We start from the raw sequence: 72,089 nt of genomic DNA, 5'->3' as shown, positions 1-72,089 counted from the left end.
GATGGAGAGAGGGCCTCTACATGTGAGTCGTGACTAGTGGATGAGGCATCTGTAGGAGGCTTATATAACACACTAGATAGAGCTTTGGTGATTATGGATGTACAGGTCAACTCTCTACAACACTTCTGAAAAACCAGTGTGTGTGTGTGTGTGTGTGTGTGTGTGTGTGTGTGTGTGTGTGTGTGTGTGTGTGTGTGTGTGTGTGTGTGTGTGTGTGTCAACAAGCTCTCACAGTCTCACTTCAGAATCTGACGTTTATCCAAATTTTCAAGGTCAAGTTCTGAATGGTTAAGGTAAGGGTTAAGATTTGGGATAGTGTTACAACACGTGCGTGTATGTGTGCGTGTGTGATTGCTGAGCAAGTTCAAAGTACCTAGGACACTCCAAGCCCAAAATATTTACTTCACACCATTTCTTCACTGTACTGAGAGCGTATGGTGATGCATAATTGAGGAAATCAGTGTTCATTATGATGACAAACTTTAGCTACGATGACAGGTGGAAGACTAGCAAAGGTTCAGGGGTAATTTAAATTCAAGGGAGGATTATAAGCACCGTGTGTGTGTGTGTGTGTGTGTGTGTGTGTGTGTGTGTGTGTGTGTGTGTGTGTGTGTGTGTGTGTGTGTGTGTGTGTGTGTGTGTGTGTGTGTGTCCAGATGGTAAAGTGTGTGTACGGCCTTCTGTCTGTTCATCCCCCATACGCCTCATGATTTACCCACAATGCAGCCTGCCTGCCTGTCAGTTAGCAGACACACACACACAAACACCTTCTGTCTGGACAGCAAATCAAGCTACAAAACCATATAAAAACTCTGATTCTCTGTGAAGGTTAAATTTGGTGTGATGGGTTCCATTTCAGCAGCTCATTGTTTTCTCCAGTGGTGTGTTTGACAGGCTCAGGACAGTTCTGTAAACAATATCTATCAAAAGTGTTAATTCTCTATGTTTTTAAGCAATTCAAATGACTCTGACATACATTTTTCCCTCTTTTAGATGTTAATTGCCACAGAATGTGCACTGGCTGGAAAGGAACCCTAATGAACAACTAGCTAACATAATTCAGGACCATTGGTAACCATTTCAGAGCATTCTTTTGTCCAGTAAACACATATAGCCTGATAAACAACATGGTTATTTTTACAATGTGCAATAATCTTTACTGTACACTATAGCATTGTCTTGTATATTCTAAGAAGCTATTCCATAGGAACAACTGTATGCAATGATACAAATATAGAGCAATATATACCGTAGATACTGCTTATTTATAATTCAGCTAGACTGATTTCCAGTCTGACGATGCGGTTGGTTGAAGCAGAAGCTGAATGGGTACCGGAGATAATGAAGATAATGAAGGGAGAGAGATGAAGTGTTCATGGAATCAGGGTTATGGCTAAACATATATTATCTACAGCAGAGTTGCCAATTTTCAGTGGTTGGAAAATCCCAGAAACTTAAACACAGACGTATAAAGACTGAATCAAAAGATCTAGTAAACCCAGGCTACTCATCTCACAGACCCAAAACGCACACACGAACGCACATGCACATACACACACAGACACGCACACACACACACACACATGCACACACGGACACAAAGACACATCGTTCATGTACTGTACATGACATTAAAACAGCGATATCAGATTTGAAATGAATTATGAAAAATATTTAGATATACACTTTTATAAAGGTTGAAGCTAAGAGTGCAGTGCTACTGTGTTTTAATGGGCCGGTTAAATCCAGACCTGTCTAGAGGGGTTGCACAGGTCAAATTCCTGAGGAGGAGATTCTTTAGATGAACCTAAAAACATGGGAACCCAGCCTTTTACAGCTTTCACTGCACTCAGATCTTCCACTGTTGCTTGGAAACCAAAACATAATACATTTGATTTCCTTCCTTTCTCTCTCCTCTCCGACCTTGGCATTAGAATTTTTTGTTGGATAAACAGAAGTGGCATTGAACCTGGTCAGGTGAATGGATTGGTTTAGAGGAAGACATATAAAGTCATACAATCACAACCCAAGTTCTAGGAAAACACAGTGAGAAAGGGACAGAAGAGAGATGAGGCACATACTGAGAGAGAAAGAGAGCAGATTTGATTGAAACACACAAAATGCTCTCTTGGCGCAAGTCTTTTCTATATTCTCTGTAGTAGTCTTACTTTTCTCCTCTAAACGTAACTCTCCTCTTTAAACCAGGCAGGGGTTTCAGCCTTGTGCTATGAATTACTGGTCAAATGTCAGGGAGGTTTGATATCAGTTTTAGAAGAAACAAAATGGCTCATTGTTAGCTGCTTCCATGAGTGATTTTAAATGAAGATTGAATGTGTATTGCTGAAAGAGCTTCTGTTCAAGAAAGAAGTGGAAGAGGAGAAGAGGGAGGAAGAGAAGGTGTATTGAGAGGAGAAATAGAGGAGGATAAGGTGAACTAGAACACAATGGTGTGAAGGTGTGCTCAGAGAGTTGAAGAGGAGATCTTAAAAGACAACTTCAGATTTCCTCTCATCTGCCTTCACCACAACCTTCTCCTCCTCCTCCATCATACAGCTCATCAATACCAGAGCACCAGTCCAGTGTAACGGTTTTCTGTTTGAGAAGGAGAGTCGGACCAAAATGCAGCGTGTAGATTGCGATCCATGTTTTAATAAACAAACGTAAACACGAATCAATACAAACACTACAAAATAAAGGACGTAATGAACGTAACGAAAACCTAAACAGCCCTATCTGGTGAAAACACATAGACAGGAACAATCACCCACAAGCACACAGTGAAACCCAGGCTACCTAAATATGGTTCCCAATCAGAGACAATTACGAACACCTGCCTCTGATTGAGAACCATATCAGGCCGAACATAGAACTGGACAAACTAGACATGTAACATAGAATGCCCACTCAGATCACACCCTGACCAACCAAAACATAGAAATATACAAAGTAAACTATGGTCAGGGTGTGACAGTACCCCCCCCCCCCCCCCCCCCCCCAAGGTGCGGACTCCGACCGCAAAACCTGAACCTATAGGGGAGGGTCTGGGTGGGCATCTGTCCGCGGTGGCGGCTCTGGCGCTGGACGTGGACCCCACTCCATAATAGTTTTAGTCCACCTCCTTAGCGTCCCTAGATAGGTTACCCTCCTAAATGACAGCTCGGGACAGAGGGGCAGCTCGGGACAGAGGTAGCTCGGGACTGATGGGTAGCTCAGCACTGAGAGGAAGCTCAGCACTGAGAGGAAGCCCAGGCAGGTAGTTGGATCTAGCAGATCCTGGCTGACTGGAGAATCTGGAAGAGTCTGGTCGACTGGCAGATCTGGAAGAGTCTGGTCGACTGGCAGATCTGGAAGAGTCTGGTCGACTGGCAGATCTGGAAGAGTCTGGTCGACTGGCAGATCTGGAAGAGTCTGGTCGACTGGCAGATCTGGAAGAGTCTGGTCGACTGGCAGATCTGGAAGAGTCTGGTCGACTGGCAGATCTGGAAGAGTCTGGTCGACTGGCAGATCTGGAAGAGTCTGGTCGACTGGCAGATCTGGAAGAGTCTGGTTGACTGGCAGCTCCATGCTGACTGGCTGCCCCATGCTGACTGGCAGCTCTGGCTGCTCCATGCTGACTGGCAGCTCTGGCTGCTCCATGCTGACTGGCTGCTCCATGCTGACTGACAGCTCTGGCTGCTCCATGCTGACTGACAGCTCTGGCTGCTCCATGCTGACTGGCAGCTCTGGCTGCTCCATGCTGACTGGCAGCTCTGGCTGCTCCATGCTGACTGGCAGCTCTGGCTGCTCCATGCTAACTGGCGGCCCTGGCTGCTCCATGCTGACTGGCGGCCCTGGCTGCTCCATGCTGACTGGCGGCTCTGGCTGCTCCATGCTGACTGGCGGCTCTGGCTGCTCCATGCTGACTGGCAGCTCTGGCGTCTCCTTGCAGACTGGCAGCTCTGGCGGCTCCTTGCAGACTGGAAGCTCTGGCGGCTCCTTGCAGACTGGCAGCTCTGGCGGCTCCTTGCAAACTGGCAGCTTTGGCGGCATTCTGCAGACTGGCAGCTCTGGCGGCTCCTTGCAGACTGGCAGCTCCTTGCAGACTGGCAGCTCCTTGCAGACTGGCAGCTCCTTGCAGACTGGCAGCTCCTTGCAGACTGGCAGTTCCGAACAGGCGGGAGACTCCGGCAGCGCTGTAGAGGCGGAAAGCTCTGACAGCGCTAAACAGGCGGGAGACTCCGACAGCGCTGAAGAGGAGGAAGGCTCTGGCAGCGCTGGACAGGCGAGGCGCACTGTAGGCCTGATGCGTGGTGCTGGCACTGGTGGTACTGGGCCGAGGACACGCACAGGAAGCCTGGTGCGGGGAGCTGCTACCGGAGGGCTGGGGTGTGGAGGTGGTACTGGAAAAACCGGACCGTGCAGGCGCACTGGAGCTCTTGAGCACCGAGCCTGCCCAACCTTACCTGGTTGAATGCTCACGGTCGCCCTGCCAGTGCGGCGAGGTGGAATAGCCCGCACTGGGCTATGCAGGCGAACCGGAGACACCGAGCGTAAGGCTGGTGCCATGTAAGCCGGCCCAAGGAGACGCACTGGGGACCAGCTGCGTAGAGCCGGCTTCATGGCATTAGGCTCGACGCTCAATCTAGCCCGGCCGACACGCAGAGCTGGAATATACCGCGGGCTATGCACCCGCACTGGAGACACCGTGCGCACCACTGCATAACACGGTGCCTGTCCGGTCTCTCTAGCCCCCCGGTAAGCACAGGGAGTCTGCCCAGGTCTCCTACCTGGCATAGCCATACTCCCTGTTAGCCCCCCCCCAATAAATTTTTGGGGCTGCCTCTCAGGCTTCCATCCGCTACGTCGTGCTGCCTCCTCATATCTGCGCCTCTCAGCTTTCGCCGCCTCCAGTTCTTCCTTGGGGCAGCGATATTCTCCAGGCTGAGCCCAGGGTCCTTTACCGTCCAGTTCTTCCTCCCATGTCCATTTCTCCAGGTGGTGCAGCCTCTCCCACTGCAGCTGCTCCTGCTGCTGCTGCCTCTGTTGACACGCTGCTTGGTCCGTTGGTGGTGGGTGATTCTGTAACGGTTTTCTGTTTGAGAAGGAGAGTCGGACCAAAATGCAGCGTGTAGATTGCGATCCATGTTTTAATAAACAAACGTAAACACAAATCAATACAAACACTACAAAATAAAGGACGTAATGAACGTAACGAAAACCTAAACAGCCCTATCTGGTGAAAACACATAGACAGGAACAATCACCCACAAGCACACAGTGAAACCCAGGCTACCTAAATATGGTTCCCAATCAGAGACAATGACGAACACCTGCCTCTGATTGAGAACCAAAGACATGTAACATAGAATGCCCACTCAGATCACACCCTGACCAACCAAAACATAGAAATATACAAAGTAAACTATGGTCAGGGTGTGACATCCAGGCTATTCTCACAGTACAGTTCCTACACTGTAAATGTGTCACCATACATTTTACAGTAATTTACAGGCAGCAAAATTCTGTACGCCTACTGTAATATACAGTGCCTTGCGAAAGTATTCGGCCCCCTTGAACTTTGCGACCTTTTGCCACATTTCAGGCTTCAAACATAAAGATATAAAACTGTATTTTTTTTGAGAAGAATCAACAACAAGTGGGACACAATCATGAAGTGGAACGACATTTATTGGATATTTCAAACTTTTTTAACAAATCAAAAACTGAAAAATTGGGCGTGCAAAATTATTCAGCCCCTTTACTTTCAGTGCAGCAAACTCTCTCCAGAAGTTCAGTGAGGATCTCTGAATGATCCAATGTTGACCTAAATGACTAATGATGATAAATACAATCCACCTGTGTGTAATCAAGTCTCCGTATAAATGCACTTGCACTGTGATAGTCTCAGAGGTCCGTTAAAAGCGCAGAGAGCATCATGAAGAACAAGGAACACACCAGGCAGGTCAGAGATACTGTTGTGAAGAAGTTTAAAGCCGGATTTGGATACAAAAATATTTCCCAAGCTTTAAACATCCCAAGGAGCACTGTGCAAGCGATAATATTGAAATGGAAGGAGTATCAGACCACTGCAAATCTACCAAGACCTGGCCGTCCCTCTAAACTTTCAGCTCAAACAAGGAGAAGACTGATCAGAGATGCAGCCAAGAGGCCCATGATCACTCTGGATGAACTGCAGAGATCTACAGCTGAGGTGGGAGACTCTGTCCATAGGACAACAATCAGTCGTATATTGCACAAATCTGGCCTTTATGGAAGAGTGGCAAGAAGAAAGCCATTTCTTAAAGATATCCATAAAAAGTGTTGTTTAAAGTTTGCCACAAGCCACCTGGGAGACACACCAAACATGTGGAAGAAGGTGCTCTGGTCAGATGAAACCAAAATTGAACTTTTTGGCAACAATGCAAAACGTTATGTTTGGCGTAAAAGCAACACAGCTCATCACCCTGAACACACCATCTCCACTGTCAAACATGGTGGTGGCAGCATCATGGTTTGGGCCTGCTTTTCTTCAGCAGGGACAGGGAAGATGGTTAAAATGGATGGGAAGATGGATGGAGCCAAGTACAGGACCATTCTGGAAGAAAACCTGATGGAGTCTGCAAAAGACCTGAGACTGGGACGGAGATTTGTCTTCCAACAAGACAATGATCCAAAACATAAAGCAAAATCTACAATGGAATGGTTCAATGGAATGGTTCAATAATAAACATATCCAGGTGTTAGAATGGCCAAGTCAAAGTCCAGACCTGAATCCAATCGAGAATCTGTGGAAAGAACTGAAAACTGCTGTTCACAAATGCTCTCCATCCAACCTCACTGAGCTCGAGCTGTTTTGCAAGGAGGAATGGGAAAAAATGTCAGTCTCTCAATGTGCAAAACTGATAGAGACATACCCCAAGCGACTTACAGCTGTAATCGCAGCAAAAGGTGGCGCTACAAAGTATTAACTTAAGGGGGCTGAATCATTTTGCACGCCCAATTTTTCAGTTTTTGATTTGTTCAAAAAGTTTGAAATATCCAATAAATGTCGTTCCACTTCATGATTGTGTCCCACTTGTTGTTGATTCTTCACAAAAAAATACAGTTTTATATCTTTATGTTAGAAGCCTGAAATGTGGCAAAAGGTCGCAAAGTTCAAGGGGGCCGAATACTTTCGCAAGGCACTGTAAATACTGTAAATATAAATACTGTATCAAAGAAAGTACTGTGTAATGACACACACAGTGCAATACTGTAAAATGTAATGAATTGATGCAATTCATTGAGGGAAGAAGAGGTTTGTGTGTCACAGTATTTTCTTAAATTACAAAGTATTGGTGTAAGCAGGTTGGCTGCAAAGGTATTCATAAATATTTGATGTTCTATACTGAGCAAAAATATAAACAACAATTTCAAAGATTTTACTGAGTTACAGTTCATATGAGGAAATCAGCCAATTGAAATAAAGTAATTAGGTCCTAATCTGTAGATTTCACATGACTGGAAATATGTTGGTCACAGATACCTAAAAAAAAATGGGCCTCACAATAGGCCTCATAATTTTGTCGCAGTATTTGTATGCGTCGATAAAATGTAATAGTGTTCGTTGTCCGTAGCTTATGCCTGTCCATACCATAAACCCACCGTTGCGGTGATTTCCTCATGGGGCACTCTGTCAACAATGTTGACATCAGCAAACTGCTCGCCCACATTACTCCAGACACATGGAGTACGTTGGACGTACAGCCAAATTCTCCAAAATGACATGGAGGCGGCTAGTGGTAGAGAAATTAACATTCAGTTCTCTGGCAACAGCTCTGGTGGACATGCCAATTGCACGCGCCCTCAAAACTTGAGACATCTGTGGCATTGTGTTGTGTGACAAAATTGCACATTTCAGAGTGGCATTTTATTGTTCCCAGCACAAGGTGCACCTGTGTAATGACCATGCTCTTTAAACAGCTTCTTGATATGCCACACTTGTCAGGTTGATGGATTATCTTGACAAAGGATAAATGCTCACTAACAGGGATGTAAACAAATTTGTGCACAACATTTCCGAGAAATAAGCTTTTTGTGCGTTTGGAACATTTCTGGGATCCTTTATTTCAGCTCATGAAACATGGGACCAACACTTTACATTGCATTTATATTTCTGTTCAGTATATATCACTCACACTTCTAGGCTTCCAAAATGCGAGCAACTACAGGGCAAAATGGACCAAAAGGACATTGCGAGATACGTAACCAATTAAGGTTTAAGACCAATCTGTTCCACATACATTTTAGATTGACGAGTCACTAAAAACACATAGGAGTTAAATTGGTACAGCGTTCTCACTCTCAAGTGCAACAAAAATGGTCTCCTACAAGGCACGCCTCGAAATATGTTAATGAGCCAGAAACAACAATACCGTGCACCCAACGGTGGTCAAAATGTGTTTCATCATTTACAGTATGCTGAAGTAAAACGTTTCCTATAATACCTCAAATTACAATATAAATGCAAATGTTCCGTTACAGTGTATGTTATGACCCAATGGGTTGGTTTGATTTCCATGCTCTCCACCAATAGGCATAACACTTGTAACAAGTTAGATAAATAGTTATTTTCATGCTACTACAATTACATTGTTGACAGCAGACAGGTTAGGGTCAGGTGGGAAATATACTCGAACCTGGTCCTCACACACGTGTGCACGTGCACACTGCTGTGATGTGTAATGTACTGAGACAGCTGGGTCCCCAATAATGATACAGAACCACCTCAGGTTTGGTGGGAAGAGTAAAATAAAACACAACACTGTCGCTCTAAATCACAGCTATACGAACCAGCAGCCACACCTACACCACACCAGCGATGAAATAAGTACCCAATTGCCTGACTAAAAGTAAAGATACCTTAATATTAATAGGAAATGACTCAAGTAAAATACATCCAGTGAAATACTACTTGAGTAAAAGTCTGAAAGTATTTGGTTTAAATTATACTTAAGTATCAAAAGTAGAAATCTACTCAAATTGCTAATATTAAGGAAACCAGATGGCCCAATTCTCATGTTTTTTTAATTTAAGGACAGCCAGGGGCACAGTAGAACATGCAGACATAATTTACAAACAAAGCATTTGTGTTTAGTGAGTCTGCCAGATCAGAGGCAGTAGGGATGACCAGGGATGTTCTCTTAATAAGTGTGTGAAGTGGACCATGTTCCTGTCCTGCTAAGCATTCAAAATGTACTTTTGGGTGTCAGGGAAAATGTATGGAGAAAATGTATGGAGATAAAAAGTACATTATTTACTTTAGGAATCAAATCAAATCAAATTGTATTTGTCACATGCGCCAAATACAACTGGTGCAATGTGTGAAATGCTTACTTACAAGCCCTAACCAACAATGCGGTTAAAAAAAATGTAATAATGTAAAAAATATGAATACGAAATAAAAGTAACAAGTAATTAAAGAGCAGCAGTAAAATAACAATAGCGAGACTATATACAGGGGGTACTGGAACACACTCAATGTGCGGGGGCATCGGTTAGTCGAGGTAATATGTACATCTAGGTAAAGTTATTAAAGTGACTAAGCATAGATAATAACAGAGAGTAACAGCAGTGGATAGGGGGGGGGGGGCAATGCAAATTGTCTGGGTAGCCATTTGATTAGATGTTCAGGAGTCTTACGGCTTGGGGGTCCAAGCTGTTTAGAAGCCTCTTGGACCTAGACTTGGCGCTCCGGTACTGCTTGCCATGCGTTAGCAGAGAGAACAGTCTATGACTTGGGTGGCTGGAGTCTTTGACAATTTTTAGGGCCTTCATTTGACACTGCCTGGTATAGAGGTCCTGGATGGAAGGAGGCCTGGCCCCAGCGATGTATAGGGCCGTACGCACTACCCTCTGTAGTGCCTTGTGATTGGAGGCCGAGCAGTTGCCATACCAGGCAGTGATACAACCAGTCAGGATGATCTTGATGTTGCAGCTGTAGAACCTTTTGAGGATCTGAAGACCCATGCCAAATCTTTTCAGTCTCCTGAGGGGGTATAGGTTTTGTTGCATTTCATGGCTACTGACGTGAGTGCTACGGGTCGGAAGTAATTTAGGCAGGTTACCTTAGTGTTCTTTGGCACAGCGACTATGGTGGTTTGCTTGAAACATGTTGGTATCACAGACTCAGACAGGGAGAGGTTGAAAATATCAGTGAAGACACTTGCCAGTTGGTCATCGCATGCTCGGGGTACACATCCTGGTAATTCGTCTGGCCCTGCGGCCTTGTGAATGTTGACCTGTTTAAAGGTCTTACTCACATCAGCTGCGGAGAGCGTGATCACACAGTCTTCTGGAACAGCTGATGCTCTCATGCATGTTTCAGTGTTACTTGACTCGAAGCGAGCATAGAGGTAATTTAGCTCCTCTGGAAGGCTAATGTCACTGGGCAGCTCTCGGCTGTGCTTCCCTTTGTAGTCTGTAATAGTTTGCAAGCCCTGCCACATCCGACGAGCGTCGGAGCCGGTGTAGTACAATTCGCTCTTATTGACGCTTATCTTGTTTGATGGTTCATTGGAGGGCATAGCGGATTAAGCTTCCGGGTTTGAGTTCTGCTCCTTGAAAGCGGCAGTTCTAGCCTTTAGCTCAGTGCGGATGTTGCCTGTAATCCATAGCTTCTGGGTGGGGTATGTACGTACAGTCACTGTGGGGACTATGTCATCGATGCACTTATTGATGAAGCCAGTGACTGATGTGGTGTACTCGTCAATGCCATTGGAAGACTCCCGGAACATATTCTAGTCTGTGCTAGCAAAAAAGTCCTGTAGCTGCTTCATCTGACCACTTTTTTATTGACCGAGTCACTGGTGCTTCCTACTTTACTTTTTGCTTGTAAGCAGGAATCAGGAGGATAGAATTATGGTCAGGTTTTCCAAATGGAGGGCGAGGGAGAGCTTTGTATGTGTCTCTGTGTGTGGAGTAAAGGTGGTCTAGAGTTTTTTTCCCCCTTTGGTTGCACATTTAACATGCTAGTGGAAATTTGGTGAAACGGATATAACTTTCCCTGCACTAAAGTCCCCGGCCACTAGGAGCGCCACCTCTGGATGAGCATTTTCCTATTTGCTTATGGCGTTATACAGTTCATTGAGTGTGGTCTTAGTGCCAGCATCGGTCTGTGGTGGTATGTAGACAGCTACACAAAATGCAGATGAAAACTCTCTAGGTAGATAATGTGGTCTACAGTTTATCATGAGATCCTCTACCTCGGGCGAGCAAAACCTTGAGACTTCCTTAGATATCGTGCACCAGCTGTTGTTTACAAATATTTCATCGACCGCCACCCCTTGTCTTACCAGAGGCTGCTGTTCTATCCTGCTGATACAGTGTAAAACCTGCCAGCTGTATGTTGTTCATGTCGTCGTTCAACCACGACTAGGTGAAACATAACATATTACAGTTTTTAATGTCCCGTTGGTAGTTTAATCTTGCTCATATGTCATTGATTTTATTTTCCAATGATTGCACGTTAGCCAGTAGAACGGATGGCAGTGGGGGTTTACTCACTCGCCTACGAATTCTCAGAAGGCAGTCTGACCTTCGCCCTCTTTTTCTCCGTCTTCTCTTCACACAAATGACGGGGATTTGGGCCTGTTCCCGAGAAAGCAGTATTTCCTTCACGTCAAAATCATTAAAAGAAAAAGCTTTTACCAGTTCGTGGTGAGTAATCGCTGTTCTGGTGTTCAGAAGTTATTTTCGGCCATAATAGACGGTAGCAGCAACATCAAATCAAATCAAAGTGTATTTGTCACGCGCGCCGAATACAACATTTTCACAGTGAGTGAAATGCTTACTTACAGGCTCTAACCAATAGTGCAAAAAAAGGTATTAGGTGAGCAACAGGTAAGTAAAGAAATTAAAACAGCAGTAAAAAGACAGTTGAAAATAACAGTAGCGAGGCTATATACAGGCTGATTGAGGTAGTATGTACATGTAGATAAGGTTAAAGTGACTATGCATATATGCATATATGATGAACAGAGAGTAGCAGTAGCGTAAAAGAGGGGTTGGCGGGTGGTAGGTGGCGGGACACAATGCAGATAGCCCGGTTAACGAATGTGCGGGAGCACTGGTTGGTCGGGCCAATTGAGGTAGTATGTATATGAATGTATAGTTAAAGTGACTATGCATATATGATAAACAGAGAGTAGCAGCAGCGTAAAAGAGGGGTTGGGGGGCACACAATGCAAATAGTCTGGATAGCCATTTGACTACCTGTTCAGGAGTCTTATGGCTTGGGGGTAAAAACTGTTGAGAAGCCTTTTTGTCCTAGACTTAGCACTCCGTTAGCGCTTTCCATGCAGCAGTAGAGAGAACAGTCTATGACTGGGGTGCCTTATGTTATGTACATTATGTACATTAATATTATGTACACACATGGGAAGTGAAGTAGAAGTAAAAGTTGTCAAAAAATATAAATACTAAAGTAAAATACAGATACCCCAAAAATGACTTAAGTAGTACTTTACACCACTGCACCACACACACCAAAGTGGCCCATTCCAGTCTAAGCTGCAATGAAACAGCATAGTCTAAATGTGGGAATGATGTGCCATTACATACCATTCATCATGCAATTCTAAATAATTTCCAGTAGCATATTGTCTAATAAGTGTTAATGTATCTTTATGGTAGTTGTTAAGTAGTTCCCATGCTGGTATTAGGGTGTTAAACTTGTTTTAAATGACTACAGAATTCAGAATTCATGTTTTGTTTCTGTCTCTTACTGAACCTCTATATAAAGAGACTACAGTAAGAGCACTCCATCTTCTCAGCTGCACCCAGTCCACTGAAGCATCCTCCTATTGCCCCAAAATGGCTGACATTCCTGTTGACTGCTCTCCAGTGTTTGCTCCAAATGACAGTGCAGCAGTTCAACCAGTTGCAGCTCAACCCCATCTGTTTAAAGGACACTCCATCACACTGCGTGGGTTTAAGCAATTTTGATATTAGTGTGTCACATAATGGGGTTGATCCTAGCCAACAGCTCTAGAGATTTGAAACTCCTTGAATTGAAAAGTAGTGACTGTGCTTCTCACTACATAGCAAATTCCCCAGTGTTAAATTAACACTGAAAGTGTAGACCCGTATAGACACTGAACAGTGTTGAATTAACACACTGCTTAGTGTAAAAGCTTGATTTACATGTTTCCCTTTCAAATGAAAGCTAGGTTACCATCCAATTGGCAACATATTTTCATAAATGCCCTTTGGCTGATCCATTTGTGGTTTCAGGGTGGGTGAAAACAGAGTTGGGTGCTGTGGAATCGGTGGAGGTAACCAGAAGTGGTCTTGTGATAATTGTTTGTGTTTCTGCTGGTCAGAGGGAGAAGGCGCTCCGTGTCAAGCGAATGGGGAAAAGAGATGTGAATTGTTTTGCTACCAAGAAAAGGGCACCATTGAAAGGAGTGATTACAGGGGTAGCGGTAAATGTGAAAGTTAACCAACTGAAGGGGAAGATTCCCGGTGTCTGTGATGCTCGTCGTTTGGTGTGACGCAGACAGGGTGGCGTGAGAGGTGAAACAGAAGAGTTGTTCTTTTGAGTTTTGTGTTGAGTCTTTGCCCAACAAGGTGATGCTAGGATATATAAGTTATCCCGTAGAAGCTTTTATGCCAAATGCATTACATTGTTACAGGTGTCAAGCTTATGGGCATGTGGCAGCAGTGTGTAGGAGGGAGGTAGGTGTGCAGAAGGGCATGAGACAAAGGAATGTGTAGTATTAGGGAAAGAAGCGGTATGTGTTAATTGTAGGGGTGCCCATGTGGCTGGGGATCAGAAATGTCCGGTGCAGGTTGAGGTTACCAGGGTTAGAGTAGTGCAGAGGGTGTCGTATGCTGAGGTAGTGAAGACAGTAGAGGAAGATGGGTCAAGGTGGATGGATCCTGAGAGGCGTGATTTGAGTGGTAGATCTGTACCAGTACACAGGGTTAGGCCAACAAGTGATACATGCTTCAGTAAAATGTGATTTCTTTGCGAAAAACTAAATATATTTAGATAGTGGAGTAGGGTGGTGGGTTTTTAATGAGTTAGATGGTAGGGTATTTGTTGATTTTTTAAATGTACATTTCCCAAAAAAATTAAGCTAAGTATAAGGGAGTTTTACTCCAGTCTTCGCTTGAAAAAAGATTTTCATGCAAATATTCTAAAATCTGCACAAAAACAATATGCACATTTTCCCACCAGAGATGTGTTTCCATCTAATTGACTTGTTGCAGATAAAAAGCTGTGCATGATAACGTAGCGCTCATAAAAAAGACATTTTGTGGTTACATTTCCGTGTAGCAAATAGAAAAATGTTAAGTAGGTTTCCATCACATGTTCAACTCTATTGATGGTTTTCTCACAAAAACTGTTTGCGTTATATAGCGAGTGTGCCCACTCTGGTATTGGCACGTGCACTCTAGCCAAAATTATATATATTATACGTGCGTATATATACATGCATATATTATATGTGCGTATATTCTACATGATGAGATTATTATAGAGAATTTTGTTATTTGTTTTTAAACAGCAGCCAAACATCGATTATCATGTCACCAGAATAAAACCCTCGATATTTATTGGAAAGGAGCATCAAGCTCATCCCCGTGCACTATCCCCACCCTGTGAAGTTCATCATCATTTATTTCATCTGTAGCCTAATAAACTGCATGCTTTCGTCGTAGACAACATGTCGTAGACAACATCATCTTATGACTCCAAGTTTACTTTGATATGATGGCTGTTATATCAATATTTGCGCATAAAACTTTTCCACCCACATACTTCTCTTAATGCATCTTACAGACGCAAAAAGATCACACCTTCTCTGGTGAATTTTGTTAAGTCGACATTTGCAAAGTTTACCGGAACATTTTCTGTTCCCATCAGGCCTGTCATGACATGTTTCATCCGACATGTACTTTAATCACATAAAAAGGTTGGATGTAAACCTGGTTGGTGACATGCTTGTTGCAGTCATCTATTTTCAGTCCTATGGACTATGGAAGTGAATTTGTTGTAATTAAAATGTAATCATTTAAAGTATACGATTTTAATAATGACATATATGCTCAGGATCTCACTTGGTGAACTCCCGATGACTGAAAATGGATGAATGCAACAAGCAGGTCTCTGTCATTAACAAATACGGTCATGGGTGGTAACTCTGCAATTCACTTGAAAGGCAAGACACTAGGAAATGAGTATTTACACCAAGCAGTGTGTGAATTTAACACTGTTCCAGTGTCTATACTGGTTCACACTTTGAGTGTTGATTTAACCATGGAGAATTTGTTGTGTACTAACAGTGCCAGCTCCTCTCATCTATTTACCGGTGTTTTAACTTAGAAAGGTGGTTAGGTGTTAATAAAACAAACAGAAAATAGCCTACGATGTACTACACTACACAGTGAAGATCGAGATATCTTGTAATACTCTATTATTATGGTATGAAGTATTATATGAAATAGTAGCTATAATGAAGTAATATTAAAGACCTGAAGCAGATAATAATAATTAGGTTGGTGCCTATATTTATTCTACTTCACACATGTTCAACTGTGTATTACACATATGTGTGAATTGGAAATGTGTTTTTTACATATTCCAACTCCCCCTGAGACACTCTCAGATAGTGGGTCACGGCCAGAGTCTGCCATGATCAAAGGCAATTAGGGTTAAGTGCCTTGCTCAAGGGCACATCGCAGATTTTCACCAGCAACCATTCAATTACTTGCCCAACTCTCTAACCGCAGGTGTCCCTGCTGCCCTCATATAAAACATTAGGGAGGGAACAGTGGATTTTAATGGTTTTCAGGGTGGTGAGTAAGACGTTTTCATTTATTACAATGAGATCTGACTTCTCTTCTGCAGTGAAAGCTAAGGGGAACTCCCTCTATGGCACACGAGTCAAACTCATTCCATGGAGGGCTGAGTGTCTGTGGCTTTTTGTTCCTCCCGTGTACTTGATTAATTAATGAATGTCACTAATTAGTACGGAACTCCTCTCGCCTGCATGTCTTGGTCTTAATTGAAAAGAAAAACCAAAAACCAGCAGACACTAGGCCCTCCATGGAATGAACTTGACACCCCTGCTCAATTGCAATGGGAAACTATACACAAACACAAACACACGTTTACATGTATAATTTGCGTCAATGTAATGTATTGATCATTACGTCCGTCATTGCGTTTCATTTATTGCATGCATTCATTGGTGTTTTGAATGGCTAGAAGAGTTGTTGGGAAGGATGGAGGAAACGGCGGTTTGTGGCTAGCGTTTCCTGTACACATGAGACAACCATTCTCTATTTCTCACTGTGGAAAAGCACCCTAAAAACCACAGCCATTCCCTTTCAAATGAGCATAACACCCCTCATACCAAATAGTTGCATTACTGACTTTTGTCTCTTTTATTAATATCAAAATCACACATGGGACTGCTCCTTTCTTTGTTTGGGGAAAGTCATACTCGTCTAAAAATCCAGTCCCCAAATCAAATAATCTCTTCATGTCGGATTTAAAAATGATTTACTATCACATACTCTGCTTTGTGTGCAATACATAATTGATTATCATTGAGGACATTGTATTTATTCAGTTATTGTCTCTCGCTTTTAACCACAAATAATTAAAGTTAAAGTTTTCCTTAAAATAAAGCTACACAGTTGAACTGGACAGTTTTCATCTAAATATGTTCACTTGTCTTGTCTTGTCTTGTGTGGGTTTTGCTGCTTTACTGAGCATCGCTAACAGAGAATTGTAAATGAAGACGTCTGAACAACAGAACAATATCATAGGCCACCATGTTTAGTTTGTGTAGTAAAGTAGACAACTTTACCTATCAACCGGAATCTATGGACACCTTCATAATTACGAAAGTAATTTACCAACAGTAACCCCTAAACAACACACATGTAGTGAATTTCAGGTAAATCAAATCAAATCAAATTTATTTGTCACATACACATGGTTAGCAGATGTTAATGCGAGTGTAGCGAAATGCTTGTGCTTCTAGTTCCGACAATGCAGTAATAACCAACGAGTAATCTAACTAACAATTCCAAAACTTCTACCTTATACACACAAGTGTAAAGGGATAAAGAATATGTACATAAAGATATATGAATGAGTGATGGTACAGAGCGGCATAGGCAAGATGCAGTAGATGGTATCGAGTACAGTATATACATATGAGATGAGTATGTAAACAAAGTGGCATAGTTTAAAGTGGCTAGTGATACATGTATTACATAAAGATGCAGTAGATGATACAGAATACAGTATATACGTATGCATATGAGATGAATAATGTAGGGTATGTAAACATTATATTAAGTAGCATTGTTTAAAGTGGCTAGTGATATATTTTACATCAATTCCCATCAATTCCGATTATTATAGTGGCTGGAGTTGAGTCAGTGTGTTGGCAGCAGCCACTCAATGTTAGTGGTGGCTGTTTAACAGTCTGATGGCCTTGAGATAGAAGCCGTTTTTCAGTCTCTCGGTCCCAGCTTTGATGCACCTGTACTGACCTCGCCTTCTGGATGATAGCAGGGTGAACAGGCAGTGGCTCGGGTGGTTGTTGTCCTTGATGATCTTTATGGCCTTCCTGTGACATCGGGTGGTGTAGGTGTCCTGGAGGGCAGGTAGTTTGCCCCTGGTGATGCGTTGTGCAGACCTCACTACCCTCTGGAGAGCCTTGTGGTTGTGGGCGGAGCAGTTGCCGTACCAGGCGGTGATACAGCCCGACAGGATGCTCTCGATTGTGCATCTGTAGAAGTTTGTGAGTTCTTTTGGTGACAAGCCAAATTTCTTCAGCCTCCTGAGGTTGAAGAGGCGCTACTGCGCCTTCTTCACGATACTGTCTGTGTGGGTGGACCAATTCAGTTTGTCTGTGATGTGTCGCGCGAGGAACTTAAAACTTACTACCCTCTCCACTACTGTCCCATCGATGTGGATAGGGGGGTGTTCCCTCTGCTGTTTCCTGAAGTCCACAATCATCTCCTTAGTTTTGTTGACGTTGAGTGTGAGGTTTTTTTCCTGACACCACACTCCGAGGGCGCACCCTTGTGGGGTCCCAGTGTTGAGGATCAGCGGGGTGGAGATGTTGTTACCTACCCTCACCACCTGGGGGCGGCCTGTCAGGAAGTCCAGAACCAAGTTGCACAGGGCGGGGTCGAGACCCAGGGTCTCGAGCTTGATGATGAGTTTGGAGGGTACTATGGTGTTAAATGCTGAGCTGTAGTCGATGAACAGCATTCTCACATAGGTATTCCTCTTGTCCAGATGGGTTAGGGCAGTGTGCAGTGTGGTTGAGATTGCATCGTCTGTGGACCTATTTGGGCGGTAAGCAAATTGGAGTGGGTCTAGGGTGTCAGGTAGGGCAGAGGTGATATGGTCCTTGACTAGTCTCTCAAAGCACTTCATGATGACAGAAGTGAGTGCTACGGGGCAGTAGTCGTTTAGCTCAGTTACCTTAGCTTTCTTGGGAACAGGAACAATGGTGGGCCTCTTGAAGCATGTGGGAACAGCAGACTGGTATAGGGATTGATTGAATATGTCCGTAAACACACCAGCCAGCTGGTCTGCGCATGCTCTGAGGACACGGCCAGGGATGCCATCTGGGCCTGCAGACTTGCCAGAGTTAACACGTTTAAACGTTTTTCTCACGTTGGCTGCAGTGAAGGAGAGCCCCGCAGGTTTTGGTAGCGGGCCGTGTCAGTGGCACTGTATTGTCCTCAAAGCGAGCAAAGAAGTTGTTCTTGTCCCATCGCGCACTAGTGACTCCTGTGGAGGGCAGGGTGCAATGCATGCTGACACGGTTGCCAGGTGTATGGTGTTTCCTCTGGCACATTGGTGTGGCTGGCTTCCGAGTTAAGCGGGTGTTGTGTCATGAAGCAGTGCGGCTTGGATGGGTTGTGTTTCGGAGGACGCATGCCTCTCCTGAGTCGTACAGATTGCAGCGATGGGACAAGACTAACTACCAATTGGATACCACGAAATTGGGGAGAAAAAGGTGAAACAAATATAGCCTCTTACAAGACAAGTCTCAAAATATGTTAATGAGCAAGAAACAACAATACCATGCACCCACTAGTGTTCAGAAGGTTTATGGCACTGTATTCTGATTTACAGTGATTTACTAGCAGCAATTGGCCAGTAAGCTATTGTAGAATTTCAGGACAAGGTTAGTTGAATTCCATAAAATACAGTATATTACTGTAACCTGTGGGGCTACAGCATTCTCACTAACAGGTGCAACAAATATAGCCTCTTACAAGGCACGCCTTAAAATATGTTAATGAGACAGACCCTTACATCTGGCCATTACATTTTCCCACAAAGCACCATACTTTATACTCTAAAAATTACTGTTGAAATTTCATAAAGGTCTTTGAGTGTGCTGTAAAACAAATGTATTGTATTTTACTGTGCATTCTACGGTAATCTACTATATTCAGTTTATACAGTATCCTACTGTTGATTTATATAGTAAGCAACTGATCAAATAAAATAAACAACTAGCAGGGTGGTTAAAAAGATAAGAAAGAAGTCCTAAAAATGCTTCTCTGTGACATCACAGGGTAAGATTAATAGTTTAAAAAAACCTGCAACAAATGTCTAGCCAGAGGGATGGTATTTTCTTGCTCCCCACGTGTTTGAAAATCACTGTTTTAAATTTTAAATGTTTTAACTTTTGTTGATGTCATCGGGTAGAACTTCTTATCTTATATATTTTTCCTCAAAATGTAGAAATGTGTTGTTTTCACATATACACACAATAGTATTGTGCTGGAGATATTGAAAATGAGATTGAAAAGTGGTGGAGCTGCCCTTTAATTTCCAGGTTGCTTTTTGGAAAACCCTATCAGAACAGTGTCTATGCAAGTCTCGTGAATCTCAAAAATCATGTTCACTGACTGTTTCGCTACAATTAGTACGATCTGTAAAAGCAGCGGAAGTCTTTTCAACATGTATTCTAACCTGTAGAAGCACACACATGCTATCTACACCATAGTTGTACATCATGTGTGCATCATGTGTAGTTTGCTGTCAGAAGTCAAATTATTCCTTTTAGGGATACACAATGTAAGGGAAAGAGAGAGTGAGAAGAGAGAGAGAGAGAGCAGAGAGGCGCGAGAGAAAGAATAAGTGAAAAGGGGAGATTGAGAGGCTCCCATCATATACCACCCACACATATTCCATCCTCTTCTCCGCCCGCCCGCCCGCCAGCCAGTCCATTACCTTCATGTAAATGACAGCTCTCTGTGTCTTGCAGTACAGAGAGAAAAGCACTGTTACCATCACAATATAGTGTAGGCCAGAGGAAGTTGTATCACTGTTAAACCCACACAAAGTAGTCCTCTATATTGCCCACCCACTCCCACAACACTCACAGCTAGGTGGGGGAGGCAGTGGAAGCAGAGAGGACAGAAATCCCAGTTAGCACCACTGTCAAACCCATATAAATGTCGTCCTTCGCCCTACTCCTCACACAGCTGAATGGGCCAGGCAAAGGGGAGCATAAACGCCTCTGCCTATACTGAGACTACGCCTTTTTTTTTTAGGAACTCAACTTATTGTTGAGAGTTACAAAAGTAAAATACACAAGGTGCAATTTCAAAATGTGGTAGTGCTTCAGCAGTTTTCCACGTGGTATGTCAGTCAATGACAGTCACTGACATTCACTCAATTTGCCCATGTCAAATGTTTTGATCGCTAGATAAGTTAGTCTAGCAAGCTATGTAAACCTTGTACTAATCATCACCAAATGACTTACCGGTGCAGGCAGGGCATGTGCCCTGGGACCCTGACCTCCAGGGGCCCTGACCTCCAGGGGCCCTGACCTCCAGGGGCCCTGACCTCCAGGGGCCCCTTCTTGATTTTGTTAGTCACAAAAATGTCCCTCCACCCCATGCCAAAATGAGTAGAATTGCATACATTTGTTTTAAAACTACAACATTTTCTCTACTCACCATGCCAAAATGTGAAGAACAGCAGGTAAGTCATTTTAACACCGCTGCCAAGAGGGGGGAGGGGGGCTAAAATGTTTTGGGGGGGTCCCCCAACCAAATCTCGTTTATGGCCCCCAAAAGGCTAGAGGCACTTCTGTGAGGGAAAGAAGGGGGGGGGATTGGCAGAGGCAAAGAGCAGTCACCCACAGCTCTGTCTGACACACTTAGAAAATGACATCAGAACTCTGCGGGTGAAAAGGTGCTTTGAATCACATCCATGACCTTCTCTTCCTCTCTTTATCCACTAACAGTTGATGTCATGGCTTCCAGTGTAGCACCTTTTGCTGATTTCAATACACAGTGAGAGACAAGTCTCTGACCTGCTGTAAATTGAATGATTTTTCTCTGTTCCCAACTGCATACTAAACTGTTTGCAATGACATCAGGCTGACGTCTGTCGTGGTGTCATGGTTAGGGCTGTGGCGGTCACTACATTTTGTGTCAAGCGAATAACTGTCAGTCTCATGGTAATTGACCTCGAATTAACATAAACACATTTAGCATCTCCTGGCTTCCACACTGAGGCTGACCTTTGGAACATCTATATTTTAAAAAGTCTAATAAAACCATGCATATACCTACACCACAATAAATCCATTATGTATTTTAGACAGGTCTAAAGAAGCATGATATGAAGAAAATGTAGTGTATTTCAGAATAGCAAACTCTGAGTTGTCCTTATGTTAGGTCCTGATCTGCCTTTTCCAAATGGCTGTGAGCAACACTAGTTAATTTACCAGACAAGATTTGCTTAGAATTCCGTGGCATTATTTTATATAATTTTATAGTATGAAGAATACAATTGAACAAAGATGAATAAAATAGAAAGGATATTTTCTCCAAACGATTTGAGGGAGTGCACACACGTGGCTATTCTGTGTTGAGTGGTTAACAAAGAAATAGGTATTACAATATGCTTCATTTAGAGTTACTAATGTACGTTTAGTTGTTCTACAAACATTGGGCTATATGTTTTTTAATACATTGTAAGGCTGCATGATGCAACTCTAATGATGATTTGGAAAAAAGTTGCTTGAAAGGCATGAACCCTGCTTTGTTTTTTTGCACAGGCTGTACACACTTCATCAGTCTCTCGTTCACAATTTGACAAGCACCTGATAATGCCTAGAACTTTACGGCGGCATCCCCTTCGTGTGGCCGTAATGCACCCTAAAAAGAATCCAGGCCTTTTGCGGCCAATGACCGTTGTACCCTTCTCTCTGAGTGCATTGTGCTCCATCACCTAATCTGGTCTTTCTCACAGGCTACAAGTGAAGACAGACACTTCGGGGACGCAACTGCATATGCGTCCTTATTCAAATCAGAGGCGCATATGGAAGATAATTTTAAGAACTGTCCACATTTACTTCTCGTCAGCTAACAAGATGAGTAGGCCTAACGAACAGCAAAAACACTAGCCTATGTCAATCTACTATCCCCCATAGTATAAAAGTTGACCTATTCTATTCTGTGTGTGAAATACATTTTCCAAACATAGTCTTGGACAGTTGTGGGATGCGATAGATCCCAAGTTAATATAACCACTAGCATTAAAAAAAAAAAAATGTTACGCAATGTGGCTGACACAACAGATCAGCTCAAATGTTTTGATAAATGTTGATTTCTTCACATGATAAGCACAGCAATGTGCACTAGGTGGTATTAGCTTGAATGTTCCATTAGCAGGAAAACATCTTTATCAGAAGTGACCTGCAAATGTAATTATGCATGTATTGCTTTTATTATAAAAGTGCATTTTTATGGTGAAAATGATCTTTCCCAAACTTGAAACTCACACGCTGCTTATGTATGCCAGTTAGGCTCTACACCCCTTGTAAAGCGGATTAATGTGCTTAATTTTAAGAAGTTATTTGGCCACTTTAGTTGTGATACAAACTGTATTAAAACATATAGGCCTACGGGCCAGGTACATTAGGTGGGTGACTATAATTTGAAAAGGTTGGGCATCATTCACAAGTGATAATATGTAATTCGCAAGTGATAGGCTGATATTGTCACCCATCAGACTATTCTTGATTTAATCTAGTCTTTACATATACTAAACACTATATGTGTGCCATTTGTTTTGATTTTGTTTTGATGGATCATTATCATGCATCTGCATCGAAAAAGGGTCAGAGGGGAAAAATACACATGTCATCTATGCACTTAAATAGCGAATGGAGGACGCTTTTTCCCGTGGTTCATTTTCATGACCAGACAGGTAGGCTGTACTCCTGTTGTAAAGATAAACAATGTGCTTAATATTAGGAAAGTTGCAAAATAAATACAGTAGGCGTAGCCTATAGAAAGCTGATTCTCCTTTTAGTAGAGGCCATCACCATGTTTCTCGCGCAATTGCATAGCCTATTGAAATATTGCACAACATGAGCTTGTGGGCTCTCATGAAGTGTTTGATTCGATTTTCGAAGACATTTGCATTGATGTCAGAGTGATTAGAGGGCCTGAGTACCAAGCAGTTAGCAAGTTTGGTAGGCTACTAATGACCATCAGCTGCATCAGAGCTTGGAGAAGCCTAATCACCATGACTAAACGGTCACATGTAATTTGACTGACTTCATGACTCTTGACCACCTGTGTGGAGGTAATACGGTCACCGCAACAGCCCTAGTCATGGTTAAGTTGTATACTGGTTGTGAAAGGAAGTTTTTTAGAAACCACAAAATATATATTTTTACCTGGTCGTAATCTGACCAGATAACCAAAATATGAAGTTTCCCAGGTGACTTGATGTTGTCATTAAAAATATATATTTAGCTGAATGTAATCTGGTTATCTGACTTCTCTTCAACCAGAAAAACAGTTTACGACCAGAAAATGACATTTTCTGCCAAACGGTGGGACATCATTATGACCAGCCTACTGTAGAAAGGGGACCTGTACAGTGACTCTGTGACAACCACTGCCTCACAAGCTGCTAAACCCTGAGATCCCGCACACTTCCCTTCCATAATATTATGGAGCACTATGGAAACATGGGATAATATTTGGGAGTGGTGGAAAAGACAACGGGCAGGTTATGGACAACATTAACTCCCTTTGACTACACCCTGTTTGGGTTGCTGTTCCCCAGCAAAAGCCATTCAGAATTTCTGATTACAACGTCAACAGGCATATATGTTTTCTCTTCGTCCTTGTATCCTCCGTAGGAAAGCATTTAGTTGCTAATTGACGAGGTACTGCATGTCCCTCAGACAGCAAACCTTTCACAGTGCATGGTTGAGGGATGGATTCTACGTTTTCTTTTAAATGGCATGGATTTCTACATAAATGGCATGGATTTCTACATAAATGGCGTGGATTTCTACACAAATGGCATGGATACATCCTGGCATCACTGTCAACTAAGACAGCTCTCTCTTTCTATATTCCAAGACATATTTTGCAGAGTTGAAGACAATGAAATTGACAAAGAATGTCACACAGAAACATTCTGTTGTGTTTATGACAGTGTGTGTATGTGTAAGGTGGGCTGTGTGTGGGGGTTGACTGGAAACCGCCACTCACACAGCCTCATGTTGTGTGCTCACATATACATATATATATATATATATATATACACACACACACACACACACACACCATGAGGCTCGGGGGTGGAGAGAGAGGCGGTGTTGCTGTTAAGACTGGCATCAGCTCCTTCATGGATTATTCTCACTACAAGAGACAACCTCACTGGAAAGAGAGAGAGAGAGAGAGGGAGAGAGAGAGAGAGAGAGAGAGAGAGAGAGAGAGAGAGAGAGAGAGAGAGAGAGCGAGAGAGAGAGAGGGAGAGAGAGAGAGAGGAAGGGAGAGAGAGAGAGAGAGGAAGGGAGAGAGAGAGAGAGAGAGAGAGAGAGAGAGAGAGGAAGGGAGGGGGAAGAGACAAGCCAGCGGAGGGAGCAGAGACAAAGCTTGCTGACGGAGGAAGTGAAGTGTGCTCTGCAGCATGTGGACCATGTGCTCAGGTAAGAACAACTCCAAGTCCTTTCTGTCCCTGTACACGTCTATTTCTCCCTACCACTCTATTTCTCTCTGTCTTTATGTCTGTTTCTCTGTCCCTGTCTCTCTCTATATTTCTGCATCTCTGTGCCCAGTGGTTGCCATTAGAAAGGCAATTTATTTTTATCAGTTTATTTTATTAGTACTGTTGACTTGTAAACATTACGCACTATCGTATCCAAAGTTCAAACTCCACTCCCTCTTCCCTCAATGTATACCCATGTTTGGAATATATAATGTAAAATTTTCACGGGAGATTTGTGCATAATGGGAGTATATTACAAATATATAATTGCACAGATGTAATATATGGTGAGATTTATCTGCACTTATCGCATTGAAAAAAACAAAATAATTCTGAGGGCATGGATCCTGCTGTTTTCAAGATTTCGGTGCTGAACTGGATGTATATGGTATTGTCCTAGGAGTATATCTTTGTTTTACTGGTTTGTACTGTGAGTATATCTTTGTTTTACTGGTTTGTACTGTGAGTATATCTTTGTTTTACTGGTTTGTACTGTGAGTATATCTTTGTTTTACTGGTTTGTACTGAGAGTATATCTGTGTTTTATTGGTTTGTACTGGGAGTATATCTGTGTTTTACTGGGAATATATCTGCGCTGAAGTTTTGTACTGGTGGTACTGTTGTGGAATGTGTGAGACTTGGCCCCATATCTCTTTGTTCCCTAACTCTTTCTTTCTCTGTGGGGCCGCAAGAGAACAGAGGAATAACACACACACAAACTACGCTAACAGGCACAACACACATGAACACACACACACACACACACACACCCCTCTTGTGGAGAACCAGCCGAAACTTCCCTCCGGTCGGAGAGCTATGTGAGGAATGTGATTATCACGTATTTGTGTTTATTTTATCGCAGCGGGACGCTCACAAAGCAAAGAGGGGACTAGATCAGACAAACGGCTGATGCTGAGTGTGAAACTGTGTGCGTGCGTGCATGCTTGCCTGTGGGTTACTGAAGGTGTGTTAGGGTAAGGAGGAGAGAATGTGTCTGCGAATTTGTTTTAAACCGTTAAACAAAGGAATATGCTCAGTTTCTGAAAGACAAATACCTATGCCTTGTACATACATACTGTTCACCTTTTCTATACACTCACACACACGCAGACTTACACCCACACATGCACTTACAGTCACATGTGCACTCAGTCACTGAGAGCCATGCACCCACTCACCCCAACACCCACGCAACCACCCACACACTCACATGCACAGACTAGCACCCTCCCGCCCACATCCACGCACGCACAACAAGCCCAGCCGTCTGTCGAGCCAAGTACATTACAGAGTTCTTTTAACACACAGCTTCTGAATGGGGGGGATGAATGTGGGGAATTTCAGCTGAAACGTTAGGACAAAAGCCAGGGGGACATTTAAAAGGCATTAACAGATCCATGGGAATCAGGAATGGAACATACACACGCACTTGCTCACTCACACATACATATATATGCACACACACAGGAATTAATATTACACAGACTCGCACACAGGGGCGTTATGCTCCCATTATTTTATAGGGGGCACAAAGTACGTGAAGATGCCCCTGGCAAAATTCTTAGAATTTAGCATTTTTCAAACACCTGAAACATTGTTTCCTGCAATCTAGAGCCATAATCATTATATAAAAAAAAGAAAAAAAGTCCATGGGTCAGAAAATACATGCACGCAACAATGATGTCTCTGTCAATAACAAAAACAGTCATGGGTTGTGACTCTAAAATTCACCCGAAAGGCAAAGCACTCTGGGAAATATTCAAATAAGCAGTGTGCTAATAGTACCATAACCCAAGAATGTGTATTTTCTGAAGTCTAGCAACCTTGTCAGCAGGCATGTCAGCTAATATAGTTATACAATCTACTCTAACTTGATTGATAGCCTGAAATGGCTTGGGAGATTGGGAATCTATCTAGCTGTCTTGCCCATCATTGGTAGCTAAAATCAAATCAAACGCTGTTTATGTCACTCAACACTCTCTCTCCTCCTCCACTGACGATACTGTCGGCACGCACCAGAGCAGGGTTTCCCAAACTTGGTCCTGGGGCCCACCCTGGGTGCACGTTTTTGGCTTTTGCCCTAGTACTACACAGCTGATTCAAATGATCAATGCTTGATGAGGAGTTGGTTATTTTAATCAGCTGCGTGGTGCTAGGCAAAACCAAAACGTGCACCCAGCGGGCGCCCAAGGACCAAGTTTGAGAAACCCGGCTCTAGAGTGTAGCTTCCTGCCTAGCATATCCATGGTGCATCTTAGAAGGAACCGCTTATTAGGGAGAATGGAGGTACTCTTTCACTGGTGTGTGCACCCTCCGCAAAATACTCCTAAAAGATATTTTAATAGATTATTATTATTACACAAACACACACAGAGATGCAGCTCTGGCGTTAGAGGGACAATGGTCTGGGATAAGAGATGACGAGAGACTGGTCATGTTGCGTTTTTGTGTGTTAGAGTGATGAATTGAGAGAGAGAGAGAGAGAGAGAGAGAGAGAGAGAGAGAGAGAGAGAGAGAGAGAGAGAGAGAGATGGAAAGGGGGACCTACATTCACAGGTAAAGAACAGGGATTGAAGTGAATAATGCTCCCAGCTCCCACCACATACCTTACCGTAATTAACTACTGGTCTTCTGTTCAACTGGAGGACAGTAGCACACTTTGTCCTGAATGGTAATACCCTCTCTAGGACAGATGCACACATGCGTAGACTACCTTTAGACATTTTTATTAATTTCTGACTTGAGATACTTGAAATACACCTGGAGAATTAGAAAATTGACTCAAATCGACCATTATCTCCAATGCATGATTTATGGCTAATTACGGTGTATTTAGCTATATGTTAGCTGTACAAAAATTCAACCAAACTTAAAGAGATTCTCCGGTACTTTTGTATACTTTTTAGCCTGTAGTACTGAAAGTAGCGCCCATGAGACAAAAGTGGTCCCCGAAAATGACGTACTACATCACATATGTGCAGATATGTACACCATGTCATTGCTCTCTCTCTCTCGCTCTGCTGTGTGATTCTTGCTAGCTGTGACTCTCAAATGGCAAATGGCTGAATCTCATTGGCTGAAACTCGAATTGCTAGGGGGCTGGCCCATGTGGGGGGAAATGTGGGGAAAATGGCACAGCACAGCTTCCAGAAAACAGTCACTTTCAAAATAGGGATTTTGTGGCTAATTGAGGTAAGACTGTAACTCTGCTCAAAGAATATGCATGTATGAACCACACATTGACAATGTCAGTCCAAAGAACACTTTCAAAATACTTATTAGATGCCAAAATACCGAAACATGTCTATAGGTTTAGGCACTAATTCCGACTAGTTAAGGTTAGGGATAGGGTTCAAACATAAAAACTAAACCGGTGCCTAGCACTGCGATTGAACCCACAATGCTCGGCGTCGTAGCGCACAGTATAAATAACTACTAGATGGTAACACGCACTCTTATTGCCCCTAGTGCAGGGGTGTGTCAAACTCATTTGCCAAAAAATGGTTCTCTAGGAATTTTTTATGCTCTCTGACTGTCTAGCTTTCATTTCCATGATTATAAGTGAGTTGGACACCGTCAAGAATATAGGTCCATCATAATTTCTACACAGTTTCGATTTGGTTTTAGTCATTTTAAAGTATGTTGAGTTTGTCCACACTCCCCCCCCCCCCCCCAAAAAAAAAAAATGTAATAAGAAAACTCAAACCAGATGTGGGCCAGATCGGTAGTGGATGGTTGTAAATTGCCATGGAAAGGAAATGCCATCATTTTAACATTCTAAATATAGCATTTGGGCTGTGATTTCCACAACTTTTCATGTTTGCCAGACCCTCTATGAATAAAAGATCTTACCAGCAGTATCAGTTAATTCCATCAGTAGTAGTTTATCCAAACAAACGCAACATGACTTCTAAAGGACTGGTCAATAGACCTAACCCTGATGGCACAGTCCATTGAAGTACCCCCCACACCTTTCCCAATATTACTGGCACACAGCTTGATGTTTGAACCCATTGATTTCTGAAGGGAATAAGGCAGATCTGTTATGGGCTATAGCAGGTGTTAACTGTAGTCATAGGACTAGTCGATGACATGATACCAGTTTCAAATACCACACAATTTGACGTGATGTTCAGATGAGAAAACAAGTGTTAATTTATTCAGGAAATGTCACAATATGAATGCAATGCATCTGTCACATATGACTCAATAACTACTCAAGTGACAACATTTGTTGAAAAGAGAAAGGGACAGTGAGAGAAAAAAATATTTCAAAGACAGTTTTGGGAAATGTATGCAAATTTATATACACCCCCTTACCAGATCAACCCCCCTCCATCATCCTTTCAGAGAGAGAGAGAGAGAGAGAGAGAGAGACCAATATTCTGTAGGTGAACACCCGTTGCAGTTGTTTCATCTCGTCTCATGATGCTAAAGCACCTTATTATCCTCCACTGTCAAGACGTGAACATTATTGCCCAATGGAGAATGCAGAGATGGAGGAAGAGATAGAGAATGATGGATGAGGAAGGATGGAGGACCTATGACGGAGAGATGGAGGAGAGATGATGAAAGATGGAGAAGGCGTGAAGGTGGAGAGTGTAGGCTATAGAAGATAGATGTACACACTTAAAATAAAATGTTCCTGGAGGATTTTTTTTAGGGGTTCTTCAAGTTGAAACTGTGGGGGAACCCCTATAAGTTCTTTGAACCACCCTCTTTAATGGTTCCTCAAATAACCTTTTGGGTTACATTTTGGGGATTTTAGCGGCAAACCAGAAGTAAAAGATCCAAATATGAGGTATTCTCCCAGCAGAGCCCCAAGTCCAATGGGTATATCCTCTGGCGTGTTGATGTTAATGTGATGATGTTCTCTGTATCCATAGCCAGAATGATTTTGCAGTGCATGGTGATCGAACAGGTTTCCAATGATATTCATCAGATGTGTAGGGAGGGTGCACAGTACATTTTGCAGTGATAAATCAATACTTAAAGAGTCCATTTGAACACTACCTCAGATAACACAAATACATTTTTACAGCAGTGTAGAGAAATGCCTATGAGACCCCATAATGCATTGCTCTTTTACGGTACTGTACTGTAATATAGAATAACAGTGGTTAACTGTTAGTTTTGCTGTAAATGTACAGCCATTTGTAACAGTGAAGGAGAGAGAAGATGAAGGAGAGAACGATTGGGAGAGTTGGGGGATGAGATTGAGAGAGATTTGGACCCCTATGAAACTCTCTCCTCATTGACATTAGAAGGGCATTCTGTAATGGGATTAAAACTCTACTCCAGACCAATACATCAGTCTAATTCAATGAACCACATTTGGTGTCTAAACTAAGAGCAGCAAAAATGTAGGCTAGTCATATATTCTGGAAACCATGAAACTTCATCAGCCTTCATTTCTGTGTCAAGTCGTGTTATGCATAAGAGTGGACTTTCCTGAAATCGTAGCCTACGTGTCACTACACGCACATGGGTCGCGGCAGGGACGGCCCCGGGTGAAAGGGTTTGGTCATTGAGGTCGGTGTCAGGGCGGGCGGGGGACAATCATACAGCCCGGCTGAGGTGAATAGCATGTCTCCCCTTTACCTTCGCTGGAGCAGTAAACCCAGTGGCATTTCCGACTGATTCGGTATGCACACGGAGAAAAGCCCCGCGGCTAGCCAGCGATAAGGGTGGAGGGGAAATTACTTGAGGAAATCGCAGATGAGTGATGGGTTATTTGCATGAAGTGCATTCGTGATTGAGAAAGTCAGTTATTCTCTTTCTGTATTCGTTTGTTAGAGAAACTCCTTTTGGCCTAAGGAGATGTTTATTCTTTTTTGTGTCGCCTGTTTTTGTAGCAGATAACTGCCGAGTGTCGAGCCCACGGAAGGTGTCTGCAACCAGGGGCGCTCTGCTGCACAGCTGTCGGTGTTTGGAGCAGCAAGGAGCGGAGGAAGGAGCCTCGACCCTGGAGACAGACAACCACAAAGTAAGCAACAGCTGTGGACTCGCCGTCTCATCTTTACATGCTAAAATACACTGTTTATATCATGTTAATTCGATGGGATATATTATTGTTTTATTTGCAAAATTGTTTCACATTTTTAATCAACATCAACTTTAGGTTTTAGATTCATGTTTAGACAAGTGTCATTATTTCGTCAGTTAGACCTACATGTAGGCTATCATATTCTACAGTTTGCATTGTATGACAAAGACCAAAGAAGCATTGGCAAATCTGTTGGTGAGCATGGCATTGCAACAGTGTGTGGTCTGCCTTGGCTTTGGCAAGAGTAAGTGTGTGTGTGAGCGTGAGCGTTAGTGCTTGCGTGAGAGAGAGAGAGAGAGAGAGAGAGAGAGAGAGAGAGAGAGAGAGAGAGAGGGGAAGAACGAGAGATGAGATCTGAGAGTGTGGTTGGGTGCAGACAGGATCTCTGTGTGTGTTTTCCCTTCTTTAAGTTGAGGGAGGAGGGGTGGTATGCAAGTCAAGCAAGATGTGTGTGTGTGTGTGTGTGTGTGTGTGTGTGTGTGTGTGTGTGTGTGTGTGTGTGTGTGTGTGTGTGTGTGTGTGTGTGCGTGTGTGTGTGTGTGTGTGCGTGTGTGTGTGTGTGTGTGCGCGTGTGTGGTATGCGAGCTGCTGGAGGACATTCTTGTGTGTGTTTTGGAATGTGATTACCCTGGGGGAGACCCTGTGACTGAGACAGAGAAAGAGAAAGAAAGAAAGAAAGAAAGAAAGGAGGGAGGGAGGACGAGAAAGAAAGAGATTGGAAGAGAGGGGAAGAGAACGAGAGTGAGAGAGTTATATTTTCGATTCTATTAATGTCGGTGGTGATATGATTGACATGCAGGTGACTTTAGTATTGCTACTAGTAATAATAATAATAGTTATATTCATCACCATATCTTTGTGACATTTAATTCAAAGAAAAAAGCCTTTCAAGCAACAACGCAAGCATTCACAATAGGACCAATGGTTAAAGGGCCTTAACACTTGACTTGTTACAAATGGTTTGTTACTTGTTACAAATGGTTTCATGCGAACACTGCTTCTACAATCTCAGTTGAAATGGATGTTAATATGGATGTCATACAACAGGGGGCATTTGTGAGACACACACAACTGTCTCAAGTCCCAGACACTATGTGTTCATATACTACAGTTACCGAAGACACATGATGGCATACCCAATATGAAACACACAGCCTCCACTTATAGAATATCATTTTTTTTCCCGAACAAAGCTGTTTTATATGTGAATGATTCTTTAAAGCATCTTATTGAAGATTTGTAATGGCGACAGTTAAGCTCAGTCATAGTGAATGGGAAAACGTAAAACAGAGTTTCTTCTTAAAAGTGGACAGACGACGAGGTTAGGGTTCTGGTTTGGTTGTTCCTTGGAGGATATTGCTTGTTGTTGGATCTCGATGGGGAATTGAAACGATAGGGACTGCCAAGAATTGCCCACACACAAATGTTACATATTCTAATGAGCAATCTGTCTGGACTGAATACCAATACACTTCACACTACAGGCATATATTATGATGGTGAACATAACCAAGTCTGTTTCAAGGTCTGTAAAATTAGTCCAGGGATTTTACAGCATTGTTATTTGTTCCTATTTTCTGTCCCCTACATGCTTTTGGTTTGATGAGAGTTAGTGAAAATGAGAACCTAATTAGGATATAATATATCATATAATGTTCTCTTTCAGAACCTGTCCATCAGAACCTGAAATCGTCAAGATGACATGGTGGAGACATCCTTCTACAGGTAATTGGTCTTTTTCTAGCTGTTACACAGAGTTTATGGAGGATGACATTTGCCTGTTTGTCCAGACCCTCCGATGTAGGCTTTCAAATGAAACCTCTTGACTTTTTCCACGTTTCGTTACAGCTTTATTCTAAAATTGATTAAAATGTTTTTTCCCCCCTCATCAATGTACACACAATACACCATAATGACAAAGCAAAACCAGGTTTTTACACATTTTTGCAAATGGATTCAAAATAAAAAACGGAAATATCACATTTATATAAGTATTCAGAACGTTTACTCAGTACTTTGTTGAAGCACCTTTGTCAGCAATTACAGCATAGAGTTTTCTTGGGTATGACACTACAAGCTTGGCACACCTGCATTTGGGGTGTTTCTCCCATTCTTCTCTGCAGATCCTCGCAAGCTCTGTCAGGTTTGATGGGGAGCATCACTGCACAGCTATCTTCAGGTCTCTCCAGAGATGTTAGATCGGGTTCAAGTCCGGGCTCTGGCTGGGCAACTCAAGGACATTGTCCCGAAGCCTCTTCTGTACTGTATTGGCTGTGTGCTTAGGGTCGTTGTCCTGTTGGAAGATGAACCTTCACCCCAGTCTGAGGTCATGAGCGCTCTGGAGCAGGTTTTCATCAATGATCTCTCTCTACTTTGCTCCGTTCATCTTTGCCTCGATCTTAACTAGTCTCCCAGTCCCTGCCACTGAAAAACATCCCCACAGCATGATGCTTCCATCACCATGCTTCACCGTAGGGATGGTGCCAAGTTTCCTCCAGACGTGACGCTTAACATTCCGGCCAAAGAGTTCAATCTTGGTTTAATCAGACAGGAGAATCTTGTTTCTTATGGTCTGACAGTCCTTTAGGTGCATTTTGGCAAACTCCAAGTGTGCTGCCATGTGCCTTTTACTGAGGAGTGGCTCTAGGAGGAGTCTTGGTGGTTCCAAACGTCTTCAATTTAAGAATGATGGAGGCCATTGCAATCTTGGGGACCTTCAATGCTGCAGACATTTTTTGGTACCCTTCCCCAGATCTGTGCCTCGACACAATCCTGTCTCGGAGCTCTGTGGACAATTCCTTCGACCTCATGGCTTGGTTATTTCTCTAACATGCACTGTCAACTGTGGGACCTTATATAGACAGGTGTGTTCCTTTCCAAATCTAATTGAATTTACTACAGGTGGACTCCAATCAAGTTGTAGAAACATCTCAAGGATGATCAATGGAAACCGGATGCACCTGAGCTCAATTTCGAGTCTCATAGCAAAGAGTCTGAATACTTTTGTAAATAAGGTATTTCTGTTATTTATTTTTAATACATTTGAGAGAAAAAAAATCTAAAAACCGGTGTTCGCTTTGTCATTATGGGGTATTGTGTGTAGATTGATGAGCAAAAACATTAATTTAATCCATTTTAGAATAAGGCTGTAATTTAACAAAATGTGAAACATATCATGGGGTCTGAATACTTTCCAAATGCACTGTATACCTATTATTAAGTTTCCATTGTCCTGAAGTGGTGATATCCGTGGAAGTACTGTACAAGTCTAGCTCTATAGTCAGACTCTTTGACTGTGACTTTGCGTTTCTATTAAGTGAATTAGCTCACCATTTCTAGGGTTTTGGGTCAAGGATGTTTCATGTCTAATTCAGTCAAGGGATTATATCGTTATTTTACAATTATTACAATTATATAGCCATAATTCAGAGGATCGTCCTTTCATTCTCTCAGCTCTTTCAATCGTTCATTCTGTCAATATTTCATTCTGTTCTTTCTCTGGCTTAACATAACACCTCCTACAGTGTGTCTAATCATCAGATCATGAGTCATGACTCTTGATGTATTTTGAGAGGGACTGGATGCTATTTAGCTCTGGCAATAAGAGCTATCTGAGCAATGTAGCTCCTGTGAGTACATGTCTACCAAGAAGGACAAGAGAGTAGTTACACTCTTAGAAATAAGGTGGTATCTAGAACCTAAAAGGGTTCTTCATTTGAACCCTTTTTGGTTCCCGGTAGAACCCTTTTGGATTCCATGTAAAGTCCTTTCTACATAGGGTCATACATGGAACCCAAAAGGTTTCACCATGGAACCCAAAAGGGCTCTGCCTGGAAACAAAAAGGGTTATCCTATGGGGACAGCTGAAGAACCCTTTTGGAACCCTTTTTTCTAAGAGTGTATGGTTTGGCTGAATGTAAACTGAATTCAAAAAGGCAGAGTGATTCATACAGTACACACACCCCCATGTTTCCCCTGCCTCTGCTCTCCTCAGATGTAAGACACATGACATCATTAAAAGGGAGCTCTCAACCTCAGTGTGGGTTCCTCGTGTGGGTAGACTGTGTGTGTGTGTTTGTTTGTGTGTGTCTGTGTGGGAGAGAGAATGAAGCCATCCAAAGCGCCAGACCCATTGGTCCATGTTCACTGTATGCGTGCCCTACTGGAGGCTCTCGTACTGGGATACGCTCACTCCCACATCAGGGTAGAGGCTGGGGCTGAGTGAGAGAGGGAGTGGGAAGAGAGGAGTGAGAGAGAGAGAAAGAGAGGAAAGAGCCGGAGGGAGTCAGTGGGAAGAGAGCTCTGCCCCACAGCATAGAGAGGGTGTTTTTAGGTATGGTACATGCACACACAAACACACACACACACACACAGATCAATCTAAATACAGTTGCTGCTGCTGAGTTACTTTAATTTTAGGATTTTGTCAAGATTAGCTCAAGACTGATCTGCTGTTTTGAAGTCTATAACATTGTACGTATGTTTCATACAGTTCTCCTGGTTTCAGTCTCATTGAAAAGTTCATATATGAATAATTTCATTCCAAAATACAATACTATACATTTTCTGAAATATTGGTCAATTAGCTTTTATTGTTTAAAGAAATGTTGATTGACATGGGGTTGTTTAATGACAGACATGTATTTGTTTAAAATCTAACGCTTGATGGTTTCATTTCAGAGAGACAAATAATCATGTCTTTTTTTGCAAAATGCTATATATCCGCCTCACTCTCAGAGAAATAAGAATACTGCTGTGTTTTACACAGTCAAATGTAACAAATAAATAGATTTTTAATAAAGAAATGTACAAATGATACATTGCATTTAAAAAAAAAAAAAAGATGATTCAATATAGTAATATTAGATCTGTATGTAAAACATTTACATTTTACATGTCAGTAATTTAGCAGATGCTTTTATCCAGAGTGACTTACATGACGTTTATTAATCTTAAGATAGCTAGGTGAGACAACCTCATATCACAGTCAAATATACAGGATACAAACATCCCATTCCAGCTTAACAATGGATACAAAGCATTTTGCAACAACAACAACAAAAATCTATGAATTAAAAATCTGAGAAAAGTCATATTTTACACACATATGAAGGTACCCATAAGCCCAAAATACACAGCTGTGAAAAATTGGAAATAAACTCTTTAAAACAAACTCTTTAAAATCTATAAAACATAGATACAGTACATATTCAGCAGAGGGTTTCTCACCCTACTTTCTCTGTCTCCTCTCCTCTCAGATAGTAGGCTGCAGCTCAGACACTCTTGGCAGAATCGTCTCATATTGACTTTACCCTGCCTTCTATATGAGTTCTCTGTGTTCCCCAGGAAAAAAAATGAACAGAAAGCCCAGTACAGCATTCCCATATGGTCCTCTACTGACTAGATGTATTACACACACACACACACACGTGCAAACACGTACACATGAAAGTAAGCATGCACATACACACACATATACATACCTACGGTCATACACGCACACACACATGCACGCACGCACACACAAACACACACAACCATTAGTCATCGTCTGTAGTAGTGGTCATATGGTGTATAAGTCATAGTAAGGTGGGAGGAATAGAACAGAGAAACAGACAGATGCGTTGTCCTGATCTTTCTCCAACACAGCTTTAGTCATACTGGATGTGACTGTGTGAAAGAAAGTGGCTTGGGCTCAAAACACGCTCCCTAGTGGTCTCTCTGGTGAATTGCAATGTGTGTGGCAAATAACAAAACATTAAAAAACGCTGACCTGGACTGTGTTAATTAGGCGGAGGTATAAAGTACTTAAGTAAAAGTACTTTAAAGTACTACTTAAGTCGTTTTTTGGGGTATCTGTACTTTACTTTACTATTTATATTTTTGACAACTTTTACTTCACTACATTTCTAAAGAAAACAATGTACTTTCTACTCCATACATTTTCCCTGACACCCAAAAGTACTCATTACATTTTGAATGCTTAGCAGGACAGGAAAATGGTCCAATTCCCACACTTATCAAGAGAACATCCCTGGTCATCCCTACTACCTAATCTGGCGTATTCACTAAACACAAATGCTTAGTTTGTTATTTATGTTTTAAGGTTGTAGTGTGCCCCTGGCTATCCGTAAATAAGAAAAGCAAGAAAATTGCTTCGTTTAATATAATGTGAAATTATTTATACTTTTACTTGTACTTTTGATACTTAAGCATATTTTAGCAATTACATTTACTTTTGATACTTCAGTATATTTAAACAGAAATACTTTTAGACTTTTACTCAAGTAGTATTTTACTGGGTGACTTTCACTTTTACTTGACTCATTCTCTATTAAGCTATCTTTACTTTTACTCAAGTATGACAATTATGTACTTTTTCCACCACTGTCATCAGGCCATATGATGGAAAACGTTTTGCAATGGAAAATCAAAATTAGCATTACTGGACAAATCCAGGTAGTCCCTCCCTGTTTCAGTCCGTTTTCTTCTGTTTAGTGCCTAATGAACATGACCCTGTATTACATGAGACTAAATGTACTGTGCTGTAAAGTGGCTTTGTTTCAAAATACATATCGTAATTATATTGTAAAGGAAAACATTGTGTAATCAGAGACAAAACATGAAGGCAGACAGACACAAAGTGGCGACTGGTCCAGAAGTCCAGTCCTCAGACCCCTCGGTCACATGCAATGGCATGAGCCAGCGGACAATACAAGACAACCAGGAAGTCTGAGGGAGGGAGAGACCACTCTGACACTGGGGGGGTCCTGAATTAGGGACACACACACAGCTCCCGGATTCCCCTGAGGGAAACAGGAAGTGAGACGGAGAGAGACAGGCGTGCGCTGCAGGAAGTAGACCCTGTGTCATTCCATCTCTGAACAGCTGTGAAAAGAGTCCCTCTTCTCTCTCTCTCTATCTCTCTCATCCCCTGCCCTCTCCACCACCTTTATTACCCCCAATGGATTCATAGTGCATTTCCAGGAACCTGAAATGACTGCTCAGTGTAGTGTACTGTGCATAGTAACCCTTGACCTCAGCTCTTTGTCCAGCTGCTGAGAATGGTACAGTATGTGGTTCTCCAGGAGACACCCGGGGCGTGAGTCCACAAGTCTGGCCAGAGGCAGGGCGTCACTCCTGGGGGAAGTGGTGGTTAAATGTGGGGTGTGGAGGGTGTGGATAGGGGTAAGGGAAGGTTAGGTATTGAAGGAGGCGTGGGGTGAGGAGGGGTAGGTATGGGTGCGAACAGGGAGAGCGGCTGGAGGAAGAGCGAGAGGAAGCCGTTGGAGGGAGGGGTGTGTGTGTGACAGAGAGAGAGAGAGAGAGAGAGCAGGAAACCCTGCTTGGTGTGGCGGAGGAGAATGGAATGTTTAAAAAGAACACACTTCGTCTGAAAATGTCCAGGATGAGGGCGTCTGCTCGTGCCGCTGTGCGTGTGTCTGTGTGGGAGGATGTGACACTCATGTTGACTTGGCCACTCACAGGATATATGAAGAGGAGCGTGACCAAACAAGGGATCAGAGAGGGAAGTGTGCATATAGGTAGACGAGAGAGTGAGAGAGTGAGTGAGTGAGTGAGAAAGAGAGAGAAACCATGGGTGGAATGGGGCACTAAAAGTGAGAGTGAGTCAGAGAGAGAAGAAGAAGAGAAAGAGAGACGCCATCAGCTTCATTTCCTCTGACACCTTTCTCCTACAAAGGAAAGGGGAAAAGGAAGAGAGGAGGAAAGGAGAATGAGGGGAAGGGAAGGGACGGGACAGGGCTGGGCTGCAGAAGCAGACTAGCAGGCTCCTTTAAAAGAGTCTCTGTGTTGTCACACACACACACACCTTAGGGGCACCACCCAACACCCACATATACACACACTCTGCCACCTTTAATCAACCTCCCACACAGTGTATAATACCCACAAACACTTCCTCCATCTACAGAGCCACACATACAAACCTGGAGAACACCACCCACAACCTGTAAACATGTTCCAGTAATGTTTACTGTAAATTACTGTCAGGGCAGTAGCCAGTAGGTTACTGTAAATGTACAGTAATTTACAGTAGATTTACAGGACCTTTACTGAAACACAGTAAAGTGCATTACTGGAAACACTTCCAGTGCATTACTGGAAGCACAGTGGTAAACGTTGTAGATTTACAGTGCAGGCAGCTAGTGCCAACGACGGGCAGTATTTCTGTTACATGTATTTGATATAGATATTTCAATAGTTTTAATAGCTATTTTATCATTTGTATTTCACTGGCTTGAATTACAATGCATGTATTTTTAAACAGTTTAACAAGAATATATTTAGTATTTTCTTATACAAATATGAACTTGCAAGTAGCTCGCTTAACTACAACAATATTCTCGGTAATGGGAACATAATCTTTTTACTTGCTATGACTGTGACATGTTCTTGTTAATCTTCCTAAGGATCCATCCCTTTTTTCAATTTTCGCCTAAAATGACGTACCCAAATCTAACTGCCTGTAGCTCAGGACCGGAAGCAAGGATATGCATATTCTTGATACCATTTGAAAGGAAACACTTTGAATGTTGTGGAAATGTGAAATGAATGTGGGAGAATATAACACATTAGATCTGGTAAAATATAATACAAAGAAAAAACCAACCATTTTTTATACCATCATCTTTGAAACGCAAGAGAAAGGCCATAATGTATTATTCCAGCCCAGGTTCAATTTAGATTCTGTCCACTAGATGGCAGCAGTGTATGTGCCACGTTTTCAGACTGATCCAATTAATCATTGTATTTCTGTTCAAAATGTTGTATCAAGACTACCCAAATGTGCCTAATTGGTTTATTAATAACTTTTCAATTTCATAACTGTGCACTCGCCTCAAAAAATAGCATGGTATTATTTCACTGTAATAGCTACTGTAAATTGGACAGTGCAGTTAGCTTAACAAGAATTTAAGCTTTCTGCCAATATCAGATATGTCTATGTCCTGGGAAATGCTCTTGTTACTTACAACCTCATGCTAATCGCATTAGCCTACGTTAGCTCAATCGCCCCGTGGGTGGGACACCGATCTGTAGAGATCCTTAATGCACTGACTGTAAGTCTCTCTGGATAAGCACATTTGCTAAATGACCAAAATGTAGATGTGAAAATGAACACTGGCAAAGTACACTGCTGGATATTATTCCAATGAGCTCCGCCCCCAAACCAAATTTAATCAAAACAGTTTGAGGGCAGAGCTCATTAGAATAATACCCAGCAGCTGGTGTTGGGACCGGAAAAACCTGGGGTTGGTGCTGTGGACCTGGTGTACAGTAAAGGTTTAAGGTCAATCTTTTTTCTTTTTTTTTCAAAACTCAATACATGTCAAAGTTTCTAATCAAATTTAGTTAAACTTAAACATTTATAAACAATAAATAATCAATCCAATTTAAGTTAAATCCAAAGAAAAACAAACACATATTACCAAGAAACAAACACAAAAGCATTATTTCAAATAAGTAAAGGTTTAAGACTTAATGTCACTCTGATCTATCCCCTACACATTCAATTATTGGGGCACTACTACCACACATCAGTTCAATTGGTACAGCATTCTCAGTAAAGGGTAAAACAAGGTTGTCCACTATCAGCATATCTATTAAGTATGGCCATCAAAATGTTAGCTATTAAAGTCAGATCCAACAATAATATTAAGGAGCTAGAAATCCAGCGCTTAAAACCAAAGTTGTCATTGTACACTGACGCTTCATGTTTTCTTTTAAATCCACAATCCCTGCACAGCCTCATAGAGGACCTCGATCATTTCTAACCTCTCTGGATAAAAATCTAATTATGATAAATGCGTCATATTACGTATTGGATCTCTAAAAACTTTTACATTACCGTGTAGCTTACCAATAAAATGGTCCGACGGTGAAATAGACAATCTCCAAAATATTGCAATTTTTTAAAACAAGCAATAGAAAGCTGGTTGCGATTTCAGTTTAATCCACCAGAAAAAAATGAACAAATATTATGGTTAAATATAAAATATACTAATTTATTTAAAAAAATCTTTGTAAATGACATCATAAATAGGACTGGTGGAGTTGTTACACATGCAGTTAACAAAAATATATGGAAATGTCTGCTCTATCCAAAATTATAACCAACTTATTGCAGAAAATAACATTAAACATTAATATTGTTGTTGGTTTTTATTTGGGGGGGGGGGGGGGGGGTAAAATTTGTATAATATTTGTAGAATGTTTTTGTAGAATGTTATATTTCCAACCATTCCTGAACCTGTGACCAAAAACAAGCTCCCTACTTTATGGGCAGTACCAAAACAAGTGATCTTATGATTCTGTCTCTTTGCAGCAAAATATACTGAGCTGGGATGGTTGTATCCCCCATATATTTATGTATATAATTGCAACATTTACTTGGAGCTAACTCTGTAAATAGCACTGCTGGGTGATTTGAAAAGTCATAGTCAATCAAATAATAATATCTTTAATTTACAATTATCTTTAATTTACAATTTTTTAGAAACTATTAGAATAGAAAGGTTTAGAACGTTTTATGAAACATCACAACACAGTGGAAAAATATATGGCAGCTAAAAATGATAACTGGATGGTCTTCAGAGATAGATGGGAGGGGTTGAGGGGAGCTGAAGGCTGGGACTGGATGGTCTTCAGAGATAGATGGGAGGGGTTGAGGGTAGCTGAAGGCTGGGACTGGATGGTCTTCAGAGAGAGATGGGAGGGGTTGAGGGTAGCTGAAGGCGGGGACTGGATGGTCTTCAGAGATAGATGGGAGGGGTTGAGGGTAGCTGAAGGCGGGGACTGGATGGTCTTCAGAGAGAGATGGGAGAGGTTGAGGGTAGCTGAAGGCGGGGACTGGATGGTCTTCAGAGAGAGATGGGAGAGGTTGAGGGTAGCTGAAGGCGGGGACTGGATGGTCTTCAGAGAGAGATGGGAGGGGTTGAGGGTAGCCAAAGTCTGGTGCTTAAAACAAACAAAGATGACTAATGTAAAACATACTGTCTGTGAAATGTCCATTAGTTTACTCCAATTAGGGGAGGGGTGATAGGGTTAGGGGAAAACAATAAAGAATAATAATCTAAATCTAAAAAATCTAAAAAATTATATATTGTTTAAATAACATGTATTTACAAATAAAAACATATATTGGGATTGGAAATTATGCAGATAATTACATTGATAGAAGCCACAATCTATTTGCAGTATTAAAGCTGATCTTCCCCCTAAAATATAAATCTAACAATAAATAATTAATCCAACTTAAGTTAATCATAAAACAAAAAAAGCACCAAAAATAATTAATTTAACTAAGTAAAGGTTTAAGACTTATATCACTCTGATCTGTTTCCTGTACACATCAAATTGTTAGTTCTCTACTACCACATATCACCTCAATTGTTACAGCATTCTCAGTAAGGTGTGCAACAAATATAGCCACTTACAAGGCATGCCTCAAAATATGTTAATGAGCCAGAGATTTATTCCCCACCCACAATGCACCATAATTCACAGTATGCTGCTATAAATAGACAGCAAATCAGGTAATGAAGTGCTTTACTGTAAAATGGTATTATAAAATACATTTTACAGCATTGTAGGGTAATGCCATTGAGCCCCCATAATGCATTGCTCTTTACAGTACTGAACTGTAATATAGAATAACAGTAGCTAACTGTAGATTTTTGCTGTAAATGTACAACAATTTGTTACAGCGCACACATCCACATCAAACACACCACCCACAGCACACCAAACACTCCCAACATATCAATTCCTTTTGCTTTATATACAGGGGTTGACAATTACTACTACAAGTAGCATTATTATAATAAAGTACTACTACTACTTCCACTACTACTACTACTACCTCAGCAGTCAAAACTGATTGAAATAAGGTTTCTAGTTCTGATCTTAAGCTGCTTTTAATGACGTCACCTCAACCTCAACCTTCGGGGATGTATATAAAGTGTAATATTGGGATGCAAACTCAAAATGGATTACATTTCAACTCTATATTTGACTTGGTACAGGAGTCTTCTTTTTAATTATTATCCCAGAACCGTGTGTGAGGTGTACACTTTCGTTTCAAAGTAGATTTGTTTAAGACTACCAAGGAACACTCTGTGTGAACCTGATTTAGCCCACTGTGGTAAAAGGTTAAAAGAGCAGGGCAGACAGCCCACACACCCACACCCCAGGAGGGCAGTGGGGTAGAATGTAAAACAAGCGGGGCTATCTGGAGAGAGATAAGACGTGAAGTTATGCCTTGACAGCGTGACTATGACATCACGGCTGCGTCTCTCACTCTCCCTCTGTCCCTAGGCTAGACGACACCACCGGCCTAATATAGCCATCAACATTGCTGCCAGACAGACACACAACCAGGAACAGGGGGCTAGTCTGGCATGCACTCTGGCATGTGTGTGTGTGTGTGTGTGTGTGTGTGTGACGTCTCCGTTACATCAGGCGACGCCGCAGTCCAGCTGACTGAGACATTCCAACATGGCTGTAGAAGAATATCTTATTTAGAGATTAGTGTATGTGTGTGAGTGAGTGATTGCGTGCGTGCGTGGTCATGGGGTCATTGTCACCATAGGCTAAATGTATCCTCTGTGACGTGATGCCACTAGGTTATTGATTGTGTGTTTTGCTATAATGCTGCTTTAACTGTCCATTTCCATACAGTCTGGGGTTTCTGAAATGTATGGACATAGTAGATAATTCAATAAGACATATTACAGGGGCATTTTCAGTGAAGTGTTTTTTTAAATTACCATTATTATACTTCTTTACATTGTGTTATATAGATTCATGTGGTTGACTTTAAACGTCTGTGGTAATATATACACTGATTTATTTATTTACATTTGAAAATCATTTAAACTCAGCTGAATGTATTTGTCTGAATCGTCTGATGTTTGGTTTAATTATATTAATGTTGTGTCATATTTATCCCATATTATTTAATGGTGTGACAGGCAGGGTAAAGGCAGGGGGGAAACTAAATTGAATGAATTACCAAATTAAAAACAGAAAGTAATTAACATAAATTATACATTAACCATATGAAAGAAGTTATTTTTCGCTCACGACACTTACATTAATTTAAATATTATTTGTTGATGAGATATTTCTCAAATGCCAATTAGGTCAACTGTAAAAACAAGTGTTTAAGAATTGAACGCAAAACGAAACACTTTTCTGTAACACTTTTTAAACGCATCAAGGCATTTAGAATTTAAATGAAAACGCGTCATAGTGTTTAGTAAACACCAGAACATGTTGATTCACTATAACACTTTTTAAACGCATCAAGGCATTTAGAATTTAAATGAAAACGCGTCATAGTGTTTAGTAAACACCAGAACATGTTGATTCACCATAACACTTTTTAAACACATCAAGGCATTTAGAATTTAAATGAAAACGCGTCATAGTGTTTAGTAAACACCAGAACATGTTGATTCACCATAACACTTTTTAAACACATCAAGGCATTTAGAATTTAAATGAAAACGCGTCATAGTGTTTAGTAAACACCAGAACATGTTTATTCACCATAACACTTTTTAAACACATGAACACGTTTATTCAGCACAAGGCATTTAGGTTTTAACGCTACTGTACGGTGTAAAGCTGTGTTTGCATATTTCCCAACATGCCTTTCGAGTGAAAATGAGAGACACCCGCCCATGATTGTGTATGTTAGTGACAGAGACATCCTTGTTTCATTCTAAAAATAATTATCACTGAGGTTTTCACCAAGTGAAAGTTTAGGGGAATGTGTATTGAATGAAGTTATAGGTTTATCATCCTCCCCATAGTTGTTTGAAAATCCTGGGTCATGAGCTATGTCAGACCTGCAAGTCACAATGAACTGGTTTGTAACTAACTAGTTCCTAGCGGAATCCAGCCAAATGGAGGACACACCATAAATTGGACTGCTTGGACCCATAGCCTGCACTCAGAATGACTGCTATGGTAAAGATTTAATAAACAAGACTACCTAAACCTTATAAACTGGAACAGCCATCTCAGTATTCTAAATATCAACCTGCTACAAAGCATACTGGGAAATATGATAATGAGGCCCCTCCCACATCCTTTTCTCTCTGAGTGACGATAGGAAAGTAAACACTGGTGTCTAAAATCTGAACACAAATCTGAGATACATTGTGTTCTCCTGGTTGGAAACTGAGTGGAAAAAGCTGCCTGTCATGTTTAACCTTGCATTCTAAACAACTGTGTTTAAGATGAGAACACTTATTGGCTAATCATAATGCCTAATGTTTAAGTTTTAAATACTGATGCTCAGGTTATAAATGTGTCAGATTTCATGGTTTTAGAGTGTATATTTTGAAAACGCATTACACTACTTGTTAATCATTTAGCTTCAGCCCTCTTAAATTGCAATAAGAATTGAAATATTCTTAGAGCGGTGGTTCACTGGGCAGGTTCTCTCTCCCTCTCTATCTCTACCTTTTCACGAGGTCAGTTACCCGTTGAGGCGCTGTGGGGCCAGCCGGCAGTATTCCCAGGGTGCTGGGCTGTTGGGGTTCACACCTTTTACTCTTCAGGAATCTCTGGAATTCCCAGCTTCATTTCCACTGCGAGGCGGGAGCACCAATTGCCATTGTGTGTGTGCGTGTTAGGGTGTGTGGTGATATGAAAGACCCCGCCTGTGTGTGTTGAAATACATAGTACTACGCCCGTACATCCACCCAGAGAAGAAGCAGGGAGTACTCTCCGTGTGAGACCACAATAGAGTGACTCACACACACACACACACACACAGCGTTATCAGGGTAATTTCTGACACTGCTGCTCAGTGATTGTTCGGTATTGCCTTATTGTATTGCATCGCTATAAACATATGAATGTATTTACAGTAGGTGACTTTGAATACATCCATTGCTTGACATACAATTTGGGTCATTAAAGACCGTATTGATTTGAATGAATATTATGTCAAAATGCTTGATTGCGATGTATAATGCATTTACAGTACATATGTAGGATCTTAATTTGAACCAAACTTTTTTTGTTCAGAATTTTGCAAACTTGTAGTCTATTCACGTGTTTAAAAGACTTCTAAAGGTAGTAATTTCCACTTTAAAATGTCAGACTTGATTTCCCCTAACGAAAAAAGTATCACCCCCTACAAAAAAATTCCATTAATTAAAGTCCACATAATAATGAACTTTTCCTGTTGATGCAGGATTATTTTCCTGCTGTAGCAAGATGGCTCAAATTAAGATCCTACATCCTTTATTTATAATGAATTCACTCATCAAATTAGTCTTACATTTTTATGAAGCTGATATATCGCTAAATTAATTTCAAAGTCACTGCACATATTCATTTATATTTTATGTATTTTATATTTAACAAATATTTTATATTTAATAATATTTTAAAACATATTTTACCCTAATATTTAGACTTTTCCAGAACAAGGAATTGCATAACTGTAATTTACTAATTTACTTAAATGTACATTTTAAATAATTGTTTTTAAACTCACCTAAGGGGAAACAAAGGTGAATTGAATTGTACAAACGTTTCTTTCAACTAGCGTAATCAGCAATCCATATAATTTTTAATATTTAATTGTAATTTTCAACAATTAATTGAATTATTTTTAAAATTAATTACACAAATTAATTGTATACATATTTTACAATTTTCTGTTAAGAATTTGAACAATTTATTTAGCTGTCTAGAATTATTACACTAAAAATGTACTTACACACCTGAAGAAAGCAAACTATTATTTTAAGAAAACACATGTTAAGTAAAATACCAAGAATAAGATTCTCTGACATTGCAGTCATTACCTCCCCATTATGCCTTTCTAGTGAAGGTAATTCCAGCTGTTTGTCCCCAAGTTCCAGAGTCCTTTTGCCAGTCATGGCTCTGAGTCATGCTAGCTAAACCACACTAACGCTAGCTAGCTACCAGAGCTGAGAGCCACTATTGAACACTGTGAGAGACTTTACAGAGAGCAGTAGTTTCTCTGTGCTGCTGACACATGGCAAGCTGTGATTCATACACACACACACACCCACCCCACCCTCTGTACGTTCTGTAGTAACTGGGTTTCCTAGAGCCCCACCCAACCACTATGCATTATGTAGTAACTGGGTCATAATAAGAATTTTATACTGGCCCCCAAAAAATCCATCATTTCAAATGTATATTATATTCATAATTTGGCATCATTAACATTTCCTAATTTACCTACTTCAGTCATTTTGATTTCCTACTTCAGTCAATTTGATTTCCTACTTCAGTCATTTTGATTCCCTACTTCAGTCATTTTGATTTCCTACTTCAGTCATTTTGATTTCCTACTTCAGTCATTTTGATTCCCTACTTCAGTCATTTTGATTCCCTACTTCCGTCATTTTGATTCCCTACTTCAGTCATTTTGATTCCCTACTTCAGTCATTTTGATTTCCTACTTCAGTCATTTTGATTCCCTACTTCAGTCATTTTGATTCCCTACTTCAGTCGTTTTGATTTCCTACTTCAGTCATTGTCTTTTGAAAGCCACAAGAGTACCTACAGTGGTATAACGGTGTCTTTACATAGCTACAGACTCCAGCTCCATGAACTTGCAAAGGTTTTAGTAGCCAGAAAAGCAGTGTGGGTAATACAGGTCTATGCTCAATGGGACTCACGCTGTCCATTTAAAATAATTATGAATGGACTGTGTCAGCCCCAGACGTTTCTCCCACATCCCATACTACTATGACTGGTTGTGTATGTATGTACTTTTCTATTTTTGTATCCGTATGCGTGCGTGTTCATGCTGTACCACTCACGCACGTGTGTATTGTGTGTGTGCACGTGCACATATGTGTGTGTACACAAGCGTGGTAGTCTTAACAGAAGACCATATAGAGCGTAGTTTGGGTGCAGCTCTGGGATGAGTCACATGCCCTCCTCTGACTAAGTTTCCAGCTATGTGATTCTGGGAGAAGGCTCAGCCCCATCCGAACCCTAGCCCAAACTAACCACTGGGGAAGAGAGGGGTAGGAGGAGGACAGGGAGGGAAGGGTGTTGTAGTCAGGAGGAAGAGGATACGAAGGGCTAAGGTAAGGCAGGGAACACCCAGTGGTGAGGGGTAGGGTCTGAGAGGAAAGGAGGGTAGGGCTGGGCTGGGCTAGGACCAGTCGGCAGGTAGGGTATGGAGAGATGGGGCAGGGGTTGAAAGTAAGACATTTAGGTATAGGTTAAACTAGGGAGTAAGGACGGGAAGAGTGTGGGGGTTGGAAACTTTTAACATTAAAACAGAACGTTTGTAACTTTTAACATTAAAACGACTTCATACAAGGAGTGTCATACTGCACACGCACTGTTCTGATCAGGTGTCTCTATACATCTGCTGATTGGTTGAGCTACCAGCGTGATCAGGGATTTGTATTGGAGTGGCAGTTTCTGAGCCTCTTCCTGTACTCTTGGTAACAGAGTAAGGAAAGTTATGGTTGTGAGAAGGTTATATGGAGGTGAGTACTGGCAGATGACAATGTTTTTTCTTTCTCTGTCGTTCTCTCTACTGGACATCCAAGCTTCTGTCTTGTACATGTCATCAGTGCTGTGGTGTCTGATAACTCAGCTTATCCTCCTATTTCTCAGGTGTCTCAGAGGAGATCGACTGTAAGTCCAGGTACTTTCTCTGTGGTGTAGACTAGATACAGTTCAGCGGGACCACTGCGATGGGATAGAAGCGGAGGGGTCCAGTTTTTGCCTATGAGAGACATTTGGGATATACAGGACTCTCACTGTTTGTTTCAATCAATCATTCAATCAATCAATCAACATATCAATGTGTACATCTCGCTGTTGATAGCGATACTAGAATCTTTGTGTTCAGGGCTGCCTGTCGTTTCCCTATTTTACAGGCTTTTCTACAGACGCCCGACACTTTGGTAGGGGAGTTTCCTGCTTTTAAAGACCCGAGGCGAACACACACACACACACACGCGCACACACACACACGCGCACGCACACGCGCGCACACACACACACACACACACACACACACACACACACACACACACACACACACACACACACACACACACACACACACACACATACACATACACACACACACACACAGAAAGACAGTACACTACTGAAGCTGCCTCTGCCCGACATTTCTTTCCTCTCCCCTCATCCTCTCTCCTCCTCTCCTCTCTCCCTTCCTTTCTTTTTTTCTGAATGGGTGTCCTCTCTCTAACCTCTCAATTGAGAGGAGTGTAACCGGACAATGCCCTTCACAGAGATAGGCTCCGCCCCTTTCAGCCAGGCTCATAAGACTATAAGAGCACAGAGACTCGGCTCGGAGTGTGTGTAACAGAGAGTGTGTGTGTCTGTCTGCGTCAGAGGGACGGAGGGAGAAGGAGAGCAGGGGAGCCAGAGAGGGAGAGAAAGAGAGGGAGGTAGGCACAGAAAGAGAGGAGGACAGAGAGAGAGAAGGACTGAGGGAGAAGGAGAGTCTTAGTGCTGTGTAACATATGATAGTAGTTTCTCTCGGCAGGGCCGAGCTGTGAGAGTGTGGTCGGCAGCGGCGTCTCGAGTGTGCTGGGAAAGCACCTTTATCCCAGAGGGACTCATACACACAGAGAGAGAGAGAGAGAGAGAGAGAAAGAGAGAGTGTGTGTCGGCTTCAGCACAGCACTGCGCTGTCACTTTAAGCCTGTTACTGATTACACTCAGTTACACAGAATGCAACTGGAGTAGAAAAAAAGACTGACAGAGAAAGAAAGAAAGAGATCTAAACCAAATTCAAAAGAATCCGTCCTTAGTTTCACAGAAACTGTGAAGTTGTGGAAGGGTGAGAGACAATTATCGCTCTCGCTCTTTTCTCTTTCTCTCTCTCTCTCTCTCTCTCTCTCTCTCTCTCTCTCTCTCTCTCTCTCTCTATTCCTGAGAGTGGCAAACTGGAGGGGAACCCCAGATGATCTGCCAGGGAGAGAGCGGGGGCAGAGAAAAAAGAGGAGGAAGAAGAGGGAAACAGACAAACAGAGACAGTGAGAGTCATAGAGAATGAGAAGGGGACCTTTCAAACCTGGTAAGAGGCTCCCAGACGTCAGGAGGAAATGCTCCGAGAGGGTAAGTGAAAAAAAATAGAAATCGCAGCTAACACTGCTGCTTCTGATGGATGTCATATGGTCCACGTTAAGGCTGAGAAAACGCTCACAGATCCTCCGTAGTTAGACCAAACTAGAGGAACACAGAGAAGCAGAGTTGTTGGAATCAGAAGACACAGATTCTTATTGAATAGAAATATACACTGCATTTAGAAAACAGTGACATCTTTGTGACAGAGATCCTCTCTCTAACTGTGAGGCCTGTAAGAATAGGAAGACGTGGGGCATCTTTTGGGATTGATATTTGTGTGAGGTACTTTAGCTGAATGCTAAGTGATAGATTGACTGTAATGTATTAGTGCTGCTATGTATTAAATGGGGTTTACTACTGACAGTGTTACGTCATAGTTTGTCTATACTAGTGTCATAGCAAATAGCTCATTCACTGTTACATAGTCATAGCGCACAGCTTGGTCATCGTTGGAATGATCCGGATACAGCTGTATGAGAGAGCTATAGCTCTTCTGCAGTCTCCAAATGCGAGTTCTTTAAATGAGCTGCAAATAGTACATGTGATATTGTATAGGGCAAACTTTATTTTTCATCATTAGGATAACAGTTATATTATGTGTCTGTAGTCTATTTTATCTCTTCAGTCGTTGATTTGTTCTGTTGGGTTGATACCATATCTCAGAGGGAATAGTAATGTAATATCATTTCCTGTCTATGCGTTCCCCCTCAGCCTCTGTCGTACTGTCTCCCCCGTAAACTTGGGTAATGGTACAGTCCACTCCTTGTACCCAATGGCAGAAGGCATAAATGAACTCCGAGCACAAAGGATAGGGGGATGCGTTGTAGAAGGGGAAGTGAATGTATACTATATCCTACCACATGCGGAACTCAGTGCTGTTTCTTTATGAATGGGCAGTCTGAGTGCACGATCTGATTGGTTGAGAGAAGAGAATCATTTCTGAATGGACAGCAGGGTGCAATCACCGGTGTTTAGAGTAACCTTCTGCGGTTGCCTTTCTCTCCCCCGGTTACCAGCTGTCCCAAAGGTTGTGTGTGTGTGCGCGTGTTTGCATATGTATGTGTGTGCGTGTTTGCGTATGTGTGTGTGCGTGTCTGCGTATGTGTGTGTCCAGGTTAGTATTTTAAGGTTTAATGTCCATCAGGCAATGATATGGTTTGATTTGATTCTGTATTTATTTACTCAATTGGGTTCATAACATACAAATGTTGTGTGGTGAAACTTCCCTTAGAGTTAGGCACTACTTCTGGTCCTTCTCTCTGGGGTGTGACAGGTCTGTAATTGTAGTGGCATACTAACCTAATTACTTTAGTGCTGCTCATACCGAAACAAATGGAAACAAACGTGAACAATGGCCATCCTAAAATTAGATCTCAAGGCTACCTGCCATAGACATGGGATCCCTCAGAGGGCACGTGTGTGTGTGTGTGTGTGTGTGTGTGTGTGTGTGTGTGTGTGTGTGTGTGTGTGTGTGTGTGTGTGTGTGTGTGTGTGTGTGTGTGTGTGTGTGTGTCTGTGTCTGTGTGTGTGTGTGTGTCTGTGTGTCTGTGTGTCTGTGTGTGTGTGTGTGTGTGTGTGTGTGTGTGTGTGTGTGTGTGTGTGTGTGTGTGTGTGTGTGTGTGTGTGTCTGTGTGTCTGTGTGTGTGTGTGTGTGTCTGTGTCTGTGTGTGCATGGCCAAGGAATGTGCTTCCAGACAGCCCCTGCATGCTAGTCCCTCTACACTCCCTCCCACACACTCACACACCCTTTCTCTTTGTTTTACTGCAGTACAATGATATCCAATCCTATGGCTCCACCTCAGATAGCTCTGGTTCTCACTCTGGGAACTCACCCTCCCAGTCCAACTGTCTGGCCAACAGTCACACTCATACTATCTGCGTGTGGATAGTAAAACAAGGACAATTTGGACAAGTGGGGACATTATTTTAAGCTCAGGGGTTAGGTTTAGGGTTAGAGTTTGGGTTCAGATTAGGGTTAGGGTTAGGCGTTTGGGGTTAAGGTTAGGGTTAGATTGAGGGTGACGGTTAGGGAAAATAGGATTTTGAATGGGAATGAATTGTTTGGTTCCCACAAGGATAGTAAAACAAATGTGTGTGTGTGTGTGTGTGTGTGTGTGTGTGAGGGTGAGGGTGATAAAAGTCAGCCATTAACTTTGTGAATTGTGTTTGTATCTGCATATCTGTGCTTATCGTGCCTGCGTTTCTAGACTGTGTGATAAGCATGCTATTGTCGGTAAGATGCGTCGCCGGTATCTAGATGGTTGAGATAAAATTCTCAGAGGTAGATAATGTTGGAATCTGCCCTCTATCTTAATCCAATACCCATGCACTCTCACCTGTCCTTCTTGGCAAAGTCTGGCAGATGAACATCTTTCCATGGCAGAGTATTTTGGTGGTAAAAGTAGGGTTGAATAATGTGAGGTCATCAGTTCACCGTGCAGTGAGTGTGTTGGCGGGATCTTTAATCATGTCACTAGCCGAGGTCAGTTTATTTAACTAGAGCAAACCCATTGAACTCCACTCTATCCCGTTCCTTTTTGCATGAGCTGATTTCGCTTTGTTTATACAACAATGGAGCCACTCTCACTGGAAGTCTGTCATTCGCAGAGAAAGGAGTTCAGGCTTAACTGCATAACTTAGACGTCACAGGAGCAGCTCGCTGCGTTTGGTTTGATGTCACCACACTCAAGTGTGCGTGTGTTTGTGTTTGTATGCGCTCGAGGGGGCGGAGCCTGTGTGCATTCAGGTACGATAGGTTCCAACGGTTCTCCACACACCCATCTGGTACGGTGTGTGTCCCTATGCCCATATATGGCGGTAGCTTCCCCTACCTGGTGCCTAACCGAGAGTGCATTGAATTCTAATAAGTCGGGGTGCCGGAAAGAGACCCTAGAGCGGAAGCACGTCATGAAACAGCTGGATGAACGAGCAAGACCTGAGATCTGTGTTTGAAGGAGATATTTCTTTCCTACTGTAATCAGCTGAAGAGATGACTCACAGGGTACATAAGTTATTCAGATGGGAGCCAGTAATGAGTGTTATAGTGGAACTCTTTATCTACTGCTGACTACACTCACAAGAGATTGGATACGTAGAAAACAGAAAAACAGGGATTTTCCTGGCTGATATTGCTACTATGGGAACTCTCATCAAGAAATGTATGGTGAGATGCCAATCAGCTGTTCAGGTTAGAATTCAGTAAGCTAAAAGTTCAAGGGAAGTAGAACGTGTATCTGACCTTAGAGAGAGTTCACCTTCTAAAAGGTGCCTGAAAGAGTGGCTTTACATCATTTATTATTTTCAACACATTTTCCACCCATTGGAACAATCCTTACATTCATCCATTGGAACAATCATTACAGTAGGACAATACTTACATGGCAAGGGAGATACTGTGATCAAGAAGGTAGGAAGAGGGCGAGGTTCAGCTATTGCACTCTGGCTGTGCAGATCCCTGCAAATTCAACAAATGGGGCAGTGTAATGCTATAGGACTGATGCATGGAGCCAGTAACCCTAAAGCAGCTAGGGAGAGAGACACACATCCAACTCAGCTCCACAGGATCTAGGGATCTTGGACCATCATCCATCCAGCTCTCCCTCTCCCTCTCCCACTCTCTCTCTCTCTCCCACTCTCTCGCTCTCTCTCTCTCTCCCACTCTCTCGCTCTCTCTCTCTCCCACTCTCTCTCTCTCTCTCTCTCTCTCCCACTCTCTCTCTCTCTCTCTCTCTCTCTCTCTCTCTCTCTCTCTCTGGATTTGGGACAAGAGAGAGGTTGCCAATCCTTCATAAAGACACTACACCAGGGAGCTCCCCTTTCCTCCTCTCTCTAGATCCTCTCCTCGCCCTGCCAGTCCTTTCCCATCTGTCCAGCCTTTTGGAAGGTCCCACAGACACCCCTCTCTGGGCTAGGGACATGAATGGGTCTGGGACTGGGGTATTGGACTGGTACGGGGTTACAGGGATGGGGCTGAAATAGCTTCTGGAGCTGGGCCTTTAGTTGTAGGCTCCAGGACCACTGTTTGGCCAAGCCAACACCCAGATGAACCATTCAGGGTCCCCTTTCACTTTCAAACTGTTACATCTGCTCTGCTTTACGCTAATAAAGCAGATGCTGTATTAGAAAGAGAGGAAATGAGAGGGGTGGGGGGGTTGGGTACTGTATCTAGAACAATTGAAATTGGGAACATTGTGGTAAACGGGATGGCAGGGACATTCAACGTTCCGTGACCTTCATGTCTCCACAGACCAGAAAATGGCTTCCCTCTCTCTGGTTGGACTGTTCTGCAGATCCGGCCGAACCAATCTGACCCTCCAGATCTGTCCCGGCGGAATGTTGGAGCTGAGTATCTGATTGGCCGATGCTCTGATGGAATTACATGCTAATTGTTGGAAAGTTGGTGCTGAAAGAGGACCAGTTGGTGAGAGTGCTGTAGACTAAGGGTTGGTTATGGATATTGTTCATCTCTCATGTGAATTGAATTTAGTGGAAAAGCAACCTGAACTCATACTGCCTTGTCTTGGCCTCCAAGCTGATGATAAGTAATAACGAACATGGCCTGTCCTCCCAACACACACCCACAAACACACCCAACTTACACATCCTACAGACACACACCCACACACACATGCCCACATACTGTATACTTCAGTAAACGCCAACACCCACACACATCCACACATACATAATACCCAACTGCCACCCAATAACACACACACATATACACACGGTGGTGGTTGCCCCATGCTTTGAGGCCAGGCAGGGTAATGATTAAGTTCCTCTTGGCTCCTCTTACTGTGTGTGTGTGTGTGTGTGTGTGTGTGTGTGTGTGTGTGTGTGTGTGTGTGTGTGTGTGTGTGTGTGTGTGTGTGTGTGTGTGTGTGTTTGCCTGCGTGTGTGTTTGCCTGCGTGTGTGTTTGCCTGCGTGTGTGTGTGTGTTTGGCTGCGTGTGTGTGTGTTTGCCTGCATGTGTGTGTGTGTGTGTGCGTGCGTGTGTGTGTGTGTGCGTGCGTGCGTGGATGTGGTCAGGCCCAGTCATCTCCCAGGCAGCTAGGAGGAAACCCACATCAACTGAAACATGCACCGCACTCCAGGAATAGCCTTACGCTTATATATACACACACACAGCCCTGGTCTCAACCCTTCTTTATCTCTCGTCACAATGTTTTATATTATGTTCTGTATAAACTTATGTGCCTATTACAGCTTGTATTTGGATGCTTGCTGGCTTGAAGGGTTGTTGATTTTCTAACCTACTGTATCTATAAATCAAACGGTATTTTGTCAGTGGAGTTTGGACTAGTGTACATCAGTGTGAACAGAAAAGGATTTCCCTTCTAAAGATTGTCTTTTCCACTTTGACATTTCAGACTTGATTTACCCTAACAAAAATGTTTCAACCCCTATAGAATTTCTAGGAATTATAATCCACATAGTAATTCACATTTCCTGTTGCTGCAGGGTTATTGTCCTGCTGTAGCGAACTGGCTCAAATGAAGATCCTACGTATGTAGTGTCCCTCTCAACCGTAAGGCTTTGGGCTTCACTGGAAACAGCCATTTACATACACTTGACCACTTCTGATAGGCCACAATGGCAGCATCACATGGAAACACGCCCACACAGCATTATCAAAGGATGGAAAGAAGCAGATAAGATAGAAGGATGGAGAGTGGAACATACTATATCACCGTATCACTGATCATGTAAGTCTAACTGGTTTAGGTATGTTACCATTACACACACAAACGCAGTCACACAATACTCACGTTTTAATGTTTTCACTGGGTTTGCTAATCTCGGTTTACCCAGAACTAAATTCTCACGCAGTTGGTAAGCTGCTCGATTAAGTTCTGTGTCCATACGCGTTAAGAGAAGAGAGGAAGAGATACTAGAACAAGGAGCGAAACCGGAACGAGGAGCTCCACCCTCACTTTTTGACCGTTACAGGCCAAATGTCCCCTCCCTTTCCGAAACTCGGAAGATGCTAACAACTGCGAAATCCGGATTTGTTCGAAAAACCAGTGATGAAAAAAACAAACAAACACTGGAACTACTGTTGCTCGTTATCCCACACATCCCATTCCTTCCCCGCAGATTCTACCGTACCAGTTATGTTGTGGTAGATCTGTCCACGAGAGATTACAGGTTTACCGACACTGTAAGTCTTCATCAAGTTAGGATCAGAAGTGAAACATGAACCCCTGTCACTGACCTGTTGCATTGTGTGTGTTATAGGTGTCAGAGCAGTCCTGAGTGTACCAAGCCACAGTCACCAGGGTGACTCACAACAGCACTGTGCTGTCAGCAGCCCTGCTGACCTTCAACTACCTCTAGACATCAGCTATCCTCGTTCTAGCATCTGTCTACAGGTAAGACACTGTATTTCAGCCCTCCTAAGTCCTATAGCAACAGCTATATGCTGTATTTCAGCCCTCCTAAGTCCTATAGCAACAGCTAAATGCTGTATTTCTCTTCCAATCAGCAAGCTCTCCGGGGACTGGGCATGCTCAGTAGCAGGGTCAGGGTCAAAATAATGTTCTCTTCCTGAATTTAAAAAGAACTGAACATAATTAAAATGACTGAATTGACCCCAGTCCTGCTTTGTAGCTCAGTGGCACCCTCCTGCTTGCTTGCTTGCGCAAGTCATGGATTGATTGATTGACAACAGTTGTGTTTTTCCCTCCCCTCCTCTTTCATTCCCTTCTCTCTCTCTCTCTCTGGAATGTACCGGGTCCTTCTCAATTCATTCATGTGGATCCAGGAAGCGCGTTCCTCCCCACAGCCCCAGGCCATGCTCCAAACACATACAGTACATAGTCCACTGCCCAGTAGTCACTATTGGCCATGCTAAAAAGTACAGAAGTGACAATATCATCAGAAGTTTGGCTCATCCCATTGCCTAGTTGATCTAGTGATCTCACTGCCACCATGTCCGACTGATGTGCCACACTACTTTCCTCTCTACAGCAGTCATCACCAATGTCAGCCCTGCATCACATACTCAACCCACTCACCAACTCTCTTTCTCTGGCTCTCAGTCAACACTGCAACTCCTACGTTGACATGGAACTTGACATGGGACTCAAACTCACTGAACACATTGAACTCTCAACACTAATGTCATCACCAGACAAAACACTCAGAGAGAGAGAGAGAGAGAGAGAGAGACTTGGAGTCAAGTGAGCATCAGCTGGTTGAGTAGAGTACTAGACTGCTGTGTTTGATCAGTATGGTCATACGGCTTCAGGTATGCAGAGGCAAAATTGGACAGGGGACAAGAGGGAGAGCCCATCCTCCATCTGTCCATACTCCCCTAGATTCCCCTCTTTCCTCCATCTTTTCACACAGTATGCATCATTCCATCTCTCCCTCTCCATGTTCTGATCTGCCTCTCCATTTGTTCATCCATCTCTCAATATCTCTCTCCTCTTTACTCTCCTTCACTCCATTCCTTCCCATGTCCTCTCCTCTTCTTTCCTCCCTCCCCCACTTCGATTAGGTATTTGAGTTTTCGCTAGAGGAAATGATGTATGATATTTACAGTAAATAACTGCCATGATAATCTCACACAGATTTGTCCCCATATGACTTATTTTTTACGGTATTCGGGGAGGGAAAGCTGATCCTAGATCCGTAGTAAAGTTTGTGTCTAATGGTTCAGGTTAGGATTTGGAGAGGGTAAGCTGATCAGTGCCTAGAGCAAAGTGCTTAAAGGAAACTTCTCCCTAAAAGAGAATGCAAGTGTGGCATCAGAGTCACTGTGGAGCTGACATGGCAGTGCCTGCTGCCTCCAGTTGCCCAAGGCCTAATGGGAAAGAATGTCAGGAATCTGAAACTGATCATGCCATGCTTAGAGATAGCTATAGAGAGATAATTATCATATCCTTCCCTCCCCTCACCCCATCCTCTCTGTCTGGTCTGTCTCTCCCTCGTCACCCTTCTCCTCTCCCTTCCCCCTCTCCTCTCACCCCATCCTCTCTCCTTGTTTCTTCTCCTCCCTCCCCTTTCCTTCTCCTCTCACTTAAGAGCTGCAGTCAATGTTGCCTTATGATTTCTTACCCAATAATGACCGTCTCTTTCTCCCACTTTCTCTCTTTCTCTCTCTAACCAGAATGGACCCAATTATCATATGAGGATGACGACCATGATGAAGGCAATGCAATTTCATCAATGTGGATCCTTTATCTATATCTGCAGCCCATTCCCTCTATCTAACCCCCCCCCCCCCCCCTCCCGCCCTGACGGACAGCCTGTATTTGTGTGTGGGTCAATTGCTCAGTAGGCAGTGTAGATCCTGTGTAATTATCAGCAGCTACATCTGGCTACTGGGTCTCTGAACACACGCCACTGCCCGCTTCCTACCTCCGGCCTGGAGGTACATCCCATTACCAACTGATTGGCTAATTGCACATTCAATTTCTCTCTGGTTGTCTAGTATGTTATCATATGGGCTGTTACATCTCATGACAGCACAGGACGCTCTCTATGCCTATGCTTGTCATTTCAACAAAAAAAATCGGAATATTTTTTTCTCTCTCTTCTCCTCTCAATTATCTTCTCCCTCCGCACCGTCCTTGGCGAGAACCATTCAAACTCTTCTTGCTATTCTTCTCTGAATTGTGCTGTTTTCTAAAAGAGAGAAAAGAGAATTGACGAGACAGAAAAAAAGCGAGCCAGAGTTGAAGGAAATGTCAAACGTGTCAGGCACAATAGCACAGAGCCTTTAAGAGAGGAGAACATTGTTTACAATGCGATGCCTGCAGTTTCCATAGAAATATGTCTATAGAGAACAGGCAAGATGAAATGTCACATTCTCTCTATGATCACTCAGTCAGAGACAGTGTGCGCGTGGGCGTGTGTGTGTGTGTGTGACAGCTGACGAGACATCTTTGCTTGGTCCTGGACCTAGCATACAATGTAGATTTCTGTGTGGTTTAAGCTACAGCTACATTGTCTGCTGGGTTTCAGGCTGGCAACAAAAGCAGCCTTCAACAGCTGAATGATTCAAGAACTCAACGAATCAACTCTTCAAGAACTCAACGAATCAACTCTTCAAGAACTCAACGAATCCACTCTTCAAGAACTCAACGAGGTAAGTTCACATTCATTCCGCCACTGTGTCAAATGTTCCACCCTAAAATACAATGAAATGTCTTATCTTTTAATAAACATGTAGAAAAGTATATGGTTGTGCGACTGGTTTTTCATATGAAAGTGTAAAGTGTTTTCAGTAAAATGTAAGTGTTATTTTAAAGGGAAATATCACATTGGGGAAAAAACTATATTTGTCTTGACAGTGACATCAGTGGAGTATGGTTAGAGTACAAACAGAGCTGGGACCAGCTGGAGAGAATCTGGATGGAGTCTGCAGGGGAAATGTATTTCTCTAGAAATAATTTGTATTTAGAATAAATACCTGTATATAACAACTCAAAGCCAAACACATACTGATACTTAACATGTCTAGCCACTGCTGTTTAAATAGTCCCTTATTCCCTTAAAAAACACATGAATTTCACATGTGAACACGTGATCCTCAGGTGCTCATGTGATTTAAGGTGAAGTTAATGACACCACACGTGACAACATTTGAGCACATGTGAAAGCCCAGGTGTCATATGTTCTTTAAAATATTTTACTTTAAAAGGCATCATTTACCTGATTACATTTAAACAGTCACGATCCCCTGCAGGTTTTGTCTAGTTCCCGGTTTGTTCCAGGGACGTCCCCAAGGACATTTTTAGAACGTTCTGTCACGGTCCCCTGCAGGTTTTGTCTAGTTCCCGTTTTTTTCCAGGGACGTCCCCAAGGACGCTTTTAGGACGATCTCTGAACATTGTGTTACAATAAGTTCCTGTGTTTTTACAGCAAAATGAAGGTGTTAATGGACAGTATACTGCTATAAACTGATTACTTGGGACTCAACCTCACTTGGGATTTATACTTTCAACCTCTTGGCTGCTAGCTGCCTGAAGTTCCTGCTGCTCCACCAGGTCTGTGGACACAATGGAGATTCACAATATATTTATTGCCAAGAATAGATTTCTGCACTTTGACTTAGGTTGCAGTAAAAATAAAGTCAAAATGTACAGCAACTTTAAGGTGTTATTTTTATAAAATTACATTATGCTGCTGTATTCTGATTTCAGTTACTGTAAAATTGTCTGTAATTTTGTACTGTGACCACAATTGTAACTCAGCTTTAAAGATGCACAATGCAGAAATCGCTCCACCATTTCCTGGTTGCTCAAATTCTAATAGTTTGCCTGATTTCAGCTTATGTGACGTAACAAGCAAGTATAGTGTATAGTGACAATCGTTGTACCATCTAAACCGCTGTGAAATATATTTCCCATAACACACCATAATGTGTTTGAAGCTGGTGTACAAAACCAAAAGACGCAAGAACGAAAACTAAGAATGGGAAGCATAGAAATAGCGCACATTGAACAGATCTACCGCTTCTTAGACTTGCTTTCAATGAAAATGACAGACCTATAACACACATTTCTACCTGAATTTGGTCAAGTCGCCCCCCCCAAAAAAATATTGCAACTTTAAATGGGATTTGAGCTCATGAACTCTTGGTCGCTAGCAGCCTGAAATGTCCTGCTACAGTGCAGCTACACCACCAGATCTGTGAACATGAAAGAGATACTGTATGATCACAGACATTGGCAAGAATGCATTTCTGCACTTCTGCACGTTATTGAAAGCTGCACAGAATCAAGTAAATAATGTCCAATTATCACCACCAACAACCACAACATAGAGTATACATTTACGCCTTTGGGATTTGAACCTGCAACCTCTTGGTTGGGGCGCAGTCAATGTTTCTGCAGTGCCACTAAGTTTATACTTATTGCTTGGAACATACAGTATATTAACACAAAAAATAAAGGTATGGCTAGGGTACACTACAGTGTTGTTTCCTGGGTTACAAAAAGGTCAAAGGTACACTTCACTGGTACATACACTACATGACCAAAAGTATGTGGACACCTGCTAGCCAAACATCTCATTCCAAAACCATGCCATTAAAATGGAGTTGGTCCCCCCTTTGTTGCTATAACAGCCTCCATTCTTCTGGGAAGGCTTTCCACTAGATGTTGGAACATTGCTGCGGGGACTTGCTTTCATTTAGCCACAAGAGTGGCATTAGTGAGGTCGGGCACTGATGTTGGGCGCTTAGGCCTGGCTCGCAGTCGGTGTTCCAATTCATCCCAAAGGTGTTCAATGTCATTGAGGTCAAAGCTCTAAGCAAGCCAATCGAGTTCTTCCACACCGATCTCAACAAACCATTTCTGTATGGACCTCGCTTTGTGCACAGGAGCGTTGTCATGCTGAAACAGGAAAGGGCCTTCCCCAAACTCTTGCCACAAAGTTGGAAGCACAGAATCATCTAGAATGTCATGCTGTGGCGTTAATATTTCCCTTCACTGGAACTAAGGGGCCTAGCCCGAACCATGAAAACCAGCCCCAGACCATTATTCCTCCTCCACCAAACTTTACAGCTGGCAGGTAGCATTCTCCTGGCATCCGCCAAATCCATATTCGTCCGTCAGACTGTCAGATGGCGAAGCATGATTCATCAATCCAGAGAGCGCATTTCCACTGCTCCAGAGTCCAATGGCAGCAAGCTTTACAAGACTCCCGCTGTCGCTTGGCATTGTGCATGGTGATCTTAGGCTTGTGTGCGGCTGCTCAGCCATGAAAACCCATTTCATGAAGCTCTCGTCAAACAGTTCTTGTGCTGACGTTGCTTCCAGAGGCAGTTTGGAACTCGTTAGTGAGTGTTGCAACCGAGGACAGACAATTTTTACACGCTATGCACTTCAGTGGACCTGTTCTTCGAGCTTGTGTGGCCTACCACTTTGTGGCTGAGCCGTTGTTGCTCCTAGACGTTTTCACAATAATAGGATTTACAGTTGACTGTGACAGCTCTAGTTTGGCAGAAATTTAACGAACTGACTTGTTGGAAATATGGCATCTATAACGGTGTCACGTTGAAAGTCATTGAGCTCTTCAGTAAGGCCATTTTACTGCCAGTGTTTGTATATGGAGATTGTATGGCTGTGTACTCGATTGTATACACCTGTCAACAATGTATGTTGTTGAAATAGCCAAATCCATTCATTTGAAGGGGTGTCCACATACTTTTGTATATATAGTGTATATGAACGCACATTGTACAGTTCGGTACCTTATAGGTTTAATGGGACATTTTTCGACCCAATATTTTGAATATAGGTACGATCATCACTGTGCTTTGGTATGTGGGGGCAATGTACTGGTGGGGCTCATAGCATATTTGGGGCCGTGGTCAAATAAATGTATATTTGTGCCAACCAACAGTGGAAGTGTTGTAGCAGTTTAAATGTTTGATGGTTATGACAACGCAAGTGTTATGTTCTTCAAATGTTCTAATGTTCTTCAAATGTTCTGTGTCAGTAATGAGCTGCACTGTGAAGATGTTATTGTGCATTTTCCAGTAACTTAATGGCAACTTGTTGCAATGAATTTGTAATTCCTTAACTGGAAACTACTTGTCAGTAAGTTATTGTAAAAGTCATAATAACTTACCTACAGGGCACTTGCTGCCACTAGCAATTCTTGCCAGTAACCTACTGTGCTGTCAATAACTGTTCTGTTGACAACATGCACATCGCTTGCTAATTGGCAGCATATGATTGCAGCGGCAACCTATCAGCAGATTATAGGCATGGCTTTCAGCTAGATATTTTTGGTCGCCCATGAGAGGGAATGTTATACCAGTTCATATGCAGTCTGTTGTAGTCTGTACAGAAATATTTAGCGTGTGTATGGTTGGTTTTGCAGTCTTGTTAAAGGCTGCCGTAAGTGCATGTGACACGAAAGAGCCATGGAATATTTCATTTATAGTTAGTTATCACGTAATACTCACTTTCCTACTGGGCCATCAGGTCAGTGAGAGCGACATCAAAGCTGCAATAAGTTACTGTGGATTTTACAATAACTCACTTTCAGCTAGATGATAGTAAGTAATTGAAAATTAAACATTAACTCCCTGTGAACCAGCTGACATTAAGGTACTGGAAAATGCAAAGTAACCTCTTAACGGTACAGCTCTTGATTGTCACAAGTTCTTACAAAGATTGCAGAACAGTGTCAAAAGAGGTGCTCAACCTTCATCAAACATAACGATAAAACCACAACATTAGAACACTGGGTCCCAAAGGACCCCCCCCCCCTTCAAGCTAATGAGAATCCATTCTGACTGCAACATTCTAAGTGTAATTAATACATTTCATACAGTGGGAAGAAAAAGCATGTGAACCCTTTAAGATTACCTGGATTTCTGCATAAATTGGTCATAAAATAGACAAACACAGTCTGCTTAAACTAATAACACACGAACAATTATACTTTTTCATGTCTTTATTGAACACACCGTGGAAACATTCAGTGCAGGGTGGAAAAAGTATGTGAACCCTTGGATTTAATAACAGGTTGACCCTCCTTTGGCAGCAACAACCTCAACGAAACGTTTTCATGTAGTTACGGATCAGACCTGCACAATGGTCAGGAGGAATTTTGGACCATTCCTCTTTACAAAACTGTTTCAGGTTCACAATATTATTGGGATGTCTGCTGTGAACCACTCTCTTGAGGTCATGCCACAGCATCTCAATTGGGTTGAGGTCAAGACTAGCTGGGCCACTCCAGAAGGCGTATTTTCTTCTGTTCAAGCCATTCGGTTGTTGATTTACTTCTGTCTTTAGGGTCGTGGTCCTGCTGCATCAACTAACTTCTGTTGAGCTTCAATTGGTGAGCAGATAGCCTAACATTCTCCTGCAAAATGTCTTGATAACTTGGGAATTCATTTTTCCGTCGATGATAGCAAGCTGTCCAGGCCCTGATGCAGAAAGCAGCCCCAAACCATGCTCCCTCCACCATGGTTTACAGTTGGGATGAGGTTTTAATGTTGGTGTGCTGTGTCTTTTTTTCTCCACACGGTGTTGTGTGTTCCTTCCAAACAACACAACTTTAGTTTCATCTGTCCACAGAATATTTTGCAAGTAGCGGTGTGGAATATGCAGGTGCTCTTTTGCGAACTTCAGACGTGCAGCAATGTTTTTTTGGACAGCGGTGGCTTCTTCCGTGGTGTTCTCCCATGAACACCATTCTTGTTTAGTGTTTTACATATCGTAAACTCGTCAACAGAGATGTTAGCATCTTCCAGAGATTTCTGTAAGTATTTAGCTGACCCTCTAGGATTCTTCTTAACCTCCTTGAGCATTCTGCACTGTGCTCTTGCAGTCATCATTGCAGGACGGCCACTCCTAGGGATAGTAGCAACAGTGCAGAAATGTCTCCATTTATAGACAATTTGTCTTTACATGGACTGACTTTTAGAGATACTTTTGTACTTTTTGGTTCTTCTCAGGCAATGCTTCTTGTGAATAGCAAACTCACATTTTGTGACTGTTTTTTATGGGCCAGGGCAGCTCTAACCAACATCTCCAATCTCGTCTCATTGATTGGACTCCAGGTTAGTTGACTCCTGACTCCAATTAGCTTTTGGAGAAGTCATTCGCCTAGGGGTTCACAAACTTTTTCCAACCTACACTGTGAATGTTTAAATGATGTATTCAACATAGACAAGAAAAATACAATAATTGGTGTGTTATTAGTTTAAGCACACTATGTTTGTCTGTTGTTGTGATTTAGAAGAAGATCTGATCTAATTTTTTGTCAAATACATGCAGAAATCCAGGTACTTCCAAAGGGTTCACATACGTTTTCTTGCCAATGTACATGCTATCACAAAGGTAATCATGTGGTTGTGTTTATGAAGGCCTTGGGTTACGTTATAATATGATTTCATTTTTATTTCAAATAACACAATAGCATTTTCGTTAGTTTATGTTACACCAGGCTAAAAATTCAAGTGTTCATAAATTGTATGTGTGGAGTTGCTATAAAACAGATAGCATATGTGTTGGAACACGTTAACACCTTCTTTTTATAATTACAAAATTAAATAAATACTCCAATCACTTGTCCTAACACCTGAAACTACTCTTCGTAACTTTCACTCGCTTGACACATTGTGACATGCCTTTGCTTGGTTGTAGTGCATAATTGTCTCCGGTTCTCTCTTTATTGTGTCCCTGTTGTCTAATCATTCTTCAGCTCCTTCGTACATGCCTTTATTTAGCGCAGAGTGAGGGAGTTCCCTTCTCACTTTGTTCATGGTGATGTCCAGGCTTGTTTTCTTTGCAAGCAACTTGTTCACCAATGGCAGGGAGGTAAGGTTCCCGCAAGCCTCATCGCCAGCTTCTCTGACACTAGCCTGCCTGCTGCCCGATGTGGATCTTTTCCCAGATATTGAAAGCCGTTGAGCATGTACAATTACACACGCTCTCACTGTGTAGTCTACTCCAAGTAGACCAGAGTAAGTCACTTTACCCCTACCTACATGTACAAATCACCTCGACTAACCTGTACCCCCGCACATTGACTCGATACTGGTGCCCCCTGTATGTAGCCTCGTTATTGTTATTTTGTGTTATTTTTTTGTGTTACTTGCAAATATATTCTTAACTCTATTTCTTGAACTGCATTGTTGGTTAAGGACTTGGTAAGTAAGCATTTCACGGTCATGCACCTAATACCTGTTGTATTAGGTGCATGTGACAAATAACATTTGATTTGGATTTGATTTGAAAAGCCTGTTTGGATTCGGTGGACTGATATAGGGTGCATACCATTTTGACATTATAATTACAACAGATCAATACAATAAAATGGCCCGTACTGTTCTTCATTAACAATTGTTGATTGCATAATTATGCATTGTTCGCTTCCCCTCGCTCATCAACTCACCCACTTTCTCTCCATCATACTTTGTTTCATTCATTTAATCTGTTATATGTGTGAACTAAGTTTTGGTATATTTTGAGGCAATTATCGTGGTGATTATCAGCAGGGTACTGCACTTTCAACTGTTGAGGGAAGAAGGGGCAAAGGGGGAAAACAATTCAAAACAATGATATGCCCTCCGAACACTGGTTATAACTCCAGTTCTGTTTGTGATATTAAGATTCTAACACCAACAGTGTGTTATATAGATTTTTTTTAGGAAAAGTCAAGAACAGAGAGGGGTATGACTTTAAAAATGTCAGCAAAAATAATAACAATTCAGTTCATGAGTAGTGTTAAACTTGTACAACATTTCCACTGATGGTTGGCACAAATCCAACATATTTTATACGATGCCCACCAATATGCTAATGAGCCCTTGCCAACACATTGTCCCCACTTACATTTCTTATGCTGCTTTTGTAACCAAGTGTGAAGTGGGGATTTACCACATACGACTTAGAAAAATTCATTTGAATGGACCTTCAACTGGCCCTAATTATTAATGGGAAACTCATCTATCATCCTGAGCTCCCACTTCTCACACATGCTGACCTCTGACATCACCTACTAAGAAAATTACCTCGATAGCAGAATTTTCGTCTGTAACAACAAAACAAGCAATCTATTAAGGGTCCAATTGGCATGTAAATGCATCCAACTGGTACTTACAACTTCACAACTGGCAAATTCCCACCTCCCACATGGTTACGAACGCAGCTTTATATTGAATGCATTGGGTAGAAAATATACCATTACACTAGACTATCCGCACATATACTCTGAAAGGTACTGACCAGTACCATGAGTTCTTATACATTAGGTGTACCGTTTAACTTTTTGGTACAACAGGGAACAACACAATACCGTAACCATACTCTTATATGTGATTCCTTCAGGAAACTATGGGTATGTCGCACGGCACTACTTGAGATGAGAGGCATTTGCATATAAATGTAATTTTTTTAAACAAAATTAGTTTTGGGGCAGAAATGCCTTCTGGAACATGTCAACTTTCATGTGCCTTAAAACTTCTGTCTATAACATGAGCTGCTCAGTAAATGTAGGTCATCCTTTATAACGTGGTGTTTCTGAAAGATCCGAAGAACTGCAAAATGGTTGGTATCCACTTTCTGGAAGACGATCGTGCAATGCTGACTATCTCTGACTCTGAAAATGAATCAGACGATGATTTATCCCTGATTTAGGTAAAAAATATTTTCATTGAACCAGACATTGTACAGTAGAGTCTTCTGAAACGGCGATCAACAGTGTTGCTGTCACAGAAGAAGTTGATTGAGTTTTGAAACCAGTATAATGCCTAAGGAGGTGTAGCTAAGGAGATGGAGAAAATTCTGGTGTTTGATTGCAAATATACGGAGGGAGTCAAAAAGAGAACACACCGGCTGTTGTATAAAATAGCTGTGTCCGGATATTTTTTATTTCATTATTTTTATTTAACCTTTATTTAACTAGGCAAGTCAGTTAAGAACCAATTCTTATTTTACAATGACGGTCTACCCCAGCCAAACTCTCCCCTAACCTGGACAACGCTGGGACTTCCAATCACGACCGGTTGTGTTACAGCCCAGGATCAAACCAAGGTCTGTAGTGACACCTCTAGCACTAAAATGCAGTGCCTTAGACCGCTGCGCCACTTGGGAGCAGTAACAACAAACTAAGGGCATCTGTGACAGATACGGAAAAGTGTTCATCCATGTATACATTTTCAGATTTTTAATGTTCCTGATTTTGTCATTTTCATTGCAAGTTAAAGTGTACTGTTAGCTAGCTAGCTAACGTTAGCTGGCTGGCTCTCTAGCTAACATTATGTGTATGGTAATATTATTCTTATCTCAGAAATCCATTTGCATTACTAGTTATAGCCTAATGCTAGCTAGCTAGCTAACATTGAACATGGTTGGTTAGCTTTAGCTACCTGCAGATTCATGCATGGTAGTAACGTTATGAGTTGGGATTATGGTTAATTGTTTAGCTAGCTAGCTATCTAATGGTGACTAACCCCATTCCGTACAAATCTGCGCAACCGCGACATTCAAACGAGGCTGCAATGAAAACTAATGGGACTGTAGCGACTGTGTTGACATCAAATTCTGGGGTGTGAACTATGTTTCTATTCAAGCGTTGATTGACATGTTAATGGCTCTATAGTATTGGAGAAAAAACTGACCCCTCCGACGCTGTACGTTAAATTGTGTCGTGTCATGGCGTCACGTACGCATAAAGCAACTAATTCTGTCTTACAGCCTCTCTCCACCAGGTGTAGCACTTCTCTCACCGTTTAAAAACAAGAAAGGGACAGGGACAGGGTAAGGGGGGGATACCTAGTAATTTTTTGCGTCATCACTGCAAGCTATCATGACTCTCAAAAGCCGCTGTTAACTTAAGAAGATCACTTTAGCACCGCCCTAAAAACCAGATTCAAATTCGACACAAACCTTCCTAATATAAACTCTTTATAGTGTTTTATTCACATTTTAGAGATGATAAGGTGATAAGTTGGACAGATCGGAGTGAAAAAAGCCATTTCCCCACACGACATCTCTCCTTCTCACTACCACCCAATAGGTTTCGCTTCCCCACCCTCCATTTTTAAAAAGACCCGACGGAGCTCATTGCCTTCTTGAATCATGCAGAGATGGGCACCATGAAGGCCACGTCATTGATTTTGTTGGAAAGGGGAGAAATTGTGCTTTACAATGGTATTCATATTACAGTTGATCTGGCAGTGGTATGTTTTTTGGGTGACACGGACCAGCGCGATGTAAGTGAGTTAGTGAGTTAGTTCACGTTACATGTAATAAAAAAAGACTCCACTATATAAGTAACCATTTCACTGTACCGTTTAACACCTTCTGTATCCTGTGCATGTGACAAATAAACTGAGATGTTATTTGATATAGTGTGTGTTTGCCACCAACGGTAATGTGAAGAACAACATGACCTGCACCAAAGTCAAATTAGGGTAAAACGTTAGGCTAATGAGACAGCGTCCAAGTTCTAGAATTGTCCGGTAGAATGTCCTGCTTTTATTTAGTCACACACAAACGTTAACTATTTTCTGTAATCATCTTGCCATTAACTTGTAAATAATGATATTGTTGTGAGTTTATTTTCCTGTAATAATTAATACAAATGTGCAAAAGTTCAAATTAAAGGGTCATTATTTGAACTGGTTAGCTAACAAGCTATAGTTGAAAAACAAACCAAAACATTGTTTAGAAAGTTGCTTTTATAAATTCATTTTTATAAACTGATTGCTGGTGCTACAATACACCAGTTATGCTATTTTTGACCACCAAGCTGTTGATGTCATGCAGCCTGTCGTTTTGGTGTTTGTTCTCTTTCATAATAACAATGCCAAGTTTGAAGTCGGACGACAATAGAATGTTCATGATGTCACTTCGACAACTGTCTGTGTAGTATAAACCAGCTTTTAGTCTTGAAGTCTTTGGTTGTTTAGTACACTACCGTGCTCACTCTGTTTAGTACATAGCCTCACATGTGAATTGTTAAAGAGATGGGTGGGGTTAAGGCTTTAGAGGGTGTGAGTGTGAATGATGCTGAATGTAGACAAAGAAGAGCTCTCCTGTAGGTGTACCAAAACATTCAAGGGTCATTTTCTCAAAAGCGGAGTTGATCAACTTTCAAAAGAAGAATTATCTTTCCATTGTTCTTCAGCTGTACTACAATTTTCTAGCTCAGAGTCTCTGCTTTTATCCAATGTAAAACTGTTGCTACACAAGACCGATTCTAACCGGTTGGTCACATATTTGAGAGTGTGTGGATATGTATTCTTCGTAACAAATAACCATCTGGTGGCACTGCTGAGACATTAATGCACTCCAGACCAAAAGGTTACAAGTTCAAATCCAGAGAGAAGTTATGCACACTTGGGGATAGATTCAATCTGAGTTGGCATAGTAGTTTTTTTGGAGGTGGAACTGTGTTAGAGCTGTAAATCCACAAGCGGCTGCCAACATTATACCTAAAGTAGACATTGCCATTGGCTGCATGGAGCTGCATTAAGAAAAATCCCATGCAGCCTCAACCCGTACGGCGCACTTCCGTATCTGCGGTGAAAGGTGGCAGAGATAGTGGTATTTGTCAGACTATGAGACATCCCGAAAATCGGTCTTCTCACAAAATCGTCAGTAGCGTCCGAACTGTGTTCTTCGTTTTACTCTTACAACCCCCACAAGCATCTTGGGACTCGTCTGATATCGGTATATCAGATTTCCCAAACTTCTGTCTGTAGTTTCCGAACAGTTTGGGCGTTACACTCTGTGGAAAGGTGAGGCTCTCATGAACACGTCCATGTTGGTTGTTTTGCTCTAGGATGCCCATAGACCCCACAAGACTCATCTGAAGGTCCCCTGGAACCAATTGGAAAAGTTTATGGAATTATATAGGGAGACTTTTAAGTCCCAAAAATAAGCGGTTAAATACATGTAGAAAAAATAACATGCGTTTCCTGATATTTCTTATACAGTATCTCTCAGATATAGGACAGACACTTCCTTTCGATTTGTTTGGGGACTATCTGTTGTTCCATGTTTTGAATCTGTTATTCAATGTGTTTGTATGGGCTAATAGCATTCATGCCCCCCAAAAAATGTCATCAAATTATTACTTTATATATATTTTTTATACTTCAAGGAATCTTCAAATTCTAAAACAAATAGCAAAATGATCCTTGGAATGATCTTCTTAAAACAATTCCATGTACAGTGCATTCGGAAAATACCTTATTTACGTAAGTATTCAGACCCTTTGCTATGAGACTCGAAATTGAGCTTATCCTGTTTCCATTGAGATGTTTCTACAACTTGATTGGAGTCCACCTGTGGTACATTCAATTGATTGGACATGAATTGGAAAGGCACACACCTGTCTATATAAGGTCCCATAGTTGACAGTGCATGTCAAAGCAAAAACCAAGTCAGGAGGTCGAAGGAATTGACCGTAGAACTCCAAGACAGGATTGTGCCAAGACACAGATCTGGGGAAGGGTACCAAAACATTTCTGCAGCACTGAAGATCCCCAAGAACACAGTGGCCTCCATCATTCTTAAATGGAAGAAGTTTGAAACCACCAAGATTCTTCCTAGAGCTGGCTGCCCGGCCAAACTGAGCAATCGGGTAGAAGGGCCTTGGTAAGGGAGGTGACCAAAAACCCGATGGTCACTCTGACAGAGCTCCAGAGTTCCTCTGTGGACTTTCCGGAAGTAAAACCATCTCTGTAGCACTCCACCAATCAGGCCTTTGTGGTAGAGTGGCCAGACGAAAGTCACTTCTCAGTAAAAGTCACATTACAGCCTGCTTGGAGTTCACCAAAAGACAACTAAAGGACTCTCAGACCATGAGAAACAAGATTCTCTATTCTAATGAAACCAATATTGAACACTTTGGCCTGAATGCCAAGCGTCATGTCTGGAGTAAAAATCAAATCAAAGTTTATTTGTCACGTTCGCCAAATAGAACAGGTACACCTTACAGTGAAATGTTTACTTACAGGCTCTAACCTCTAAAAGTGCAAAAAAGGTATTAGGTGAACAATAGGTAAGTTAAGAAATAAAACAACAGTAAAAAGACAGTGAAAAATAACAGTAGTGAGGCTATATACAGTAGCAAGGCTATAAAAATAGCGAGGCTACATACAGACACCGGTTAGTCAGGCTGATTGAGGTAGTATGTACATGTAGATATGGTTAAAGTGAGTATGCATATATGATGAACAGAGTGTAGCAGTAGCGTAAAAGAAGGGTCGGCGGGTGGTGGGTGACGGGACACAATGCAGATAGCCCGGTTAGCCAATGTGCGGGAGCACTAGTTGGTCGGCTCAATTGAGGTAGTATGTACATGAATGTATAATTAAAGTGACTATGCATATTTGATAAAGAGAGAGTAGCAGCAGCGTAAAAG

General features: G+C 42.1%; 2 long non-coding RNA genes across 3 annotated transcripts; both read left to right on the top strand.

The window, feature by feature from the left end:
• The first annotated feature begins 24,617 nt into the window (after nucleotides 1-24,617).
• Nucleotides 24,618-35,877, top strand: LOC118943578 (uncharacterized). Its single transcript, XR_005038788.2, has 3 exons — nucleotides 24,618-24,986; nucleotides 30,901-31,031; nucleotides 32,758-35,877. It is a non-coding gene; the product is annotated as an uncharacterized LOC118943578 (long non-coding RNA).
• A 13,585-nt stretch (nucleotides 35,878-49,462) lies between these two features.
• On the top strand, nucleotides 49,463-56,616 carry LOC149972802 (uncharacterized). Of its 2 annotated transcripts, none has more exons than XR_016490525.1 (2): nucleotides 49,463-50,228; nucleotides 56,475-56,616. It is a non-coding gene; the product is annotated as an uncharacterized LOC149972802 (long non-coding RNA). The 2 variants fall into 2 exon arrangements; XR_016490526.1 differs by lacking the exon at nucleotides 49,463-50,228 and adding an exon at nucleotides 55,698-55,942.
• Nucleotides 56,617-72,089: the final 15,473 nt, after the last annotated feature.

Source organism: Oncorhynchus mykiss, chromosome 22, assembly GCF_057628025.1.
Source record: "Oncorhynchus mykiss isolate SJ-2025 chromosome 22, ASM5762802v1, whole genome shotgun sequence".
Lineage (NCBI taxonomy): Eukaryota > Metazoa > Chordata > Actinopteri > Salmoniformes > Salmonidae > Oncorhynchus > Oncorhynchus mykiss.
The sequence above is the reverse complement of the archived record's forward strand: the minus strand, read 5'-3'. Positions and strand labels throughout refer to the sequence as shown.